Source organism: Trifolium pratense, linkage group LG6 (assembly GCF_020283565.1).
Source record: "Trifolium pratense cultivar HEN17-A07 linkage group LG6, ARS_RC_1.1, whole genome shotgun sequence".
Lineage (NCBI taxonomy): Eukaryota > Viridiplantae > Streptophyta > Magnoliopsida > Fabales > Fabaceae > Trifolium > Trifolium pratense.
Genome location: NC_060064.1, coordinates 1460233 through 1528815, shown reverse-complemented (window position 1 = coordinate 1528815; position 68583 = coordinate 1460233). Strand labels below are relative to the sequence as shown.

The 68583-nt window shown below is 33.0% G+C and overlaps 11 protein-coding genes, 1 non-coding gene and 1 pseudogene across 17 annotated transcripts in view; 4 read left to right on the top strand and 9 right to left on the bottom strand.

The window, feature by feature from the left end:
- LOC123890826 (putative zinc finger A20 and AN1 domain-containing stress-associated protein 8) overlaps positions 1-219 on the top strand; it is a 5650-nt gene extending 5431 nt beyond the window's left edge. The window contains exon 2 of the mRNA XM_045940528.1: positions 1-219. This exon is cut by the window's left edge and continues 250 nt beyond it. Coding sequence (XP_045796484.1) covers positions 1-175 — 175 coding nt within the window. The 3' untranslated portion in view covers positions 176-219.
- Positions 220-691: 472 nt separating this feature from the next.
- On the bottom strand, positions 692-8159 carry LOC123890823 (peptide-N(4)-(N-acetyl-beta-glucosaminyl)asparagine amidase). The gene is made up of 18 exons (XM_045940526.1): positions 7277-8159; positions 7139-7192; positions 6890-7051; positions 6685-6783; positions 6009-6095; positions 5767-5849; positions 5421-5534; positions 4891-4945; positions 4692-4778; positions 4061-4116; positions 3913-3972; positions 3724-3811; positions 2846-3592; positions 2696-2756; positions 2148-2250; positions 1229-1363; positions 883-974; positions 692-814 (listed from the first exon to the last, which is right to left on the bottom strand). The coding sequence occupies exons 1-17, from the start codon at positions 7352-7354 to the stop codon at positions 890-892; spliced, it is 2154 nt and encodes a 717-aa protein (XP_045796482.1). The 5' UTR covers positions 7355-8159; the 3' UTR covers positions 692-814; positions 883-889.
- A 2195-nt stretch (positions 8160-10354) lies between these two features.
- On the top strand, positions 10355-12987 carry LOC123889001 (hydroxycinnamoyltransferase-like). The gene is made up of 3 exons (XM_045938174.1): positions 10355-10895; positions 11040-11127; positions 11777-12987. Exons 1-3 carry the CDS (start codon positions 10461-10463, stop codon positions 12685-12687), a joined length of 1434 nt encoding a protein of 477 aa, XP_045794130.1. The 5' UTR covers positions 10355-10460; the 3' UTR covers positions 12688-12987.
- Positions 12988-13080: 93 nt separating this feature from the next.
- LOC123890822 (probable aldo-keto reductase 1) lies at positions 13081-15465 on the bottom strand. Its single transcript, XM_045940525.1, has 7 exons — positions 15270-15465; positions 14919-15086; positions 14632-14835; positions 14370-14542; positions 14072-14168; positions 13779-13935; positions 13081-13558 (listed from the first exon to the last, which is right to left on the bottom strand). Exons 1-7 carry the CDS (start codon positions 15321-15323, stop codon positions 13380-13382), a joined length of 1032 nt encoding a protein of 343 aa, XP_045796481.1. The 5' UTR covers positions 15324-15465; the 3' UTR covers positions 13081-13379.
- A 5696-nt stretch (positions 15466-21161) lies between these two features.
- Positions 21162-36389, bottom strand: LOC123890819 (perakine reductase-like). 3 transcript variants are annotated; one of them, XM_045940521.1, is made up of 7 exons: positions 36244-36389; positions 35988-36155; positions 35701-35904; positions 35441-35613; positions 35103-35199; positions 34659-34815; positions 21162-21628 (listed from the first exon to the last, which is right to left on the bottom strand). In XM_045940521.1, the coding sequence occupies exons 1-7, from the start codon at positions 36340-36342 to the stop codon at positions 21450-21452; spliced, it is 1077 nt and encodes a 358-aa protein (XP_045796477.1). In that variant the 5' UTR covers positions 36343-36389; the 3' UTR covers positions 21162-21449. The 3 variants fall into 3 exon arrangements, with proteins under 3 accessions (XP_045796477.1, XP_045796478.1, XP_045796476.1); XM_045940522.1 differs by lacking the exons at positions 34659-34815; positions 35103-35199; positions 35441-35613; ... (1 more) ...; positions 35988-36155; positions 36244-36389 and adding exons at positions 21851-22007; positions 22144-22240; positions 22442-22614; ... (1 more) ...; positions 22994-23161; positions 23309-23521; XM_045940520.1 differs by lacking the exon at positions 21162-21628 and adding an exon at positions 34055-34447.
- Positions 36390-36945: 556 nt separating this feature from the next.
- On the bottom strand, positions 36946-40178 carry LOC123890821 (probable aldo-keto reductase 1). Its single transcript, XM_045940524.1, has 7 exons — positions 39973-40178; positions 39700-39867; positions 39393-39596; positions 38947-39119; positions 37979-38075; positions 37524-37677; positions 36946-37406 (listed from the first exon to the last, which is right to left on the bottom strand). Exons 1-7 carry the CDS (start codon positions 40027-40029, stop codon positions 37228-37230), a joined length of 1032 nt encoding a protein of 343 aa, XP_045796480.1. The 5' UTR covers positions 40030-40178; the 3' UTR covers positions 36946-37227.
- A 645-nt stretch (positions 40179-40823) lies between these two features.
- LOC123890820 (probable aldo-keto reductase 1) lies at positions 40824-43874 on the bottom strand. The gene is made up of 6 exons (XM_045940523.1): positions 43386-43874; positions 43060-43272; positions 42453-42625; positions 42203-42299; positions 41701-41854; positions 40824-41302 (listed from the first exon to the last, which is right to left on the bottom strand). Exons 1-6 carry the CDS (start codon positions 43647-43649, stop codon positions 41124-41126), a joined length of 1080 nt encoding a protein of 359 aa, XP_045796479.1. The 5' UTR covers positions 43650-43874; the 3' UTR covers positions 40824-41123.
- A 1672-nt stretch (positions 43875-45546) lies between these two features.
- On the bottom strand, positions 45547-45706 carry LOC123893391. Its single transcript, XR_006803488.1, has one exon. It is a non-coding gene; the product is annotated as a U1 spliceosomal RNA (small nuclear RNA).
- An 885-nt stretch (positions 45707-46591) lies between these two features.
- On the bottom strand, positions 46592-48911 carry LOC123890818 (annotated as a pseudogene).
- Positions 48912-52361: 3450 nt separating this feature from the next.
- On the bottom strand, positions 52362-54410 carry LOC123889398 (probable aldo-keto reductase 1). Its single transcript, XM_045938718.1, has 6 exons — positions 53987-54410; positions 53676-53888; positions 53238-53410; positions 53055-53151; positions 52789-52942; positions 52362-52667 (listed from the first exon to the last, which is right to left on the bottom strand). The coding sequence occupies exons 1-6, from the start codon at positions 54215-54217 to the stop codon at positions 52477-52479; spliced, it is 1059 nt and encodes a 352-aa protein (XP_045794674.1). The 5' UTR covers positions 54218-54410; the 3' UTR covers positions 52362-52476.
- A 5679-nt stretch (positions 54411-60089) lies between these two features.
- LOC123892610 (calmodulin-2/4-like) lies at positions 60090-61409 on the bottom strand. Of its 4 annotated transcripts, XM_045942438.1 has the most exons (5): positions 61153-61409; positions 60884-61041; positions 60656-60736; positions 60480-60561; positions 60091-60361 (listed from the first exon to the last, which is right to left on the bottom strand). In XM_045942438.1, exons 1-5 carry the CDS (start codon positions 61226-61228, stop codon positions 60309-60311), a joined length of 450 nt encoding a protein of 149 aa, XP_045798394.1. In that variant the 5' UTR covers positions 61229-61409; the 3' UTR covers positions 60091-60308. The 4 variants fall into 4 exon arrangements, with proteins under 4 accessions (XP_045798395.1, XP_045798394.1, XP_045798396.1 ...); XM_045942439.1 differs by having other exon boundaries at positions 60090-60561; positions 60884-61017; XM_045942440.1 differs by having other exon boundaries at positions 60093-60561; positions 61142-61227.
- Positions 61410-63214: 1805 nt separating this feature from the next.
- On the top strand, positions 63215-66612 carry LOC123892608 (ammonium transporter 2 member 4). Its single transcript, XM_045942436.1, has 3 exons — positions 63215-64409; positions 65266-65557; positions 65884-66612. Exons 1-3 carry the CDS (start codon positions 63783-63785, stop codon positions 66444-66446), a joined length of 1482 nt encoding a protein of 493 aa, XP_045798392.1. The 5' UTR covers positions 63215-63782; the 3' UTR covers positions 66447-66612.
- Positions 66613-67767: 1155 nt separating this feature from the next.
- Positions 67768-68583, top strand: part of LOC123890547 — a 4001-nt gene continuing 3185 nt past the window's right edge. The window contains exon 1 of the mRNA XM_045940184.1: positions 67768-68583. This exon is cut by the window's right edge and continues 356 nt beyond it. The gene's annotated coding sequence lies outside the window, so the exon portion shown is untranslated.

Below are 68583 nucleotides of genomic sequence, written 5' to 3'. Positions count from 1 at the left end.
CAACAAAAAAGTGGGATTAATAGGGTTCAAGTGTCGTTGTGGTGATGTGTTTTGTGGAATGCATAGATATCCAGAAGACCATACATGCAAAGTGGATTTAAAGGAGATTGGTCGTCAACTATTAGATAAACAAAATCCTTTATGTATGGGTGATAAGTTAGAACACCGAATCTAGATATCATAAATAGATAGTGAATGTTTACTTAATATTTTAGTTTTTTATAATTAAGAATTGTAAACATTGCTATTCTTTATGAATGTATTTTTCTGATTATTAATAATTCATTCATGCTTTTTAACTACTATTACATATTGTTCAGTTATAATTTGTTGTTCAGTTTTTTTGTTGTTTTTGAAGCATGTTTGTTGTTCAGTTATAATACCTTGATAGTGCATGTTCTGGTACATCTAAAAGTCACATATCACGATTAAGAGTAGTTTATTTATATATACAACACTCACACTCCTCAACCCACCAAAGTGCCACAAAACTGTGAGGGCTCACACGCGGCCCAAAGAAACAATACATCGGAATATAGAACGTGGAGTACTTCTAAGATTAACTTGTTTTGCTTTACAAGAATTGAGTCTGACCTACTTTGAAAATCATAGGTCCGAGTTTCACCTATTTTTAAGGCTGGATTTTTTGAAAGCATAACAAGGCAAGAAAACCTGTGTTTAAATATCAATGTGGTCCCATAAAGCTGTTTTCATTCTATTGTCAATAATATGATGCATGCGTTTAACTGCACCCCCCAGCAAGGACATTCTAGTTCTATGATTTTCATTCCAGGTAATGCTTCCTTTTAAGGTTCTGCCAAAATAAATTTACATTAATATTGACAACAATTTGCTCAAATTTTCATCAAAACTCACATGTACCTAAATTTCATATTGTTCTGGCATAGAGATCAATGCTCCCAATTTGCAGTCGGGAAGTAGACTGAATATCTTTGACTGCAAGAAACCTGAATCTGCAAAGGCATAACTTTTGGCAATGTTTACATATACATCTAACCTAATTATATTAGTTTAAACAATTTTTACGTATTTTTCCAATCGTATTTTACCATCTTGACACTGTAAACATGTTTTTTTAAGAAATATTAAGATGCAGTAAGATGGTAAAATGTAATAGGATGTTTGTGTAAAATTTGTTTACGTTATCCTTGTGTGTGTGTGTGTGTGTGTATTAAAATCATAAAACAACATTATAAATAAAAATTACCTGAAAATATTAGATGGAGAATGTGCTGAGTTGATCATGTATGTTCTACGTTGGAAACGGTCTTTAAAGAACTGAGAGGTTTGCTTGTCCAAAACTTGCCAGCTATTCCCCTCATCATTGCTCCCTTCAAGAATCCTGAGAAAAAGGTCATGAATGTACAGCACATGCTTTATTAACCAAAAATTATGCGTGAAAACTAAAGGTGAATGACCCAACATGCCAGTCACCAAGGGAATAAAAAGAAACAGAAACACATATGGTTGCCAACACACAGCAAAAGTAGATGGACCTACACGCGCGCGCGCACATACTTGCTTGGCTGGGATTTCATTTAATTTTTAAGAATTTAATTTTGATAAATTGAGAGCCTAGTAAGTTTTATGTCGACAATAAGCTAATATTGTGCCACCTGTTTCGTAACAAATGAAAGTTTTTGATTAAATTAAATATGAAGTTATTATAATCAAACCACACTTTCTCATTATGCAGTAGTTCAAGAAGTTTTAAATCAACAACGAATCAAATTAAAACTAAATTTTCAAGGTTAATAGTCTTTGGAAAGAGAAGCAATTGCGTTAGTATAATTTGGAGAATTGAGGCTTACAGGATTAAAGAAAATATAAAAGATAAGTTCGGGTAACTCATCCACGAGTAAAGATCCTCTCGATTCTCAAAAGAAATAGATAGGTCCATTACAGTTTTGGGGTCAATAAAGGATATAAAGACACATTTTCAAAACTGATGACATTAATTTGGCCATCATACACCTAAATCATAATAATGGAGATGTCCATTTCTTTCTTAAGAAATATAGAGGATCTCTACTCCCCATCCACTCATTAACAATAATAACTATAAATTTATAATAAAATGAATCAGGAATAAAACATCATATCATCAAATATAACAAAGGCCATACCAGCCCATCGGATCCCTTTCTGGGGCATCATTGGCTGACATCAATTCATATGCCACAAGCTCATACTTCTTGTCATCAAACGTTCTATAGACGATCCAACAACCTATACAGCCAAATATTTAACAATTTTTTAGATCAATGTCTGCACCTTTAGAAAAAGTATTAAAATGGATTCATAGTATCGGCAATAGCATTTAAACCGAGTATACTTAGATTTCTTGCGTGATTATTTTTCATATCAAGATCATGAATTCTTTTCATTAATCTTATGCCCCGAAGAAAGAGAATGCAAATAGAGCATAACTCCTAGGAATGAGAAACTTTACATGGAATAATCAAATCAAAATCTTACATTAAGAAGATTTCGTCAATATAATTAGTATTTAGTGGAACTAGATGGAAGTTGAAAAAGCGCAACTTGTGCTTTCACATTGTAGGTGAAACATGTCAACTTCTAGATTAAGATATTTATATGGAACAGTGTTTAATCTAGTACCGCAATCTGACGTGAAACAAACTCTATAACCCCAAAGAAGTTAACTATATACCTTTTGCTCCATTTGGTTCTTCCCATTTTGATATTTGAGTCCCATCAAATGCTGATGTTGCCTGAAATTTTATAAAACAAGAACAAACTTATTGACGCTATAAATCATAATTAATGTTAAACATATAAAATAAGTCAGATATAAACTCACAATCCCTAAAGGCAACTCCTCTGCACTTGCAACGACTGAACCGGAATGTAATCTATTTAACTTCAGTAGTGGCAACGTAAACATATTTTTCCCATAGTTTTCACACTTGTTAAGATTGTGAACCATGTCATCAATAGCATCTAGCACAACGGGCAATGCTAAAGAAGTTACTACAGGGTTACCAACTGAACAAATTTCAACCCTCCCATCTGTATTCACTTTTTTCTCCAGTGAAAGAGCATCAAGTAAATCATCAAAAGACGGCAAAAGTTTCTGAAATTTCAGGTTGCTTAGAACTGAATCAATGGAGGCCCTTCTTGATTTAAAAGGGGAACTGGAAAGATCCAAGAGAATTCTTTTCGTAATCCCAAGTACTTCGACAGCTTCAGCCTTTGTTACTTCTTCCGCAATAAATTGATGAAGTACAGGACAAAATGCATTATAAATCTTAGTCACATGCTCATCTACGCACAAACGAACAGGGCAAGCAGAAGAACTTAGGTTATCAGAACCAATTTCAGCTCTGGATTTGCGCCATTGCTCATTCCCACTTCTTCTTCCAGGTAATGAGAGAGACTCATCATCTTCAGAATGCAAACTCCTCTCAATTTGTTGGTTTTCTTCTATATCACGTGCTTCAATAATTGAAAGTAGTTGTGGTGCAAAGCCTCTTCGAGTTTCGTTTGTAATATTAGTGAGTATAGAGGATAAAGAAGGCTCTGTAACCATAGTACGTCGAGATAGGACCTTAAATTTTGAAAAGGGTACAAAAATTCATTACCAATTATGACCAAATCGGGAACCTTAATCCCTATGCAAATGAAACAAGCTTGCATATAAATAAAACACAAGGAAAGAAAGAATATAAATTAGCATACCTCGTGCCACTTCCTTGTGTATCGTTTGGTGACATCATAAACTCCATCTTTCGCTAAGGCAATAACATAATTTAATTTCTTATTCCACCTGATTCCACAGTGATGCACACAAGATGAAAACTTTTGAAAACAACAAGAACAACTACTTTCTTAAGTCAATTAAATGGTGTACTGGAAAATGAATAATACCCTTTTTCATATAATAACGGCCTGTCATAGATTGCTTCACATGGGTCAAGATGCATCCACCTGTAAGATCATATACATCCTCAGAATTCCACCAGCAATAGTTTTAACAGCATATTACAAGAATTAGCAGCTTTTGTGACAATTGTACCTTCCCAGGAATTGAGAGTAGCACTCTGTCCAAACATGGTCTGTGAAGTCCAAGATCTGGAGATCAACCAAAAGACTTTAAATTCACAATAAATGAAATTTACTAGCAAAACTATGACGTAGCAGAAACTGGCCAACCAGTGTCAAAACACCATAAGGGGCAACATGATTCCAATAAGAATGCAAGCTAATTTCAAGAATTTAATTCAGTTTTACATGCATGACTATCTTTTTCTTACAGATTACAGTTCAATTAAGAACATCCAGCTGGAATTATGTTTTCTATGTATATGTGAACTTAACATCACATGTATGTAAAACTAAGATGATTTACCACAACAACATGGTCATGTAATGTTTGAAATATGACATTCGCTACTGGACTTGTAATGTTAGAATCATCAAAGCCCCGTCTATACCATAATCCATACATCCTAGCTAGAGCAAAACTTCCATGGTCACATGACCATATAGACACACTCACATAATTTTTTGATGATTTATGAAATAATTAAAAGAATAAAATAAAAAATTAAAATTTTGTGAGTGTGACTAAGAAAATTATATTTGGTCACATGACCATATAAGAATAATGCAAATGCTAAATTTCATCTAGGGTTCCAGTTACAAACCAGACGTGATTCATAACCAAAAGCTCGACAATAGAGCGTAAAGCAGTTGGCCCATTCTCCACAGCGGCCCTCTCTTGTTTCCACAAGCTGCAAAGTGAAATTGAAAGAGAATAAAGGGAGTGCTCCAAAAAAATGTGACAAACATAGCAGTTGGCCAAGTGTAAAATACATCATTAGGAATTAAATGCAAATTGAATACCTTTTTAGGATCATTATAGCGAGGGAAGCGAGTCAGTCTGGAGCAAACGGTGCAGCTGTGATATGAAAATATAAACGTGAATAACCGGAAAATTAAGGAAGTCAGACAAATAATGGAAGCTAAAACTAGTGATCATGGCAGAAACCTACAACAATACTTTATAAGCAAAAGGCTCGAACTCAAGAAACCATGTATGTAACGGGGAATAATTTTGTTCATAAAAAACAGGATTTTCTTGCCAAGACCTGTTTCTAAATAAATTCAAATGGGAAACAGATTGTTGACCTCGGAAAACAGGATATTCTTAAATTTTAGAAAAATTATTTATTATTTTAAATTAAATAAAAAAGAAAATCAGACAGATCAGTTGACTAACTATAGCTTAATGAAGGTTCACAAAGAGTTATGTGTGATGTTGTCATAAGAAAAATAAAATATATGATAATTACCAAACCCACATTTCTGATCCCAGTACAAGTGGAAAAAAGTTAATCTCACATTAAATTAAAGCATATGTTCAATGTTCATACCGATATTGTTCAACCCTGGAAGCTCCGTAAAGCGTCTCAGAAGGAAGTGGAGCAGTCATACCCTGGTCTACAGTTTCATTTCCACAATCACGACAAGATGGTGCATTCACCCATCTATTTGATGAGGACAGAAAAGAAAGATAAATGATCAGAGGCAATCATAAAAGGAGCACAAATACAGGTGAGTTGGTGGTTTTCACGGGGTGAGAGAAAAATAATAATGTAACTCAGTTCAGCCACAAATATTATGTGAATCATATTTGAGTTAAATCATATATAACTCTATTTGAGTTAAATCATATATTTGAGTTAAAGCACAGTAGCCAATACAATAAATAATTTAAACCTGAAGGATTGTTTGAACCAGAAAAGTAGCTGTAGCAGGAAAGCATGATCGCGTTCTATTTTTGATGGATTGAAGTTCCCCTCCTAAAGAATGATTATCAGGATTACACCGATTACAAAACAATAGTAGCAGAGTACAAAAGGCTATGCTTATGAAATGACAAAAGCATCTCAAGCTCAAAAGCTAAGCCCAATATGATATGGACATGTATCCTCTATACAAAATTGATCACAGGCTCTTACTTTGGCCAAAGAAACCAATGCTTTCTCCTCAAGCTCTTCCACGGGAACAGACTTCCGAGCAGCCTCCTGGCGTATTTCATCTTCATACTACAAGATATTATAACAACCAACACACAAAATTAATCGTGAAAGCCTGTTTCTTCTATCATGAAACCAATTAGACTCAATCTACTTTAAAACTAAACCTCATTTTGGCAAATGTTATATGCAGTTTCATGAATTAAATGCCTTGTATTCTTCATTCAAAACAAATAAAATAAAATACTCCTATCGAGTAAATAAGCATTTCGGTCTTCAAATTGTAAAGGTCAGACAATTTAGTCCCTCCAATTTACGAAATAGAAAATCAGTCCATTAAATTAAAGACTGCCAATCAATTTAGACCCTCCATCAAAATATCTCTTTAGTGAACATCTATCAAAACCGATGAAAGTCTTACATATTGACTTCAATAGTCTCTTGAAACATCAAAACAAGTATAGAACCATCAAAATTGTATTGTTAAATTTGGAAAAATGACTAAATTAACCAACATTGTTCAATTTAAGAGACTAAATTGCTAATTTGCTAATTAAACGACTAAACTAACCGGCACTTACAATCTGAAGGAATAAAATGCTGTTTTACTCTACTCTACTACTATTGTAATAATGTAATGTAATTCGGCAAAAATTACCATGAGTACTTGAGAAACATAAGGTCGTACTCTACTCTCGAATTCTTGAGTATTTTCGCTAGCTACATACTGCTGCAACATGAGTGCTTCCTCTTCTGCCTGAACAAATTCACACAAACAATACCAAAAAAATAAAAAAATCATAAATATAAAAGACAAAATTGAGACTTTACAAAATTTTAAGCTAAAATCAATGTCATAAAACCTGCAAGAGCCTAGCCAATTCCTCATCAGATTGCAAAAACTGCGCAGAGTCTAATTCGGGTTTTGGAGGTTCATCATCGATAGAGACAAGTCGAAGTTTATCAGAAATAGTTGCAAGATCAGAATCAGTTGAAATTTGGGTATCAGGTTCAGCTCCATAAATCTGTGAAATTAACAAAAAGCATCAAATTTTACAAATGCGATGAATTATATAAGAGTTTAAGAATCAAATGAAATAAAAAATGAAAACCTTTTGTTGATCGGGTGGAACAGAAGTGAGAGAGTAAAGCTGGAATTGAAAAACCTGAAAAAGTGAATGAAGAAATTGAAATTGAGATTGTGAAAGAAGAGAAAGAAAAGAAGGGTTTTTGGAGAGAAAGATGCGAACTTCGAAGCCATCATCGGTATCGTATTCAAGATCAAAATTGGAATCGTTGTGAAGCACTTGGAATCTTCGACCCACCATTTTGTGAGTGAGAGAGTGAGTTCTAATGGAAAATTGAAAATACAAATATGTGGCACCAAAAGATTACGACGAAATTACATGCAAGACTTTTTGTGACAAGTCAATGCTTATGTGGCATGTGACTATTTGTCCATGTGGCAAGATATATGATGACATGACATCCAACTTACTTGTCATATGTGCGATGACTTTGTCAAAATTAATAAGTCATTTTTTCCAAAAGGGGCTAAAGTTTGGGGACCAAAAGTCTATTTTAAAAGTTACAAAAGGGACTAAAGTTTATTAAAGGACAAAGCACAAACTTTTCATTTAGCCGAATTCGAGTTGACAAGCATCCCTTACAAATTCTCCGTAACAAGTGTTTTGTTTTTGGTGGAGCATGTGCCTTCCAAAATCTCTTCCAATCACCTTCTTCATGCAAGGCTTCAGCCCTCTTTGTATGTTTCAACATCAAATTATAATCGCTTTTAATTAATACTATAATTGTTGAATGTGAAGTTACATTGCTTAGGTTACCGAGATGTGAAGTGTATAAATATGTGAGGGAAACATATTTAACATGGTATTTAGAGCCTAAGCCAAGCCTAGCTCCAATCAAAACCGCAATTTTTCTTGAAATTGTTATAATTGTTTTTCATAACCACCGTAACCGTTTCATAACCACCGCTTCAACAATAATTACCACAAACATCATCATACCATATTAATTTATCATCTTCAACCATATTAAATATATAGACACTTTAAGTATAGTACTAGTGGCCATTTCTAAAGAGAATAAACTATAAAGCTTCAATCTTTCCCCTATTCCATACTTTCGTATTAGGAAGAAATAATTTATTAACATTCATTTGATACATACCTTGAATTTGTGACCCTTTCACCTTTAAGTCACCCTCGTCTCTAGCTAAGGTTCACACATAACTTTTTAATATTAATATTGGTATCCTTTCCTATTCTCCACCTACCTCCATTCATGAGTATTTGACATGATTTCCAAATACTACGCCAAACATAACTCAGTTTACTACCAAGATGAGATTCAAAAAGAGATGAGTTAAGAAAGTATCTTGCTTTATAAATTTTAGTTACTAAAGAGAATATAAGCCGAATTTAAAATTATTTTTGTTTGTCGCGAGAATATGAGTTCGATTCTTGATAGAAATAATTATTGATCCAATTTTACTTATTTCGCATTTGAACTTTGAATTAGCAAGTCTCCTTTCCTAATTAAAAACTATAAGTTAATAAAATAAAGGCTTAATTGCACATTTGGCCCCTTATTTTTTAAAAGTTTCAAATTGGCCCCTTATCTTTTCTTTCGTCTAATAAGTTAGTCCCTCCTGTCAATTTTTTGACTAATGCCGTTAGATGTGGACACGTGGCAAACGAAAAACACGAGAAATTTAACTTATAGCAACGGCAAATGTTCGTAAGTAAAAGTGAATTTCACATGGGGTGAAAATGTTTGAGGACATTTGTTGATCTTTAATGTAATAGTAGTATAGAGACAATTGTGCTCAAAATTATTATCTTTTTTTACTAAAATTGTGCTCAAATGTTGTTGTCTATGTTTTGGTTTTACGAGTAGTATCTATGAGGGACTGGATCCTCTCCAGTTACATGTCCAATGAGATCTTGGCCATTCAAAGTTAAAGAATTAAAATTAAAATTTAAAAAATGTAAAATTGAATGGTGTGGATAACACTTGATAATAATGTCACGGGAGGTAACACACTCCCGTATCTACGATGGATACACAATCCCAAGATGCCAACCAAACCAATCACATGGCCCCATTCGTCTGACCAAAGATGGTGATATACTGATATAGGGATGTCAAAGAGGCAGGAACACGTGAAGGATGCTTCTCTACTCTCAGCTCCTCTAAATTTGTTCTCCGTCCCCCGTTCTCCGTCCCCCGTGACGGGGAATATTTTTCCCAATTTCTATCTTCATAGTATCCATTGAGATCCACGAATATCGAAAATTAATAAATTTTTTATATTTTTCGATCAAAAGCATGACAATAGTCACTTATTATTTCTTCCGTTTTTTTTATAAAAAAATACATATATTTTGCATCTTTGTTTTTTTAAAAAAAATAAAAAACACATTTTGCATCAATAACAAAGAAAATAAGAGGAGTAGACATTGTGTACATGTATGTAGTTAGTGCACTTTTCTAGGGTTAATTGGATAGTCAAACAAAAAAAATAAGATGATCACCGCGACTCTTAGTTTTCTAACATATAACTATTTTTTATATAAAAAAAACATGCAAAGTTATATAATTATATATTATATATATAACTTAAATAATATGGTCGCTGTCGGGAAATTCGTAATGACGGAGGGTACTTCTCCGATCTCTGCCTCAAAATATCTTTTGAGAACTTTCCTCCATCCTCGTCCCTGTGAGAAAAAATTCTCCAATTTCGATGATCCGAACAAATAATCCTTACGGGGAACTTCGTTAACGGATGTAAATGACAACCACAATCCATGCAAGTGGAAGAAAAATTAACAGATTGGTAGGAAGACATAATCAAGAATTAATTGTATAGGTCGACTAAATCTATCAAGAATTAATTGCATATCAGAACATCTAACAAAAGAAATCACATCATCTACAAATTAGGAAGTTGAGATCCAACTACTAACTAAATACAGTAAGAGCCAATAAAATTAGGTTGACATATAAAAGCTTATGAAAATGTATAAAATCAAATCATCACTAAACACACATTAGACACACACATGCATATGCATGTGAAGTTGTGAACATAATTAATTGAAAAGATAGTTGATAATTTTTGGAACTTGAAACTAGTAAACCTTGTGAAACAGAACAGAAATGGGTCCACATCACTTAATTAAAACTACCAACCATCACCGTCTCATCTTTAATTCTCAACCGTTTCCACTTTCCACTCAAATAATTCTATTTTTTCTAATTTCTCTTATGTTTTGTGACACTGTTAATTTCATGTTTTGTTACACTATAAATAGCTAATAGTAATATTAACAAAAACAAAGACAATTACTATTAGCGTTTGTTCTTTTTTTTCTCTGAACATTACTAATATTCTTGGTGGAAGAAAGAATGTCAGAGAATAAGGTAACACTAGAATCAAAACTAACAGTTGTATCAAGTAGACCTGTGAAATCAGGTAAGACTCATAAGTTATCAGGTGTGGATCATGCTATGGGATATCATACATTGCATTTGATATTCTACTACAAGAATGAAGAAAAATGGTTTGGTTCATTTGAGTTGGATCCTTTGAGGGAATCATTGTCTGAGGTTTTGTCGATATATCCGACAGTAACAGGACGATTGGCGCGAGAGAAGGAGGAGGATGGTGGTGATTGGGAAGTTAGGTGTAATGACGCCGGTGTTCGAGTTATAAAGGCTAATGTGGATTGTACCATTGATGAATGGCTGTCATCTTCTGCTTTTGGATTTGATGAGACACAGCTTATTGCTTGGGATGATATGCCTCATGATACAAGTACTTGGTCTCCTTTTCGAATTCAGGTATTATATCATTTCCTATATTTTTCGTAGATGAAGTAGTAAATATCACCTGAAACACATGCACACGAACAAGAGATTTGGGTTCGAATCCGTTAACTATAGAGGATATTTATCCAATAATCTCGACATTGTCAGTTAAATTAGATCTTACAAATATATCATTTCAATTCTACTATACCTCTTGATAATTCAGTGGTATTTACTCACCACCGTATAAGAACAAACCAAATAAGTAATTTACATGCAACGTAAAAATTAGTTATGGCTTGTTCTCGTTAATTGTTGGATAAATACTCCTAAACTATCAAGAAGTAGCATAAATCTCACCTTAATTTAAAACCAAATTAGTCCTTACAATTTATTGGTACGGGTTTGTACCAACAACAAAGATATGGTACGGGTGATTTGATAATTAGTTACTAAGGTAGATGAAGTATTACTCCTGGTGCCAAAACTTTTACTACTATTTTTTTAGCCTTTTCTCTTAAAATTTTGATTCTTTTAAGAAATGAAGGTATAATTAATCATGTTTTATCATTTGTACCCTTATAAAAATAAAAACATCCATTAAATGATTTTTTCTCTTTCTTAACAAAGTAGTACTAAGTTAAAAATAACTTAGTCCTCGTGAGCTTAAGCTCAGTTGTAGGGATATCACATATATTATGCAAGAGTCGGGGTTCGAACCCCAAACACTTAACTTATTCACCTTTAAGGTGTAATTTCTAGCCACTAGGCTACTAGATAAAAAAAAAAACAAAGTTAAAAATAACTTAACTTGTCAATATTCATTGTTTCTTAATCTATATACAGAACTCTAAAAAGATCAAAGATCAAAGATTTGAGACGGAGTTAGTAATATATTTGTGTGAATGTTGCAGATAAACAGTTTCAAGAAGGAGGGCTTGCAATAGGACTAAGTTGTAGTCACATGCTTTCTGATCTTACTTTTGCATCATCTTTCTTGAAATCATGGTCACAAACTCACCGCCACTACCCTATTTCACACCCTCCTTTCTTCAATCCAATTACTCCAAATAACATTAACAATGTTCCAAATTCATCCTCAAAACCACAAACTATTATTACTTCTTCAACAAACAACATAGTCACAGCCACTTTCAAATTTCCAAGTTCAATCATTAAACAATGTCTCTCCAAAATCCAAAACACAACATGTTCCAATGCTACTCCATTTGATTTTCTCTCAGCTTTGTTTTGGACTCGTGTTACTCATTTGAAGCCTTCAAAAGTTCATAATCAAAATCACTCTTTATCAATCTGTAGAGACTTTAGAAAGCTTGTTAAACCATCACTCCCTATAGGGTATTTCGGAAACGCGTTACATTTTTCAAATCTTTCGATAAAAGTACAAGACATGGAAAATGGTCAATTAGAAGACATGGCAAATCTAATACACAAGCATTTGAAAGAGGTTACGGAGGAAGAAATTCGGTCGTCTATAGAATCGTTTGAGACACGAAAGGAATCAACCCCGAAATGTATGTATGGTTCTGAGTTAACTTGTGTTTATATGGAGGAAGAAGAGTCGGCGTCGTTGTTGTATGAATCAATGTTTAGTAATAGTGAAAAACCAGCTCATGTTTCGTGTCGAATTGGGAATGTGGATAGTGAAGGTTTGATTATGGTGATGCCTTCTTCTGAAGGAGGATTTGCAAGAACTGTGATAGTAATGTTGCAGGAGGAAGAACTTGGTAAACTATGCAATGATCAAGAAATATTGAAGCTTGAGCCAACAATTATTCTTGCTGGTTGTCTGGTACAACATTGATATTTTTAGCAGAAGTTTTTGGAAGAATCGAATTCTGTTTGAAAGAATTAATCTGTAAGTGTGTTTGGAAGAATTAATTATTGGCAAGGTAGTGGTTGTGGCTAAAACTTAGTAAAATTGTGCCTAAATAATCAGTGTACGTGTGGGATAAAATGTGTGATAAGCATTTACAAGATCGAATTGTACATTTATTCATTTTTATAAAGATAATTATTTACTAATATCATGTAATAACAAAAACCAATCAAGATAATTCAATGGCTTCAATACCAATCAAGATAATTATCTTTGATGTTAATATGCTTGAAATGTTCCAATTTGTTGAGTACAAGTGAATCTTTGCTTGTGGATTGAAGGAAGAGGAAATAAATCACAATTTTACATCTCTCCATATAAGGAAAATATTGGTGGAACATGATTTCACATTAATTATAAGCAACCTGAAACAAATGAACACCGCACAAAGACCGGACAACAAAATACACCGTACGAAGACGGGAAATCAAAACAAACAAATATGTGAAAAAATAAGCAAACTGATTTAATCAAATAAAAAGAAACATAGTTATGCATAAAACACAAATTCTGATGAGTTATCCGTATTCGACCGATTAAAATTTTTGAGTCACGCAAAGAGGCCAACCGGAAACTATAATCTCAAACACACTGAGATGTAAAACTGGCATGAAGCACTATGCTTTTGGCGGAGTATTAGCAAACCTCCATGAAACTTGAATTAAAGCATCGGTTGTCCGACTCCCCATCACCTCAGATATTGGCACGGTCTCTTCAATCTCCTTCAAATCATCTTCATTGAGCTTCACTTGAATCGAACTGATATTACTTTCAAGATTTTTTATCTTGGTTGTTCCTACAACACATGAGAGGTTGCAGAAATGTTATACTTAAAACAATATAAGGAATCATAACCGAGAGGTTTCTAAATATTTCAAATAATTTCATGTAGTGCTTGTCATATCATACCGATTTATCTCCATCTTTGAACATTCAAATTATACTCACAATTCGCGAGTAAGCTTCACAGGTTTCAAACTTGTTGTAGTCACAAAATGGAAAATTCAATTACTCACCAGGGATGGGCACTACATCTTCTCCTTGATGAAGAAGCCATGCAAGAGCAAGTTGTGAAGATGTACATCCATGCTTTTCTTCTGCCAACTTTTCCATCTGAGAATACAATATCTTGTTCCTGTCAAAGTTTTCTCCTTGTAACCGTGGTAGCATTGCCTGGTAAAAAAAGAGATGTTGGTGGAAACAACTTATAACTTATTTGAGATTATCTACTGACATAAGTACTTTGAGACTGTTTAGGAAATTATCTACTGAAATAAGTACTTTGAGACTGTTTGGGTCAAGTCCATACCAGAAAACTGCATGAAGGAAGACTTTCTTTGATAGCTTTGCCTCCGAAAAATCCGCCGCCAAGGGGACAGTATGGTACTAGTCCAATACCAAGTTCCCTGTAAGAGTTTTCACCAAACACCAAAGTCATTTAAAGAAGAATCATGAAGGATATCAAAAAGCGTACAGCCATGAAGTGAAAGACCGAACTTGGTTGTTCGTACTCAAATCAAAATGTAAAGAGGAGTATCTCTCTATAGACTAAATAGAAGAGATTGCATACAATAGACCAAGAAATATAAAACCAATGAGTTAGGTACCTGCAAAGAGGAACAATATCTGGTTCAATTTCGCGGGTCCAAAGATTCCATTCCATTTGGAGAGCGGTAATAGGATGAACAGCATGTGCCCTTCGGATTGTATCAGTATTAGCCTCAGATAATCCAATGTACTTAATCTTTCCCTCTTCAACCAGCTTCTTAAGCTCACCCATCTATGAATTATATATTCAAAACACCATTAAATCTAAATTCTAAAACATTGCCTAAAAAATGAACATCAAGAAAATATTGCATTACTCACAGTGTCTTCAATTGGAACTGTGGTGTCAACACGGTGCTGGTAATACAGATCTATGTATTCCACCGCAAGACGTTGAAGGCTACCCTCACAACAAGAACGAACATATTCAGGACTACCATTTACAATAATTTTGCTATCTTCCTTTTTGACAATCCCAAATTTTGTAGCAATCTGAATTTGATCTCGAGGCAAGTGTTTTAATGCCTGAGAGAGTTATTAAAATGTTTATGTTAAGTTGAAAACAAAAACTTGAAAGATATGTGAACTTGAAGTAGTAGTAGTAGTACCTTTCCAACCAAAACTTCATTGGCATGTGCTGCATAAACATCAGAAGTGTCAAAGAAAGTGATACCTTTGGAGAAAGCATGTTTGATCAAAGATATAGCAACATCTTCTGGAACAGCAGCATTGTATATTCCAGTGAGTCCCATGCATCCATATCCAAGCTTAGAAACCTACAAGCAAGAAAAAAAAGCAACAATAAACGTTGTAAGATAATATATATATATATATATATATATATATATATATATATATATATATATATATATATATATATATATATATATATATATATATATATATATATATCGCATGAACAAGATTTCAAATTCAAAGAACAAACAAACGTTACTTACTTCTAATCCTTGGCTTCCAAGCTTGACTCGAGGAATATGAATAGTATCTCCCATTTCCTTCCTTCCTCTTCAAGATTATGTGTTTGTTTGGTAGTGTACTAGCTAGTGGTAATAGCTTGGAGCACTGTCATATACATATACAGTATAGTGCTACCAACCAACCAACCCCAGTATAGTGCTACCAACCAACCTACCCATAGGGTGTCTTTGGTAACACAAATAAGCTGGCTTATAGCTTATTATATGAGCTTATAAGCTTGTTTCAAAAAGTTAGAGATGTTTGGTAACAAGCTTTTTTTACTAGCTTATAGCTTTTTGTCAGATGCTATTTCAAGTAGCGTTTGAGCTTATAGCTTATAGCTTTTTACACTTTATTCCATTTTTACCCTTTAATTTAATAACTACACACTCTAAAAAATAAACTACCCACTATCAATTATGTCATTTAATATTTATTAACTACTTCAAAAGCTAATTTTACCAAACATTTTAATTTCAATTAGCTAGCTTTTCAGCTATAAGCTATAAGCTAGCTTTTCAGCTATAAGCTATAAGCTAGCTTTTCAGCTATCAGCTAACTTATTAGCTATCAGCTAGCTTATAGCTTATTTTTACCAATCAGACCCTATATATATAGACTTTGTTGCTTGCTGGCCTTAGAGTCTCTATTTTATATACTCCCTCCGTCCCAAAATATAAGCAAAAGTTGGTCAACAAAAGTGAATGTATTTGGTCCAAATCTTTAACCAAATACATCAAGTTTCTTTGACTCATTTTTGCTTATATTTTGGGACGGAGTAGTATATAAACTTTGTTGCTAGCCTTTTTGGAGCTGAGGTAGCTATTTTAATACTGCAAGTGGTGTAAATTGTACAATAGCTTTGGGCGCATTTCAATTTGATTTATTTTTGAGTTAACGAAAATAGTTTATGCAAATAAATAAAGTTTTGTGGTTGTAACAAAAAAAATAAAGTTCTATGATAATTTATAAATTTTTGCTGATAAAAATTGTATTGTTTTCTCATAAACTATCTTGAAAAACTTATAATAATGCATAAAAACTTATTTATTTGCATAAGTTATTTCACATAAGCTCAAGAATAACTCAATCCAAATGGGCCATAGAACTAATTAAAAAAAGAATTGATTAAAAAATTGATCACTACTAGTAATGCATTTGTGGGTTATTGAAGGCTGGGAGCCGTCAGTAATGCTTCTTGAGGAACGAAAAAATTTAAAACGGTAATATTAAGCATTAGTGACGGTGTCAGGCCGTCAGTAATGCATGCTACTATTAAGACGGCTCCAGGCCGTCAGTAATGACAAAGCCGTTGAGCAATTATGACGGTCCTGAGCCGTCAGTAATGCAGAGGGCAATTACGACGGTGCCAGGCCGTCAGTAATGACACATTTGAATTTGAAATTCAAACGGTCTTGTACGTATATTACTCCTATATATTTTCCTCTTCAACAAATCTACACCTTCACTTCATTTTTACATTTCCATTCTCTCTCTAAATTTTCTCTAACTTCTCTCTTAAATTTCATACTTTCAACTTAATCTCCATACAAAAAGTGGTAAGTGTTTGTGTTTTACTTTTACGAATTTAAAATTTTTGCTTTGTTATTTAAATGTATATGTTCTAATATTTGTTGTTTACCATTTTTAATAGCAAGTCTTATTCTCGTGGTCGTCGGAGGTTGTGGGTTAGGATCGGAGTTCGTGGGCTAGGAGCGCGCCAAGTAAGAATCTACTCGGCACCCAAGTAAGTAACGTAATTTTAATTTATAATACTTAGTGATAATTTCTTTTTACCGTATGCTTAGTAATAGTTATTAATTAGTATTTTGTAATTTGTTACTAATATTTTCTTATCACTATGTATAAAAATTATTGTTTTTGAAAAAAAAAATAAAACAAATATATTTAAATTTGATTTTTTCGAAAAAAGTAAAAATAAAATTAAAAAAAGTTTTTTTTTTTAAAAAAACAGTATATGAATATTCTTTTTTCTAAAACCGAAATTTTTAAAAAATTCTTTTTTAAAAAGATAAATTTTAACAGTTTGTGTATTTTTAAAAAGAAAAAGTTAAAATTTTTACTTTGTTATTTAAATGTATATGCTGTAATATTTTGTTCTTTACCATTTTTATTAGCAAATTCTCGTGGTCATCGGAGGTCGTGGGTTAGGAGCGGAGTTTGTGGTTAGGAGCGCGCCAAGTAAGACTCTACCCGGCACCCAAGTAAGTAATATATGTAATTTTAATTTATAATATTTAGTGATAGTTTTTTTTTACGGTACACTTAGAATTAGTTACTAACATTTTATTATTACTATGTATTTAAAAAAAGAAAAAAATTATATTTTAAAAAATTATAATATATATGTTAAAAAGTCGGTAGTTTTGTCAACTAAAAAACTTAGTATTTTTTAGATTTAATAAACCATAAACTTTAAAAATAAAATGTTAAAAGTTTATATGTTATTGTTGAGTAGACATATATATATGTCCAAAATACTTTTGAAAAATAAAGTAATAAATTTAATACATTGATCTAATTATATATTAATTAAACTACGCAGATATGGATTTTACCAATCGTAATTGGATGTACGATAGACATAATCCTGGAAAGAGGGGCCGGGTTAAAGAGGAATTTAAAATAGGGGTCGAAATGTTTATCAATACAGTAAAATATAATGACATTGTGATACGTGAAGGGGGAATTAGATGTCCGTGTGTACTTTGTCGATGTACAAGAATACGGAGCGAAGATGTCCGTGTGTACTTTGTCATATATTTTTTTATTATAGATGAATCCAGATGAAGAAAATTTCGATGATGACAATGTCGATGATGACATTGATGATATTCCACCACCACCGGGTGTCGGACGCGGAGGACGCGGACGCGGTGGACGTAGACGTAGATTACCCCGCCGCGTTGTTCGGAATCGATGGTTGGAGGGTATGCCCAAGTCTTGAACCGTAGATGGTGTGGAAGAGGAGTACGACTCCTACGACGACGATGATGACCACGAGGATGAGGAAATTGCCGATATTGCACTTCTAGCTCCTCAAAATGAATTGTTGGTTGACCGGTATGGTAGACCCATCATCATGCCATATACCGCCACCGAGTAAGTTAATTATTATTAAGAATTTGTGTTTAATAAATTAATTGGATATATATGATTATTATTCTTAACTAATATATATATATATATATATATATATATATATATATATATATATATATATATATATATATATATATATATATATATATATATATATATATATATATATATATTGTGCAGTTTGCAACCCCAAAATCCGGCGAATAAGGCAATCAATAATGCTTTGAAATCCAAATTCCAGGCTCCATATCTCAACTGGACGGAGGTCAGGGCAGATGAGCGTGGATATCAACAATTTTGGAATGGCTTCAGGGTACGTTTTTATTTATAATTACTTTTTTTCCAATCAATTTTGTTACTAAACATATATTTACTAATTTATTAACAATTTTTCTTTATTTTTCGTAGTCGCAAGTAACTTGGCTAAATCACCACACAGCGGCTATTGAGGCTATATTCAACAGAAAAGCCACCAAGCGTCTGTTGACCTTACTTTTTGAAGCGCGGAAAAAGATTAAAAAGGATCCTTCAAAGCCACCACTTTGGCTCGCTGGTAACTCATACCCTATGTTGTGCCTCAGATGGGAAGAGGAAGAGTATAAGGCAAAGTGTATAAAGAACAAAGCCAACAAAAATACCGATGAAGCCAATCGTGCGTGCGTACACTCTGGAGGGTCGAAATCTGCCGGAACGCTTCGTCTTGAGTTCATTCAACAATTTGGTCGTCCACCCACCTTTATGGAAATGAATGACATGATGCACAAGTATGCAGATTCCGATGAATGGACGGGGGCAAGGGCGCAAGAAGTTTCGGTAAGTATTTATATATATTATTTATTATTTATTTCTTATAACATTATTTTTTAAACATTATAATTATATTTAAACATTATAATTAATTAATTATAATTATTTTTTAATTTATTGTAGAGGTTGACGCAAATTTGGGCTGAAGAATATAATGCAAGCCAACTACGACTACCACCTCATAGGCGAGATAATGAGGAGGTTCGTCGAAACAAGATGTCGTTGGCTTTTGTTAAGAATGCTGGTGGTGCGACTCGAATGCTGGGTGTACATCTTCTTTATATGCAAGTGACCCAACTGGTTTGAGAGATGTCACTTACACATCTTCATCTTCATCTAGTACAGGACGCTCTCGTCCAGCTCAAAGAGAGGAAACCGATGATGAGTATGAAGCGCGAATGAGGGCCACGTATCGAGAAGAATTCCGCGATGAGTACGAAGCAACATTTGATGAGCGGGTGGACCAACGGGTCCAACATGTATTGCAGGAATTCTTTGCGCAGCAGAGGGCGCCGGCGCCGGCGGGGGTTGGATCATCATCTCAGGGATCGGCACGACAAAATCAAAATGCCGGTGAACAAGAATATCGACCGGATTTGAATAGCATGGTCAATTTGAATCAGCTGCCGGAGTACCGAGAGGGTGATCCAGTACTGAGTATGAGCATAGAGGATATGAGTCAAATGCTTAATGAACCAATTCATTTACAATTTTTTGATCCTGTTGGGCAAACAAGTGGAAGCAGTAGTGGCGGAAGCGGTAGAAATAATCAACAAACTGCTTTCACCGAATATCATCGACAGAGATCATCAAATCCATATCAACAAGACTTCATAATCCCACATGACAACCCCAATCAACCCCAAGACAACTTCTTCCCGAATCAAGCCAGCTTTGATCCCAATCAAGCCCCAATTAACTTCGTTCATAGGCCTGTGGCACGACCTCCGCGAACGTCACTCCCCGCAGTCGTAATAAATGAGGGAGGTAGAGGCCGAGGCCGAGGAAGGTCGCGTCAGCCAACATACAGTGGCAAGGGGAAGCGACCACTATATCAGCCGCCTGACCAACCTTGATGTGTAATTTTAATTATCTGTTGTTGATTTAATTATTTGTATAACATAACGACAATTTATATTATGTTTAATTGTTTTCTTTTTATAATGACAATATTATTTTTATGTTTAATTATGCTTATGTTAAGTATTTTTATTATGCTTTTAATTAAATTTTAATATTTTTTTGTAAAAATAAAATTATATTTAATATTTTTTAATTATTTATTATGCAGTATATTTTTTTAAAAAAATTAAATTATTAAAACTAGAATTTTTAAAAAATAATTTAATAATTTAAAAAAATAAATTAATAATTTAATTATTTAAAAATCAATATTAATATTGATTTTTAAATAATTAAATTATTAATTTTTTTTTAATTCGTAAAACATTACTGACGGCTGCAGGCCGCCAGGAATTCTCCCTCGAATTCCGTTATTGGCGGCTGCAGGCCGTCACAAACGCGAACAACTTTTTGAATTGCAGAGGACATTATTGACGGCTCCAGGCCGTCAGTAACGTTATTGACGGTCCTGGGCCGTCAGTAAACATTACTGGCGAGCTAATTGCAGAGGGCCCAAGGCCGTCAGTAATGCATGCATTTTAGACGAAATTTGTGCATTACTGAGGGCTTTTGGCCGCCAGTAAATGCATGTTTTCTTGTAGTTAGTTACTATGAACTGCTATTTAATTACTATGCATGGCCGCCAAGAGGCATACATAACTGCTATTTAATTACTATGAACTGATTACATATTTCTGCTTATCTTTGATGTTAATATGCTTGAAATGTTCCAATTTGTTGAGTACAAGTGAATCTTTGCTTGTGGATTGAAGGCAGAGGAAATAAATCACAATTTTACATCTCACCATATAAGGAAAATATTGGTGGAACATGATTTCACATTAATTATAAGCAACCTGAAACAAATGAACACCGCACAAAGACTGGACAACAAAATACACCGTACGAAGACGGGAAATCAAAACAAACAAATATGTGAAAAAATAAGCAAACTGATTTAATCACATAAAAAGAAACATAGTTATGCATAAAACACAAATTCTGATGAGTTATCCGTATTCGACCGATTAAAATTTTTGAGTCACGCAAAGAGGCCAACCGGAAACTATAATCTCAAACACACTGAGATGTAAAACTGGCATGAAGCACTATGCTTTTGGCGGAGTATTAGCAAACCTCCATGAAACTTGAATTAAAGCATCGGTTGTCCGACTCCCCATCACCTCAGATATTGGCACGGTCTCTTCAATCTCCTTCAAATCATCTTCATTGAGCTTCACTTGAAACGAACTGATATTACTTTCAAGATTTTTTATCTTGGTTGTTCCTACAACACATGAGAGGTTGCAGAAATGTTATACTTAAAACAATATAAGGAATCATAACTGAGAGAGGTTTCTAAATATTTCAAATAATTTCATGTAGTGCTTGTCATATCATACCGATTTATCTCCATCTTTGAACATTCAAATTATACTCACAATTCGCGAGTAAGCTTCACAGGTTTCAAACTTGTTGTAGTCACAAAATGGAAAATTCAATTACTCACCAGGGATGGGCACTACATCTTCTCCTTGATGAAGAAGCCATGCAAGAGCAAGTTGTGAAGATGTACATCCATGCTTTTCTTCTGCCAACTTTTCCATCTGAGAATACAATATCTTGTTCCTGTCAAAGTTTTCTCCTTGTAACCGTGGTAGCATTGCCTGGTAAAAAAAGAGATGTTGGTGGAAACAACTTATAACTTATTTGAGATTATCTACTGACATAAGTACTTTGAGACTGTTTAGGAAATTATCTACTGAAATAAGTACTTTGAGACTGTTTGGGTCAAGTCCATACCAGAAAACTGCATGAAGGAAGACTTTCTTTGATAGCCTTGCCTCCGAAAAATCCGCCGCCAAGGGGACAGTATGGTACTAGTCCAATACCAAGTTCCCTGTAAGAGTTTTCACCAAACACCAAAGTCATTTAAAGAAGAATCATGAAGGATATCAAAAAGCGTACAGCCATGAAGTGAAAGACCGAACTTGGTTGTTCATACTCAAATCAAAATGTAAAGAGGAGTATCTCTCAATAGACTAAATAGAAGAGATTGCATACAATAGACCAAGAAATATAAAACCAATGAGTTAGGTACCTGCAAAGAGGAACAATATCTGGTTCAATTTCGCGGGTCCAAAGATTCCATTCCATTTGGAGAGCGGTAATAGGATGAACAGCATGTGCCCTTCGGATTGTATCAGTATTAGCCTCAGATAATCCAATGTACTTAATCTTTCCCTCTTCAACCAGCTTCTTAAGCTCACCCATCTATGAATTATATATTCAAAACACCATTAAATCTAAATTCTAAAACATTGCCTAAAAAATGAATATCAAGAAAATATTGCATTACTCACAGTGTCTTCAATTGGAACTGTGGTGTCAACACGGTGCTGGTAATACAGATCTATGTATTCCACCCCAAGACGTTGAAGGCTACCCTCACAACAAGAACGAACATATTCAGGACTACCATTTACAATAATTTTGCTATCTTCCTTTTTGACAATCCCAAATTTTGTAGCAATCTGAATTTGATCTCGAGGCAAGTGTTTTAATGCCTGAGAGAGTTATTAAAATGTTTATGTTAAGTTGAAAACAAAAACTTGAAAGATATGTGAACTTGAAGTAGTAGTAGTAGTAGTACCTTTCCAACCAAAACTTCATTGGCATGTGCTGCATAAACATCAGAAGTGTCAAAGAAAGTGATACCTTTGGAGAAAGCATGTTTGATCAAAGATATAGCAACATCTTCTGGAACAGCAGCATTGTATATTCCAGTGAGTCCCATGCATCCATATCCAAGCTTAGAAACCTACAAGCAAGAAAAAAAAGCAACAATAAACGTTGTAAGATAGTATATATATATATATATATATATATATATATATATATATATATATATATATATATATCGCATGAACAAGATTTCAAATTCAAAGAACAAACAAACGTTACTTACTTCTAATCCTTGGCTTCCAAGCTTGACTCGAGGAATATGAATAGTATCTCCCATTTCCTTCCTTCCTCTTCAAGATTATGTGTTTGTTTGGTAGTGTACTAGCTAGTGGTAATAGCTTGGAGCACTGTCATATACATATACAGTATAGTGCTACCAACCAACCAACCCCAGTATAGTGCTACCAACCAACCAACCAACCCATAGGGTGTGTTTGGTAACACAAATAAGTTGGCTTATAGCTTATTATATGAGCTTATAAGCTTGTTTCAAAAAATTAGAGGTGTTTGGTAACAAGCTTTTTTTACTAGCTTATAGCTTTTTGTCAGATGCTATTTCAAGTAGCGTTTGAGCTTATAGCTTATAGCTTTTTACACTTTATTCTATTTTTACCCTTTAATTTAATAACTACGTCTACACACTCTAAAAAAAAAACTACCCACTATCAATTATGTCATTTAATATTTATTAACTACTTCAAAAGCTAATTTTACCAAACACTTTAATTTCAATTAGCTAGCTTTTCAGCTATAAGCTAACTTTTCAGCTATCAGCTAACTTATTAGCTATCAGCTAGCTTATAGCTTATTTTTACCAAACAGACCCTATATATATAGACTTTGTTGCTTGCTGGCCTTAGAGTCTCTATTTTATATACTCCCTCCGTCCCAAAATATAAGCAAAAGTTGGTCAACAAAAGTGAATGTATTTGGTCCAAATCTTTAACCAAATACATCAAGTTTCTTTGACTTATTTTTGCTTATATTTTGGGACGGAGTAGTATATAAACTTTGTTGCTGGCCTTTTTGGAGCTGAGGTAGCTATTTTAATACTGCAAGTGGTGTAAGATTCGCCTATTATGAGAAAAATTGTACAATAGCTTTGGGCGCATTTCAATTTGATTTATTTTTGAGTTAACGAAAATAGTTTATGCAAATAAATAAAGTTTTGTGGTTGTAACAAAAAAAACTAAAGTTCTATGATAATTTATAAATTTTTGCTGATAAAAATTGTATTGTTTTCTCATAAATTATCTTGAAAAACTTATAATAATGCATAAAAACTTATTGGGTAAATAGGGTTTTACCCCCCTGCAAAATGGGCGAATTTTGCATTACCCCCTGCAGTAAAAACTTTTTTGATTACCCCCTGTAATATAAAGATTCATTCAATTACCCCCTAATTCGCCAACTACACATGAAATCTTTTTTTTTTATGATGTGACATGCATATGTGGATTTTCTTCGAATTTTTATTTATTTTTATTATTATAATTATTCCAAATCATTGTTATTTAAAATAAATAAAAAATAAAAAAATCTTCATCTCAAATCCCACAATTTTTTTTTCCAAAAAAAAACCTTCATATCAAATCTCAGGAAGCAACTTTCATCTCAAATCCCTAAATAAAAAAATAAAAATAAAATCATCATCTCCACAATTCGTCCAATTCAAACTCTTCCTCCACCTCCTCCATAACCACCACCACCAACAACAACCCTAACATAATCAACTCCTTCATCTCTCTCCTTCCTGGTCTCTACCTCTCACGTGTTCATTCCTTTGATCTTGGTGAAGGATATGGGTTGGGTTAGCAATTACAAGTTCAAGAAAAATAACAACAACACATGTTCTCCAAACATCATTAATTCTGATTTAATTTTAATTTTTTGGAAAATCAACAAACAATAAAATTCAGATCTGCAAATCGGCGGAAATTAGTGAGAGTGATGCTGCAAGGAAAAGAGATGCAATTGGTGGGAAAGAGAGATGGACGACGACGGTGGTGGTGGCTGGTGGTGAAGAATGAACTGTGAGATTTTATGTTTTGAGAAACTTATGAGTTTTTTATGGTTTTGGATTTATGGGTTTGAGATTGAATTGATGAGATGAAATTTAAGATTGAAGATGAAGTTTGTTGTTGTTTTGATTTTTTTTTTTAATTGAATGAAAGAATGGGTTGTTGTTGTTTGTTCTTCCCATGAGAGTGGTGAAGATTGTTGATGTTTCTTGTTGTTTGTTTTTTCCCTTTTTTGTTTTTTATTTTTTTTAAATGACATAGCTTAATATGTGGCAAAATAAAAATTAAATAAATAAAACAGTAAAAAAAAAGCCATGTGTAAAAACAAAAAGCCACGTATGGTTGCCATGTCAGCAAAATTAAGATTCCAAATCCATGTTGTCAATTCAGGGGGGTAAAACAAAGAATCTTAATATTACGAGGGGGGAATCACAACTTTTTATTTTACAGGGGGTAATGCAAAATTGTCCTATTTTGCAGGGGGGTAAAACCCTATTTACCCAAACTTATTTATTTGCATAAGTTATTTCACATAAGCTCAAGAATAAGTCAATCCAAATGGGCCACAGAACTAATTAAAAAAAGAATTGATTAAAAAATTGATCACTACTAGAAATTTGCTATTTGCCTGCGGATTTTTCTGTAGAAAAATATCCGCAGATATTTCCAAGGAGTTTCCTGCGGATTTTTGCACTCAGACCAATTTCCTACGGATTTTGATATTTCAGGAAAATCCACAGGTATTTCCAAGGATGTTCCTGCGGATTTTTGCACCAAGACCACTTTCCTGCGGATTTTGGTATTTCAGGAATATCCGCAGGTATTCCTAAGGATATTCCACCGCAGGTCCTTTATCTTATTTTTTTTGTAACACTTTGGTCCTTTATTTTTTCTTTGTAACATTTTGGTCTTTTATCTTTTATTTGTAACACTTTAGTCCTTTATCTTTTTTATTTGTAACACTTTAGTCCTTTTTTTTGTAATACTTTGGTCTTATCTTATTTATTTATAAAAAATAAAGGACTTAAATGTTACAAATAAAAAATAATAAAGGATCATAATATTACAAAAAAAAATAAAACACCAAAATATTACAAAAAAATAAAATAAAGGACCTTCAACTTCAATGTGATTTTGCCTAGTATTTTCTAGAGACTAGTATTGGAAAATGTAATATGTTATTATTATAATAATAATAATAGAGTTTAATTGTTGTGCACCGTCAGTGTAATTTTTTTTTACACATACATCCAATGACGCGTTGCCACATCATTTAATGAATGTGACACATCATGTGTTTTTAATTACCATACATGATGTGTCGGTATATTATTGGACTCATGTGCAAAACAACTTTACACTGACGGTGCATATAAATTAAATTCATAATAAATGACATAAAGCAATCGACAATCTTTGCAGTGAAACGTTTTATCAAACTGACAAAGAGATTGTAAAGTTGATAAGTTCCAGCCATGTGGCTGGCTGCTATTGGCTGGCTGGATTTTTATCCATTTAATACTTTGAACTCAATTATTTCGTTGCAAATAATTTTTTTTTAAATTTTTTTTTTACCAAAATTCATGATTTTGTTTTGTCTATAAATAGAGACTTGGTTCATTTGATTTGGACACAGAATTTTTTTTTGATTTTTTCACTATATTAATCTTATTATTATCTATCTATTAATGTTAATCTTGAAGTATCAGTCTTTTTTTGGTGAAATAGATCCCAATAACCATTTTAACAGCCAAAATTCTTCTAATTCTTCTAATTTATATCGTACTAATTATTACGTTGCTTGTGTGTTGCATTGCATTTTAAATCATTTGTATCGTACTAATTATGTTGCTTGTGTGTTGCATTGCATTTTAAATTATTTGTTTCGCACTAATTACATTACTTGTGTGTTGTATTTTAAATTAAGTTAAGATGATTTGTATCGTATAAATTATTTAAATAAATTTTGATTTTATTACAAAAAACTAAAAAATAAATCGTTAATTGTTAATTATTTTAATTTAATTTTAATCGATAATTGTAATTTTATGTAATCATAAAAACAAAAATATAAATTTAAATAAGAATATGAAATAAAAAGTGGTGGGGTAGAGAAAGTGGTGGGATAGAGTGTTGAATGAAAAAACTATTGGAGAGGGTAAAAGTTGAATGAGTGTTGAATGAGTAGGTGGAAGAAAGAAAAGATGATGTGGAGTGAAAAAGGTGGTGTTGAGTGTTGAGACCATTGTGGATGGTCTTAAGAATGTTATTGATCGGGCACTGGGTGTAATATTTTCAAACCGGACCCGTCCGAATAAACTCACCACTAACTGACTTTTCCTCATATAATAACCCGACATCCGACTCGACCCAACTGTGTAGTCAAATTTCGGATCGGATAAGACGGGTTTCGGGCGGGTCGACAACTTCTGCACACACAGGTCTGCAATCCTGAAAACAAAATCACTCTCATCCTCTTCCTCGCACTACTCATCGCCGTCATCACCGATCTCGTATTACTCTTCAAGCTCTCACCTCTTGCGTTCTCACCTTCGTGCAATTCTCGATCTCTCATCTTCCCTTTCTCACCTTCTCCTCATATCGCGGAACCGTATTTTGCTATAGAAGATGGTGTTTTCGACCACGATTTCTTCGAATTTGTGATTTGCTAGATTTACGATTCTCAGATTTCATTAAGCACAATCCTTTGTCGGATTATTGATTGTTCGACACATGCAGGCCAGATTATCTGTGGTAAGTTTCTAAAAAAGATTTGAATTCATAACAATTAGGGTTTTGATGTGCACTGAATGATGCCTTCAGTGGTCGTTGGATTTTTCTGTGATAGTTAGTTTTTAGTGTTCAATTTCTTTTGAATTTAGTGTTCAATTTCTTTTTTATTTTACATTGACCATGTCTTGACATTTTTCTTTGTTTATTTGATTTTGTAGAGAAAGTACAAGAATTGACCGTGTATAAGGGTGTGTTGTTTCGGGGATTAAAATTATAATCCTATGATTATTATTCCTTGGAACATTATTGCTGGGAGTATTATTCCTATCAATGTGTTTGCTAAATAAATAAAGTTCATTGGAACATTTTTAAAATAAATTCAATTAACATTTTAAAATATTAAAATAAAAAAATAAATGAGTTAAAAACAATGGGAGAGTGGGGAGTTATGGGTGGTTACCTCTTATTCTCATGGGAATATAAGATTCCCACCATTTAACATGGGAATGAAAAGTGGGAAAGTGATGTGTAATTTATATTCCAAGGAATAAAAAATTCCTAAGCATAATTTTTTAAAACTTAAAACAAACATAGAAATTAAAGATTCCCAAAGTCACATTCCTGAGAATAAATTTATAATCCATGAAACAAACAAGATTAATGGGACGTTTGGCGTAACGTGGAAGCCCTACTTAATTACTGAGATTTAGGCTTATTTGAGATACTATGTAATATGTATTTTTATTTTGTAATTTGGTCTATATTTTCTGTGTTTGTAAATGTGATATGGACTACGTAGTTCATTCAATAGATTTTTTCTAATATAGTTTGAAGAAATATTGTGTAAATTAACTAGTTATGTATAGAATTATTCAACCAAGTTAAAATATTTTGGGTAAAACTATTTTTAATAAGCATTTTGGTATTTAATAAAAGCAAAAAATTAAATAAAAAAAATCTGATGCAGAATTTCCTGCGGATTTAGCTGTGGGAACACAATCCCGAGGAATTTCCTACGATTATTACTGCGGAATTACCTGCGGATATTTTGCAGGAAAGTTTTCAGGAAATTTTCCTGAGGATTTACTCATTTTTTGCAGGAAATTCCGCGGGAAACTTTCCTGAGGATTCCAAAACCGCAGGAAACAATTATCCACGAAGGTATTAGCTGGAACCAAAATCCTTGGGAAAATCCGCAGGAAACACCTTTCCTGCGAATGATTGGTCCAAATCCGCAGGAAAACTGGAAATTTCTAGTAGTGGATCATGTGTACATTAAATATGATTAATTAATTTTAATTTTTTGGTAAGATATGATTAATTAAAAATTGATCATGTACGTACAATAAGAATTAATTAAAAAAATTGATCACGCCAGCCACGCCTTACCAAATAGGGATGGCAATTTGACTCATACCCAGAGGGTACCCACAAAAATTATTCATAACGGGTAGGGTAAAAACCCGCATTTTGAGTACGGACACAGGTATGGGTAATTACTCGCAAAAATGAACGGGTATTGGTGCGGGTACGGGTACATTAGTACTCACCCCGCCCCTTACCCGCATAATATATATTTATATTTTATTTATATTATTATATTATAATATATGTAAATCAATTTAAAAGAATACAACTCTACTAAACTATTACATATTTATAATAAAAATGTTTATTTATAACATAATATAAAAATAATGTGAATATTTAACATAAATATGAACTTTAACATAAGGTTAGTAATAATTTTGTTTATAATTTTCATTAGTCAATATTAAAATCTTTGAAATTTTTTAAATTCTATTAAAATTATATGATATTTTATAATTGATCAGTTTTTTTTTTTTTTTTGAAGAGGCCAAAATGGAATATATATATATATATATATATATATATATATATATATATATATATATATATATATATATATATATATATATATATATATATATATATATATATATATAAGAGAAACAAGTCAGTGATATCCTTAGCACAAGGTGTGCCAATAGAGACCACAATAGTTTACAAGAGTATTAAAGAAATACAATCAATGGAAACTCATACAAAGTAATGGAGTTGACCACCAACAATGAAAATTTAATACTAAAGTTACATTCGTCGACTTCAACCACCAATAAGAAAATAATTTGACCTTTATCTAGCATTTGGTGCAAAGAAGAAGCCGTATTCTTGAACAACCTGTGATTGCGCTCGTGCCACATAATCCAGACACAAGCGAGCCAAATGAGCTGCATAAAGGATCGCCGTGCTCGCTGACTACCTACTGACTGAGTGAACTGAACAAAGTGATCAGATAAGCTGTTAGCGTCTACCGCCATAGAACCAATCCAAGCCCGAACCATCGACCAGAGAGAACCAAAAAAACTACAAGAGAGAAATAAATGATGTATCGATTCAGCCTCGCCTATTTGTAGTAAAAATGCGGGTAACAGGTACGGGTATGGGTACCTAGGTACGCATAGGGTATGGGGACGGGGACAAAAGTTGTTACCCACGCGGGTATGGGGATGAGTACGAATATTTTTTCAATCCACGGGTATGGGGATGAGTACTATAGTACCCTACCCATACCCTACCCATTGCCATCCCTATTACCAAATTACGTTAAATATTTTTTATTATTTATAAATACATTAAATATTTTTTTTATTCAATGTACAGTACATTAAATATAATTGCTTAAAAAAAAAATACATTAAATATAATGGCACGCCAGCCACGCCTTAATATAAATTTCTATTAAAAAAAAGATTTTCTATAATAAAAGATTATTGCATTTGGTCACAAATCCTAGCTCAACTAACAGAAATGCTGAAATTGTTAGTGTCGGACATCAGGATCGGGATTCGAACCCCGATCACTCTACTTTGTGTGTGTCAGTTTTTAATGGTCATTTCTTCTATCAACCACAAAAAAAAATTATTTGCATTTACATTTGAAAATTATGAAATTAAAAAAAATGAATATATAAAATTGTTCGACACATTTTTCAATAAGTTACGGTCCTTTTTTTTTTTTCGAATAGGAAATTTGTTGTTTTTTGGATATAGTTTGTTAGTTTCTTGATTTCTTATTTTGAATAATTTTTTTATATATTGTTGGTTTATTGGTGTTTTTTTTATTTTTTATTTTTTTTTTATTTTTTTTTTATATACAGATTGTATTAGTAGTATAATTTCATACAACTTTTGTTTCTATATATGAGACATTTTTTAGATTTTTCTTTGAATTTTTTTTAATAAGTTAAATTAGTCCACCCAAATTGGTAATAGAGAGAATCGAACCTGAAGTTTTAAGGAGGAGCACACTCCTAGGTCTCAAGTCAATACCACATTTTCTTTGAACCTTTTTATAAGGACAACAACTACATAAATATTTAGGATCAGAGGGAGTATGATTTTTCTTTGACCTTTCAAATTTCCAATGTATTAATTATTATTTTTTCAAACATACCCGTAATTATAGTGCATCTTTTTTCTATAATCTATAATAAATACTTTAAAAACATATTCCTTCTGATCCTATATATAAAAAAAATTTGATTTTTTAGCTTCATTAGACTCCCCAAAGAAAGGACCATTACTTACGTTGGACACATATGGGGTGCAGTTAAACTGACCATACTGACATATAGTATGTGTTATTAACTACAGTATTTGGACGGTTCAGATATAAACATAGTATTTTTTACATTATTAAATAAAAATTATTTTTTTTTTAAATCATCTAATCTTACATTGAAACTTGCAACTTTTGTCCCATTGTGGGTGGGGTTGACTTACATTTATAGCCCAATCTAATGAATCCAAAATCTTTGAAAGCTATGTGCTGGTGTACATGGCAAGCAAAGGTTCCCGGGGACTTGGAATTTTCTCAGTGCACTTTTTTCAATGTTCTAATCATGTTTTAAAAATTGGACCGAATCAGTCGGATTGGAGAACATATCATCTGAATGCAGTGTTAATATCCTGCGGTGAAATCTCAATCATTAATTCGCTAGTACTCGTAGTTGATCAAACAAAATGGAAAATTAAGATATAAATCCAATTTTATCATTTAGATAGACACCATATCTTAACACTCTATACTATTGAGTGTGGACATTGGTTCTTCGGTACGTGCGAGAAAAACAATTTAAAACTTAAAAATTGAATAAATATATGATGTTCATGACTAATTTTGTGTTAGATTAAATTGAAGCGATTGAATCATAGTTAGTTAAATCTGATATACTTTTTATAAAAAAAAAAAAACACTGATATACTTTTTACATGTATAGATTGAATTGAACTAATTGAACCATAATTTGAAAGTCTCGTGTAGACGCGTGTCTACTATATTTGCACCGTCAAAACAAACACGGTACTAAACTCTCTTTTTTTTCATATTTTTTCAGGTTCCTAACCCAAGTTGTGGTGTGAGCACATGCAATTTCAACTTCACCTATGGTAGTTCTTCTATTTCAGCTAACTTGGTTCAAGACACTGTTACCTTAGCAACTGATCCAATTCCTATCTACAAATTTGGTTGTGTTTCAAAAACAACTGGAACATCTATCCCATCCCACCACAAGGTCTATTGGGCTTGGGCCGAGGCCCATTATCACTTTTATCTCAAACCAAAAACCTCTACCAATCCACGAAAATTTCTCATCCCACCTACCCACTTTCTCACCCACCCCCTGGAAATTCCATTTTTGCCCTTGGTCAAAAAATTCGGAACGCGTTTTCTGAATTTTTTTTGCCTTTAAAAACAACTTCGGAATGTGTTTTCCGATTTTTTTTCCAAATTTGAACTAAAAAAATTTGGAAAACGCGTTCCGAATTTTTTGACCAAGGGCAAAAATGGAATTTCCAGGGGGTGAGTGAGAAAGTGGGTAGGTGGGATGATAAATTTTCCCAATCCACATTCTCTTACTGCTTACCAAGTTTCAAGTCTCTTAACTTCTCTGGGTCTTTAAGACTTGGGCCTGTTGCTCAGCCCAAGAAGATCAAGTATACTCCTCTTCTCAAAAATCCTAGAAGATCATCACTCTATTATGTTAACTTGCAAGCAATTAGGGTTGGCCGGAGAATCGTCGATATTCCTCCGGCTGCTTTGGCATTCAATCCGACCACCGGAGCTGGCACCATCTTTGATTCCGGTAACATCCTTTTACCTAATCGTCACTAATATACAACATTTCTGTCCAAAAAAAAAAAAGTTTTACAACAACATATATTATATAGAAATTTAGTTTGTGCATGACATGGTCACATTTTAATTTTCTTTTTATCTTGGTGAGTATTTTTATGCCTAATATTCCTTTTTATCTTGTTGATTTCTCAATATGAAGTGCAAATGAGAGCCCTTCATAATATATATCTTTTGTGCTACAATATACATGATTGAGTATTATCTTCAATCATTATTTTAGAGCTACGTCAAAGGTGATTGGTTATATCTTTCTTCTCAAACAACAAGTTTTATGTGAGATCAATATACCTGTAGTTGGAATTCAGACTTATAGGAACCTTTGAACAGACAAAAACTCCATCACCAATCTCAAAACTTACCATAAAATATGTGCAAATTTAAAAGGCAACAAAGTCATATACTGCTTCAGTGCTTTGGCTGATCTGATCCATTTTTTATCGCTCTTACACATTATCAATACTTTCTTTATACATTTTCCATCAAATTTTACACAATAATAACTATATGCAAATGAACTGAATTACTATTAGTGGAGGAGTAGTGGTTAACAGACTCAACAGGCAGTTCTTTCTTTGTCACTTGGTGAGAAAAGAAACATAGAAGACAGTACTCCCCCAAGAGGCATACATAACTGCTATTTAATTACTATGAACTGATTACATATTTCTGCTTATCTTTGATGTTAATATGCTTGAAATGTTCCAATTTGTTGAGTACAAGTGAATCTTTGCTTGTGGATTGAAGGCACATTTGATCATGCGTATGATCGAGCTGTTATCAAAGACGTTTCTTGTAGCTAAAATCTTGATTTGTAGTTTGGCTTTAAATCAACTTGGCTAGTTTTATTTTATAAATTCAAACAGGCAGACAAAATAAATCACAATTTTACATCTCTCCAGACAAGGAAAATATTAGTGGAACATGATTTCACATTAATTATAAGCAACATGATACAAATGAACACCGCACAAAGACATGACAACAAATACGAAGACTGGAAATCAAAACAAACAAATATGGGGAAAAATAAGCATACTGATTTAATCACACACAAAAAGAAACATAGTTATGCATAAAACACAAATTCTGATGAGTTATCCATATTCGACTGTTTACAAATTCTGATGAGATTTAAATTTGTGAGTCACGCAAAGAGGCCAACCAGAAGCTATAATCTCAAACACACTGAGATGTAAAAATGGCATCAAGCTATGCTTTTGGCGGAGTATTAGCAAACCTCCATGAACATTGAACAAAAGCATCGGTTGTCCGACTCCCCACCACCTCAGATATTGGCACGGTCTCTTCAATCTCCTTTAAATCATCTTCGCTGAGCTTCACTTTAAATGAACCGATATTACTTTCAAGATTTTTTATCTTGGTTGTTCCTACAACACATGAATGAGAGGTTGCAGAAATGTTATACTTAAAACAACAAAATGAATCATAACTGAGAGGTTTCTAAATATTTCAAATAATTTCATGTTGTATCATACTGATTTATCTCCCTCTTTGAACATTCAAATTATACACACCATTCGCGAGTAAGCTTCACAGATTCCTAACTTTGCTGAAGTCACAAAATGGAAAATTACTCACCAGGGATGGGCACTACATCGTCTCCTTGATGAAGAATCCATGCAAGAGCAAGTTGTGAAGAGGTACATCCATGCTTCTCTTCTGCCAACTTTTCCATCCGAGAATAAAATATTTTGTTCTTGTCAAAGTTTTCTCCTTGCAACCGTGGTTGCATTGCCTGGTGAAAAAAGAGATGTTCGTGAAAACAACTTATTTGAGTTTATCTACTGACATAATTACCTGTGAGACTGTTTAGGAGAGCTTATTAAAACAGCTTATAGCTTATCTGAGAACAGTTTAACTTTAAATTATTTTTTAGCATAGAAATAACTTATGCATAAGCACTTATATTATAAGCACTTATGCTATAAGAACCTAATTAAATTGTTTACCCAAACAGGGAAGGCCAATAATGACTTGGTCAAATTTAACTGTCATTAGAAACAATTTGGATCAAGTCCATACCAGAAAACTGTTTGAAGGTACACTTTCTGTGATAGCCTTGCCTCCGAAAAATCCACGGCCAAGGGGACTGTATGGTACTAACCCAATACCAAGTTCCCTGTAAGAGTTGTCACCAAACACCAAAGTTCTTTAAAGAAGAATCGTGAAGGATATCAAAAAGTGTACAGCCAGGAAGTGAAAGACAGAAATTGGTTCTACTTCTTCATACTCAAATCAAAATTTCCCAATTCAAGCAAGTAAAAGTAAAACTATTTGATCAGAGGAGTATCTCTCTATAGACCAAACAGGAGAGGTTGCATCCATTAGACCAAGAAATATAAAACCAATGAGTTAGGTACCTGCAAAGAGGGACAATATCTGGTTCAATTTCGCGAGTCCAAAGAGACCATTCCATTTGGAGAGCAGTAATAGGATGAACGGCATGTGCCCTTCTGATTGTCTCGGTACTAGCTTCAGATAATCCTATGTACTTAATCTTTCCTTCTTCAACCAGCTTCTTAAGCTCTCCCATCTATGAGTTATTCAAAACACCCCCAAATCAAAAACACTGCCTAACAAATTAATTTCAAGAATGGAGAGAAAATATTGCATTACTCACAGTGTCTTCAATTGGAACTGTGGTGTCAACACGGTGCTGATAATACAGATCGATGTATTCCACCCCAAGACGTTGAAGGCTAGCCTCACAACATGATCTAACATATTCAGGACTACCATTTACAACAACTTTGCTATCTTCCCATTTGATAATCCCAAATTTTGTAGCAATCTGAATTTGATCTCGAGGATAGTCTTTTAATGCCTGAGAAAGTTATAAAATGTTTATGTTACATAGTTGAAAAAAAAATGAAGATATAGTGAGTTAAGTTGAAGTAGTAGTAGTACCTTTCCGACCAAAACTTCATTGGTATGTGGTCCATAAAAATCAGATGTGTCAAAGAAAGTGATTCCTTTGGAAAAAGCATGTTTGATCAAAGATATAGCAACATCTTCTGGAACAGCAGCATTGTATACTCCAGTGAGGCCCATGCATCCATATCCAAGCTTAGAAACCTGCAAGCAAAGCAACAATTATGAATGATTCACATGAACAGGAAACTATGATTTGAAGTTCAAAGAAGCTAGGACAAACGTTACTTACTTCCAAGCCTTGAGTTCCCAGTTTGACTCTAGGAATTAGTTGAGTTTGCTTTTCGGCCATTTTGGTTTCTGAATGATGATTATAATCTTTGAATTGCATATATGTCTTATAATAATTCCATAATTATTATATAGTAAAAGAATATAGTATGGGCGGTTTCTTGAATTTGTGATATCATCGTCACTCAGTGTGTCACTTATGGTATGGTGTCATCACTCATTATGTCACTACTCTTGGAGAACCGTCATAGTGCCACCAATTCCACTAGTCCATTTTTTTATTTGATTAATCTTAATTGACTTTATAAATTTTGTTGCTGGCTTATTGGACTGTCTAGCATGTAAGTTCCTGTCTATATTACAGGTGTTATGATTCGCATAAATAGTGGAAGTGGTGGAAGATTTGGCTATTATGAGAAAATTTTAATCATAGTTATTTAAGCTATATAGGGCTCTTTGACATGTCAAAATCTTGTGTATTGTTCAAAGTTTCTGCATATTTTCCGAGCAAGTGTTCAAAGTTTCTGTATTGTTCTAAACTCCTTGTGGCTGAGTGATTCTCTTATAATTTTTATCCACACACAAAAAGCATATGAGATTCATAATCCATTATTGTTCTTTTCTTATCATCCTTATAGCCACTAAACCATGTATATATAAGGTTGCAAAATAACCAAAACTAAATTTTGCAATTTAGAGCATATAGCAGCATAAAAACAAAAACTTCAAACAATAGGCAGAGAAAAAAATTCACAATTTCACATGTCTCCAGACAAAGAAAATATTAGTGGAACATGATTTCACATTAAGCATAACCATTTTCTCCACACAAAAAAAAAAATTACACATGAAACGCATAATTTTCTGAGTTATTCCTATTCGACCAATGATGATCGGTTTTATTCAGATGGGATTAAATTTGGGAGTCGTGGAAAGAGACCAGAAACTAGAATCTCAAACACTGAGGTGCAAAACTGGCATCAAGCTATGCTTTTATTGGAGTATTAGCAAACTTCCATGAGCACTGAACAAAAGCATCGGTTGTCCGATTCCCTGCCACCTCAGAGATTGGCACAGCATCTTCGATCTCCTTCAAATCATCTTTGTTGAGCTTCACTTTAAACGAACCGATATTACTATCAAGATTTTTTATCTTAGTTGTTCCTACAACACATGAGACATCACATAAATGTTATACTAGAAACTACAAAAGGAATCATAACGTGAGTAAGCTTCATAAGTACCTAACTTGTTGAGGTCATGAAATGCAAAATTACTCACCAGGGATAGGCACTACATCGTCTCCTTGATGAAGAATCCACGCAAGAGCAAGTTGTGAAGATGTACATCCGTTCTTCTCTGCCAACTTTTCCATCCGAGAATAAAATATCTTGTTCTTGTCAAAGTTCTCCCCTTGTAACCTTGGTTGCATTGCCTGGTGAAAAAAGAGACGTTGGTGACAATGAATAAATGATCTATTTGGATTGACTTATTTGAGTTTATCTACTAGCATAAGTACTTATGAAACTGTTTGGGAGACCTTGTGAAAATAGCTCCATAAGCTCTCCAGGATAGCTTATATGAAAACAGTTTAATTTATCTTGATTATAGAAAACTTAAACATAAGCACTTAAAGTATAAGCACTTATGCTATAAGTGGTTAGCAAAACTGTTTATCCAACAGAGCTCAAGGCCAAGAGTAACTGTCATCATAAAAAAATTGGATGAGTCCATACCAGAAAACTGTTTGCAGGTATACTTTCCGTGATAGCCTTGCCTCCGAAAAATCCACGGCCAAGAGGACTATATGGCACTAATCCAATGCCAAGTTCCCTGTAAGAGTTGTCACCAAAAAAGCATCAAGTCAGGAAGTGAAAGAAAGAACTTGGTTGTTCATACTCAAATCAAAAGGTTCCAATTCAAGCATGTAAAATTAAAACTATTTGATCAGAGGTGTATCTCTTCTCTAGAAATCAAACAACTTTCTTTTCTTGAACAATATCGCATGAAAGAAAAGAAGTGTGTTGTTGCTATTTATTAAACCACTAATGATCTACTAGTATAAGCCACTGATTCAAGGAACCATTTTCAATTGTCTCAACAAAGGCACCTTCGATGTTTGTTTTACTTGAAATCACAAAAAGGTGTGATGTTTTTCTAATTTTTGGATAAAAAAGAAAAGGGTCAACTATTTCCATGATGAAGAAAAAGAAATGTTAATCAGTTAATGACATTTCCCACTAATAGTTTTACACCGTAGTAAATTACTTATCATCTCAAATCATTTTCTTAAACATTTCACCCTTGCAGACCTCATGCTTGAGGGGTTGTGGAATGCTATAGATCTCTTATTATCTTGAGTTCTCGACCCATGCTATATATCCCAAATTTCATGCATATACCGAGTAGGTGTCCAAATCACCAGATCGGTCGGGCCAATATCCAACTCGGCCTGATAAGGACCAAAGAACTACAGGAACCAACTTCCCATCATTGAGTTAAGTTCCCATGTTGAGCAACTTCTCCCATGATTTCCTCTCCCAACTTCTTAAAATAGAGGTGGCCAATCTCATCTTACGCATGTGACTGATTTTAGTGGAATGGCTCGGAGCCATTGCTGGTCAGAATTCTTCAGGAACAAGTTCAAACCTTCATAAAAATTTGGTGACAATCATGGAAATAGAAAAGCAATGAGTTAAGGTACCTGCAAACAGGGACAATATCTGGCTCAATTTCACGAGTCCAAAGGGACCATTCCATTTGAACAGCAGTAATAGGATGAACAGCATGTGCCCTTCTGATTGTCTCGGTACTAGCCTCAGATAATCCTATGTACTTAATCTTTCCCTCTTCAACCAACTTTTTAAGCTCTCCCACCTGTGATTCAAAACACCAAATCAAAGTCATCACTACTACTGCCTAACCAATTGACTAAATATCCAAATTGTTCATTGAAATTGTAGGACGATATTAATTTAGTCCCTCATACTATCGATATTTCAAAATGATCCTTGAAATTCTAAAATTTTAATCAAATTTGTCCCTCAAAATTGGTAGTTGCAGACACTAGAATGACATTAAGTTGGTAATATTGAGGATGAATTTGCAATTAAATGAATACTGTACTGAGTGATGTAGTATAGTACTCACGGTGTCCTCGATGGGTACTGTGGTGTCAACACGGTGCTGATAATATAGATCGATGTATTCCACCCCAAGACGTTGGAGACTACCCTCACAACAGGATCTAACATATTCAGGACTACCATTTACAACAACATTGTTAGATTCCATTTTGACAATCCCAAACTTTGTAGCAATCTGAATTTGATCTCGAGGTAAGTCTTTTAGTGCCTGAGAGTTATTAAAATGTTTATGTTACACAGTCGAAAACAAAAATGTTTGTGTTAAACTGAAATAAAAAAGATAGATGAGTGAAGTTGAAATAGTAGTGTACCTTTCCAACCAAAACTTCATTGACATGTAGTCCATAAAAATCAGATGTATCAAAGAAAGTGATACCTTTGGAGAAAGCATGTTTGATCAAAGATATAGCAACATCTTCTGGCACAGCAGCGTTGTATACTCCAGTTAGGCCCATGCATCCATATCCAAGCTTTGAAACCTGAATACAAAGCAACAATAAACATTGTAACATAAATTAATGACTCACAAGAACAAGGAAAACCATGATATCAATCAAATTCAATGAAGGACAAAGGTTACTTACTTCTAGGCCTTGGCTTCCCAGCTTGACTCTAGGAATATGAATAGTAGTATCTCCCATTTTTTTTGTGTTGTGTTTCTCTGTTCTAACTCTAGAATTTCAACAGTATATCTGTGTTGTATATCCCTTCCTCTTCAAGAATATGTGTTTGGTTGGTAGTGGACTAATGGTATGGTAGTAGGTAAACGTTACCTAACTCTTGGAGCAGTGTCATAATAACTCATAATGCTACCAATCCCATTTTTTATTTCATTAATTAATCTTAATTGACTTTATTATTTTTATGGCTGACTTATTTGACTATCTAGCCATGTAAGTTCCTGTCCATTTTTTTATTTTTATTTTTTGAGAAAGAAGTTCCTGTCCATTTTACAGGTGTTATGTTCCACATAAATAGTGGAATTGGAGTAAGATTTGCCTATTAATTAATTTTGAAATTTTTTTTGATTTTTTTTAATAACCTTTGAAAAATTGAGGGTATTTACCAACAACAAATGAGAACAAGCCATATAAGTAGATCTACCTGCGAAGTACAAGTTAGTTTGTGGGTACACATAAGTATAGGAAGAAAATGTAGTTTTTAACATAAAAAAGGAAGGGAAAAAAGTATAATTTCAAGTTTCTGCCTAATCTACTCTAAACCATTGTTGCTGAAAGATTATTCTCTTGCACCACCAGTACCGGACGCCAAACACATCTAAAATTTGGAAATCAATCAAGTATGTATGTAATAACTCTAATAGTTTACTTATAAATTGCTTGTTTTAAATTTGCTTCTTCTTATACATTTTGGTTTCTATTAGTTTGTTCTTTTTAACATTTCATTCACATTTACACGTGGAACCCTACGAGAATTAAATACAAAATCCTTATTTATAGAATCAAAACAGCAGAACAAATGTAAACAACCAGTCTTGATTTGTTTATCGACCAGGTCCTAATTGAGTCGAGTACAAATAGAGAAATGCAACTATCTAGAGGACTATATTATCAACATTGTAATTCATATTCAAGTTTTATCATTATAGGCAACTAGATCTGCAGTGTGTGATGGTAGCTTTCTGAGATTTGCTTCTACCGACCTTGTTGCGCTTTATTCATGCCTCAGTGCATTCTTCTACTAAAATGGATTTATACTTTCAAGTTGAAACCCTTCAAACTTTTGGAGGCGTGTTAGCAAACTTCCAGGATGCGTGATCCAATCCATTGTAGTATCTACTACCTGCTACATCATCCAGAGGAACCGCTGCAGAAATTCCTTTCAGGTCCTCTTCCGATAGTTTTACTGCTAAGGCTCCAAGGTTTTGATCCAGATTCTTAATCTTAGTTGTTCCTGAGAACAAAAGAAGTCCTCAATATTTTCAACAATAAAACAAAACTGAAAATAAGTATTTAAATGGAAAACAGCTGCATGAATTTTATAGTGCATTAATAATTTAGAAGAATCTTCAGCCAGTAACCTTGGTGCAGCAGATGTTGCTCTTAATATATGAAATGCACAGCCATAATAATCATACGCCCAAGACGACGGTGTCTATAGTTCTTCGTTTATTTGATAGTGCACAAACACAGTGGTAGAAAAGCACTATGTATAATAATTTGTTCAGAATGACAATTAAAGGAGGAAATAATTTTTCCCATACTATTATTAGGGTACTATCTCAGAGTAGCTAGAATCAAAGATTTTTGAAATATACTATTCTCAAAAAATATGCATATTTTGCCACTCACCAGGAATAGGCACAACATCCTGGCCCTGTTGGAGTACCCATGCTAATGCTAACTGAGCAGGAGTGCACCCATGCTTCTTGCCAAGACTTTCAATCCTATCATATATGTTTTTGTTCTTGTCCAAGTTCTCAGCTTGGAAGCGGGGATGAGAATTCTGAAAAGCAAAATAACCATCAGAAAACAACATACTTTCAACAAAAGAAAGAACCTTACTTTTAAAGAAGAAAATAAACATCATTCATGTGAGAAAAACAGATAAGGATGATATCCCCTGTATCATTACTCTAGTAAAAAAACAAGAATTTACGATGGACTGCACAAATGCATATTTTACAAAATAACACGACAAATAGACCAATATTTGATTTACGGTTAAGATTTGATCAATGCTATTACATGATTTGGCCCATCCTCTAAATAATTCCATGGCATGCAGCAGAAATACACATTTAATTCAAGTGCGCAGAAATACATATTTAATCCAAGTGCTAAAATACTATACCAGGGAGCTAACTGCCGACACACTTTCCAGAACTCCTCTGCCACCAAAAAAACCACGACCAAGAGGACTATATGGTACAATTCCAATACCGAGCTCTCTGTATCAACAAAAGCTTTAAATAAGTAAAATCACATTTAATTTAACACAAACATACAGTACAATACAACTAAGGGCAACTGGTTCCTTTTCTTTAACCCTTTTTTCAAGCAACTCATAATCAATGTGAACTTGGAGAGGAACTCAAACTAACCTGCATAGTGGAACTATCTCGTCCTCAATGTCGCGAGTCCAGAGAGACCACTCTATTTGTACAGCTGTGATTGGATGAACAGCATGTGCTCTCCTTATTGTATCTGGGCTGGCTTCAGATAGCCCAATATACTTCACTTTTCCCTCTTCCACCAGTTTCTTAAGTTCACCTACCTATAACACACAACAAACATGTTAACAATGCATCTAGCGAAATGAGCCAAGTAATCTAAAATTATGATTGAGACTAGCCCGTTTGGATTGGCTTATTTTTGAGCTTATGCGAAACAGCTTATGCAAATGAATAAGTTTATATGTATTATTATAAGCTTTTCAGGGTAATTTATGAGAAAACAGCTTGTAAAGATACAATTTTTATGAATCAACATAAAAGTTTACTTATTTGCATAAGTTATTTTCATAAGCTAAAAAATAAGCCAAATCCAAATGGGCCCTAACTTAACCCTACATAATCAACTTATAACGAGAGAGATGTCTCTCATTTATAAACACATTTTAAGGTCATATCTCATAACATATTCAATTGGTATCTACACAAACCAGCTAAACAACACTGTCTTTTGACATAGGAAGAAGAAATCCTTAACTGTATCCTCAATAGGCACAGATTTATCCACTCTGTGCTGATAATATAGATCAATGTATTCAACACCAAGACGTTTCAAGCTAGCTTCGCAGCTCGAACGAACATAATCCGGCGAACCCTTGAAGGTCACACCAGCGAAACCAGAACCTTGGCCTCTGGATATACCAAATTTTGTAGCCACCTGGATTTTTTCTCTAGGTAATTGCTTTAAAGCCTAATCAACAAAATCAAATAAAATAACAAACTCACATTATTATTATAGCATAAAGTAACAGAATTGAAAGTAACAGAATTGAAACAGGAAATTGTTAGCATGTATGTATGTACCTTTCCAAGTAAAATTTCATTAGAACCATTAGTACCATAAACATCAGAAGTGTCAAAAAAAGTGATCCCTTTATTGAATGCATAGTTAATTACAGAAATAGCATCTTGTTCAGGAAGTGGATCATTGTAAGCTCCACTAAGTCCCATACAACCGAATCCCAATTTTGAAACCTGAAAGCCTTGGGTTCCAAGTGCGACATGAGGAATAATTTGTTGTGTTGCTGCCATTTTGGTTGCTGAATGATTAGAATCTGTGAATTGCATGTCTCAGGTCAAATAATATATATTGAAAATGTTAAATAGAGGATGCACTAGTTAAACACATAAATAAGAAAAATATGTCTTGAAATTCATGCTTAAAAGTGTAAAAAGTTATTTTTATCAATATTAATTTTATGTTTTATTTCTATTTTTAGTATGCTTAACGAGTGCATCGGATGCCTAGTTTAACATCTCCCATTATATATAGTAAAAGAATACGGTGCGCGCATTCACATCCACCGTTATGCTTTCTTTTATAATCTGTGATATCGTCACTCAGTATGTCATTACTCTCTTGTTTTTCTCTTCCACTCTAGTCAACTATGATTGGATTCCGAAAGAAACGTTAAGAAAATGTATCTTTTTCATTTATTGATGTATTTGGTAGATGATATAGGTTATGTTCGTTAAAAAAAACACCGGATAATTGATAATTTAGCTTATAGCGAATATTTTAGTTTATAGGAAAAAAAATTAGTTGATTGAATTTGTAGTGTTTGATAAAATTGGCGGTTGAATTAACTTATAAATATAAAATGACATAAAAATGATATGTTTAATCAATTTTTTTTTCAAGTAAGATATCAAGGTAAAATTGAAACAAAAATGATAAGTTATAAGCTCATAAACTATTTGAAATACCGTTTGAAAAATAATTATAAACTTGTAAAATAAATTATAAGTTCTTTTTAAAAAATGATTACCAAACAAGTCTATTTTAATCATATGAATTTATAAGCTAAAATCTCATAATCTAACGTTGCTAGACAGAACTTTTTTTACCCAGATCATGTGCATATCCATTTCTTTTTCGAAGTCGGATATCTAATATATGTTGATATTATTACTTTATTAAGGTTTTGTTTTCATTTGTTTGATCTTAGAACCTCGCTGTTGTACTTATGTGTGAGTTTGAACGGTGTTTGTCACTTCTTCTAAAACAATAAAAACACCTCAACTATGATTTTGGCTTCCAAAAGGAGAAAAATAAATAACATGTTGCACTAGGTAGGTCAATGAATAATACAAAAGTTTAGTCCTAGTTATTTACAGCAAAATAGTACTTAGTTATTTCCTTTGCCCAATTTTTTTTAGAGCTTATGCAATATAAATTAGATTTTATGTTATTTTATAAGTTCACACTAGTTAAAATTATATTTTTATAAGCTATTTTATCATAAACTATCTTGAAAATTTTATAATAATAATATGAAGAAATGAATTTTTGTTCCTTATGAGAAAAATTCGGTTGGAAAAGGGATAACTCATCTTGTGTGTTTCATAGGTTTTTTGATAGAAAATAGTCACTGCTATCAACATAGAAATTTTGTACTTATAACATGGTAACAAAAAAAATCTCAATCGTTCATTCTAGCTCAATTGATAAATGTCATTGTTAAAGGTTATACATTTTCATCAGATTCAAACTTAAGACCTCGCATTTGTAAGTTTCAACGATGCTTGTCATTTCGTCTAAACAATGTGTGATAATTATTAATAAAAGAGACACGTTCAAATGTATATTTTCAATTTTGATGCATTGAAATTGAAGGACCAAATGTGTCACATTTTTTAGAGAGTAGTAATATACTAATATGGATTTTTTTTTCCTTAAAAAAAAAATTTATTATGGGTCATAGTTAAAAATAAAAGAGAGTTAATGTATATCTCATACTTATAAATAAAAATAATCATGGAAAAAATGAATATATACTTTTACTTATAATTTGAAAAAATGCAAGTTTTTTCAATACAATTTGATTCAGAGGATAAGGGTACCAACGATGTAAAACAGATAAACAGGGTATATACTATTACGAATAGACTTCAATTTGCAGAAAATTGATGAAAATGAGCTTCAAAAAATGAAAAAAATAAATAAAATTGAACTATGATTTGGCGCAGGCCGCGCGAACACAGGCCCACTCAGCAACAAATTATGATGTAGGCTCCACCACTTGAGTAGACCTTAGAAAGGCACCCCTCCAAAGTGCAATGGAGGTCACCTTTTTAGGCCATGGGCCTTCATGATCACCCATCGACCCCATCCAGGTAAGTATGTTGCAATGTTGCTAATCCTTTTTTATTTATAACTTCTTCTCATATACCACACACTCAACTTCACCGATGTGAGACTTTTATTATTTTCTACTTCTTTCTCTCATATACTGCTTCAGTGCTTTGGTTGATCTAATCCATTTTTTCTTTCTCTCTTTCAAGACTTTCTTTACATTCTCATAATGTATTACACAATAACAAGTATACAAATGAACTGATTATTATCAATTTGTGTACCAATACAGTCATATGAGTTGATTATTATCATTCTAAATACCTATATCTCCATATTCTGTATGGCTGCAACATCAACATAATTTTGAAAATATAAACTAGGACCGATTTAGCGTGTGTTTGGTTCTGCGGCGGAGAGAATTGATTTTGGCAGAATTGATTCTGTAAAATTGATTCTGGCCAAAATTGATTTTAAGCTGAAGTGGTTTATGTTTGGATATATTCATGAAAAAGTGAGTTGAACAAAAAATTTGAGTGTAAAAATCAATTCTAGAATCAGAAGCTACGATTTCTAGCTTCAAGTAGAATCAATTCTGGAGGCAGAATCAATTCTACTTTTGAGAAACCAAACAAGTCAGAATCAATTCTACACGTCCAGAATCAATTCTGGATGCTCCAGAATTGAAACCAAACATACACTTAATGATCTAGTTCTATGCCTCAGCCATGCATATATGACTTTCAATTTCAATCACTGAGTATATATATTTGTGTTCCCAGGCTAAAGAGCAAATAGCTAAAATCAGGATTTCTGTGGAATGTGGATATAGATAGAGTTTATTTGTAGTTTGGCTTTAAATCAACTTTGCTAGTTTTATTTTATAAATTCAAACAATAGGCAGATGAAAAAAAAAATCACAGTTTAACATCTCGAAAAACAAGGAAAATATTAGTGGAACATGATTTCACATTAATTATAAGCAAACTAGTTTAATCATATAAAAAGTAACATAATTATGCATGAAACACAAATTCTGCTGAGCTATCCGTATTCGACTGATTACAATCGGATTACATTTGCGAGTCATGAAAAGAGACCAACTAGAAACTATAATTGCAAACACTGAGATGCAAAAATGGTCTCAAACTATGCTTTTGACGGAGTATTAGCAAACTTCCATGACAATTGAACAAAAGCATCGGGTGTCCGATTCCCTGCCACCTCAGATATTGGCACAGCCTCTTCAATCTCTTTCAAATCATCTTTGTTGAGCTTCACTTTTAACGAACTGATATTACTTTCAAGATTTTTTATCTTGGTTGTTCCTACAACAAAATGAGAGGTCACAGAAATGTTATACTAGCAACAACAAAAGGAATCATACATAACGCGAGTAAGCTTCATAAGTGCCTAACTTGTTGAGGTCACAAAATGGAAAATTACTCACCAGGGATGGGCACAACATCGTCTCCTTGATGAAGAATCCATGCCAGAGCAAGTTGTGAAGATGTACATCCATGCTTCTCCTCTGCCAATTTTTCCATCCGAGAATACAATATTTTGTTCTTGTCTAAGTTTTCCCCTTGTAACCTTGGTTGGATTGCCTGTTGAAAACATAGATGTTAGTGAAAACATCTTATAGCTTATTTGACCTTATCTAGTAGCATAAGTAAATACTTGTGACTTGTGACACTTTATGAGAGAGATTATTAAAACAACTTATATCTTATATGAAAACAGTTTAACTTTAATTTATCTTTTATTATAGAAATAGCTTATACATAAGCACTTATATGATAAGTGTTTATCCCAGCAGGGCTCAAGGCCAACAGTGACTGTCGTTAGAAACAATTTGGATCGATTCCATACCAGATGACTGTTTGCAGGTATACTTTCCGTGATAGCCTTGCCTCCGAAAAATCCACGGCCAAGGGGACTATATGGTACTAATCCAATGCCAAGTTCCCTGTAAGAGTTATCACCAAACATGCATTAACTCGACTCAATCTTTACTTTTGCAGTCATAAAAACGGATAATGGAGCAGGATATATAAAACCAACTAGTAATTAGGTACCTGCAAAGAGGGACAATGTCTGGTTCAATTTCGCGAGTCCAAAGGGACCATTCCATTTGAAGAGCAGTAATAGGATGAACAGCATGTGCCCTTCTGATTGTATCAGTACTAGCCTCCGATAATCCTATGTACTTAATCTTTCCCTCTTCGACCAGCTTCTTAAGCTCTCCCATCTATGAGTTATTCAAAACACCAAATCAAAAACACTCCTAACAAATTAATTTCAAGAGTAGAGAGAAAACATTGCATTACGCACAGTGTCTTCGATGGGAACTGTGGTGTCAACACGGTGCTGATAATACAGATCGATGTATTCCACCCCAAGACGTTGAAGGCTACCCTCACAACAAGAACGAACATACTCAGGACTACCGTTTATTACAACACTGTCATTTTCGTCTCTTTTGACAATCCCAAATTTTGTAGCAATCTGAATTTGATCTCAAGGTAAGTCTTTTATTGCCTGTGAGTAATTAAAATGTTTATGTTACCTAGTTGGAATAAAATAAAATAATATGTGCGCGCGCGTATTGAGTTGAAGTAGTAGTATACTAGTAGTACCTTTCCGACCAAAACTTCATTGGCTTGTGCTCCATAGAAATCAGATGTGTCAAAGAAAGTGATACCTTTAGAGAAAGCATGTTTGATCAAAGATGTGACAACATCTTCTGGAACTGCAGCGTTGTATACTCCGGTGAGTCCCATGCATCCATATCCAAGCTTAGAAACCTGAATACAAAGCAACAATAATGAATGATACGCATGAACAAGAAATCGATGATTATTTCAATTAAACGTTACATATTTCCAGGCCTTGAGTTCCCAGCTTGACTCGAGGAATTGGTTGAGTATGCGTTTCGGCCATTTTTGTTGGTGAATAATGATTAAAATCTGTGAATTGCATATATGTCTGAAATTCCATTTGCAGCCATGATGTTATGATTTTATAGTAAAAGAATATAGTATGGGCGGTTTCTTGAATTTGTGATATCATCGTCACTCAACGTGTCACTAACTGATGACAGTGGGTCATTTGTTAATTTTTATTGCAATTTTATAGTAGTTTTATAAGTTTTTAGAGTATTGCATGGTCAAAGAGAAGAAATTATTTGAAGAAATTGATATAGCAAGAAATTTGAACACAAAAGCCACAAGAAGAAAAGACTTAGAAAAAAATAAAAGCCCAAAGTTTTGAAGAAGAAATATGACTAAACCTTCTGTTTTTCTCGCATACAATTCATAGGACATTGTTTGGTCTTTCTTTTGGTGATTGGCTACACGTCACTAAAAACAAATGGATAGGCACATATGATTCACCCTTTCTTGGAGGATATATATACAACAAACAATATTCAGAGGGGGGGATTATCACTTCCTGAGAGAAAAAAAAGGTACCAGCAGGAGAAGAAAATTCAAGGGTTTTGCCGTCGCGGTCTTCATCGGTTATTCATGTATAATTCTCTTAACTCTTTGTTATGTCAATTATTATTATGAGTAACTAATCTCATTAGATTAGGAATTATAGATGATTCTCTTTGAAACTATCTGAGCCATGTAACTACGTGTTCTAGTTTATTCAATGAAAACTTATAATTATTCAGTTAATCTCGTGTTTATTGCTTTTCGTTAATTGATCACTTTCGAATTGATTTTAAGTTATAAATCACTATTGACCCTAGGGTTTATACTGGAACTAGATTAATTGTTTGTCAATCGTAATTGCTATAGGAATATAGAATTAATTGGCATGATTGTTAATATAACGTTCTTTAAAGCTTTTGATAATATTAGTTTCGCCTAAGGAATTAGGGTACTTTATTAGATAAACGAGATTGATGAGCCAAGGAATTGGACTCGGTCTATTTTGTTATATTGTCGTAATTATAAGAATTTCATTGTTGAGGGCTAGAACCTAGAGTACCAGTTAGGGACAAAGAGAGGATTCAAAATAATTCATAATCGTCTTTCTCTCATAAAAGTTTACGTTTCAACTTTCTTGCAATTTTAATTATTGTCATTGTTACTACAAATCAATCTGAAAACCCTCCTTTGCAATTTATTTATTAATCCTAATTTAATTTAATTGTCTAGTTGAAAATAAGAACAATCTCTGTGGATACGAATCTTATAAATTTTATTACTTAACGACGAATTTAGTACACTTGCTAAAATTGTCATCACTAACCACTAAACTTCACAAAAAATAAATAAAAATACACAACAACGTGAACACTAAGCAACAAAGATACGATCAAAGAGGTATATCACCAAACTTTTAGGAACTTCAACAAAGATACATGTAGTTTGAAATTTTGAATAGAAGAACTAAAGAGGTTCACTTCAAATCATAATTGAAGAAGAAATTGAAAAATGTCATGATAATAATATCAAATTAATGAATAAAATATTTCCTCACATCTACAAAATGTGAGCAATATCTTGACTCTTTTACTTTAAAGATTGAAATAATTTTACTATTTATTCAATCGAGATTTCAAATGCAAAGAAATATTTGTCTAATCGGCTAAACATCGATTTTTTCCTACATTGTACGTGTTCAAGACAACAACCGTGAAAAAGACGTTGAATAGCCGGTTTGCAAGAAGAAAAAAAATCTAGATAGAAAAGAAAATGGAGAAAGCCGAAAAAGTGTTTTCTAATAAAAATGTGTAACAAAAATGAAAAGGAGCATAATAAATTCTAACTTTTGTTGCTTTTAAAAAGCTTTTTAGGGTAAAAAAAACTTTTTTAGTTATCAACATAGGTGGCATAAGTAATCGATACTTGAGTCTCTTAATTATTTGGTTTTGGGTTCGATCCTGAGCTGGTGCGTATGGGAAAATATTTTTTGGAAGATGTCAACCCGATTGTTACCTCGTGAGGATTAGTTTTGGTTTAAAATAAAAAATTAGTTGCTTGATTTTATTTCTTCTTCTGCATCTTCGTTTCTATTACTAGTTTGTTTTTAAACAATTTATTCACGTTCATCCGAAACATGAAATCCTCCGAGAATTCGATTCAAATTTTATTGAATTGACTAAAAACAGTAGAACAAATATGAACACTCAATCATGATTGGTTGATCAACCAGGTCACAATTGAGTTAAAGTACAAATAGAGAAATTATTGGCTTCAAGTGCAGCATATATGTGTGTCATCACATTAACGTGAAGTAGTTGGAAAGGATTTAGAGCACATGAAAACGTCATTAATTCGTTTATCCGCATTATGGTTTATTTATTTATTAATTAAAGTCCCACATCGTTAATAAATAACATAAAATATGAGTTTATAAAGATTAATTATGCATTGAATATCGCCGAACTATGTAACGGCAGTTTGTAACCTAAGGAGGGGCATTAATGTGATGGAACTAATGCCTTAGCTAAGCTCTTGGGTTAGGTCTATATTGACTTATATGCTGAGTTTGGGACTGTTTGGCCATCATATTATTGAGCCCTTTCCTCTTAAGTACCTCAATCATCATATAAGATAGTCAATAACCCTCGAAGAACCATCACTTTTTATTTTGGTAAATGAAAAAGGAGTTGTATTGTAACATGAGTTAAAAAAACGATTAAAAATAACCAAGTCATTGAACTCAAGTGGTTAATGAGCTTCACAAAAAAGGGCGGATTTCGGGAGAATCCGGGTTCGATTCCCGGGTGGAACAATTTCTTGCCCAAACTTTACTTATCTTGTGGCCGAACTCTGGACTACTAGACCTATTTCCCCTAGGAACCAGAGGGTTATAAACCAGAATAAAAAAACGTTAAAAATAATTTTCAGCCACCGAAGAGATTACTGAATCGAGTCGCAGGTCGTACGCTTTCTTAAGACGTTTTGCAGCCATGTCCAAAATTGTGTAAGACAAACGATCAACCACAAAGTCCCTAAAATAAAACAGCTCAGTTCAACTGTATACTGATTCACTGTGTAACTCTCAAAGGGGCCACCCTTCAGGCCAAACAAATAAGGGAAGTGAGAACATGATCTTCTTCCTACGCCCCGACTTTATAAAATGGAAGAAGAAGGGGCAGACAGAACGGTCATACTTAGATGCGTTATCTAGAACCAGATCTCCAGGATTAGCCAATACCACGGGAAGGTGCAAGAACGGACACAAACCTGAAAAGGCATATAACTCCCCACTTCTCTGTCTTATTAGCTCAATCAATAATGGTCTATGAAGCACATATACTCCTTAGATCAGGTGTGTCGCGGTGTCGGACACCGACACGACAATTTTGATTACATTGAACTATGTCATTTTCTTAAATTATTATTGGCGTCGACATGTCAGTGTCCGTGTCATTCTGATGTTGTGTATGTGTCCATATTTCATAAATAATGGTACTATAATACATCCTATTGATATTACGATATCAATTAATAATGGTACTAAGATTCTCATATGGTCCTATGACCATTCTTAATTTAAAGGAAAAAAAACAAATTAATACTTTTTTACAGGAAAAAACAAATTCATACTAATATTAATCATTATATGATATTAGTACCACACAACACAACACATAACATAAATTTAAATATTCTCTAGAACAAACTTAAACACTCAATCATGATTCGTTGATCGACCAGATCACAATTGAGTTAAAGTACAAATAGAGAAATTATTGGATTATTATTTAACCAAGACATTACAATCCATATTTCAGTTTTATCAAGACATGACTTATTTAACAATGTAATCCATATTCAGGCATTATAATATAATACTTCAGGTTGAGACTTTTGGAGGTGTGTTAGCAAACTTCCATATCCAGGATGATTGATCCAATCCATTGAAGTGTCTACCACCTGCTACATCGTCAATGGGAACCACTGCAGAAATTTCTTTCACCTCCTCTTCTGATAGTTTCACTGATAAGGCGCCAATGTTTTGATCCAGATTCTTAATCTTCGTTGTTCCTGACATCGATCAGAAAACATCGTAAAAAATAATTAGACATTTACAAAACAAAACAGAGATAAATATTAAAGATTTTTTAGAAATACTATTTTCAAAAGATATGCATATTTTGTGACTCACCAGGAATAGGCATAACATCCTGGCCTTGTTGAAGTACCCATGCTAATGCTAACTGAGCAGGAGTGCACTCGTGTTTCTTGGCAAGACTTTCAATTCGTTCAAATAATTTTTTGTTCTTGTCCAAGTTCTCAGCTTGGAAGCGGGGATGAAAAGCCTGATAAGCCAAATTAACCATCAGAAAACAACATTACATACACTTTTCATAATTTCATGCCATGCAGCAGAAACACACATTTAATTCAACTGCTAGCTAAAATGCTATATACCAGGGAACTAGCTGCCGACACATTTTCCAAAACTCCTTTGCCACCAAAGAAACCACGACCAAGAGGACTATATGTTACAATTCCAATACCAAGCTCTCTGTATCAGCAAAAGATTTAAATAAGTAAGTCACATTTAAGTCATAAATAATCAATGAACTTGGAGAGGAAGGAACTCAAACTAACCTGCAGAGTGGAACTATCTCGTCCTCAATGTCGCGAGTCCACAGAGACCACTCTATTTGTACAGCTGTGATTGGATGAACAGCATGTGCTCTCCTTATCGTATCTGGGCTGGCTTCAGATAGCCCAATATACTTCACTTTCCCCTCTTCCACTAGTTTCTTAAGTTCACCTACCTATAGCACAACAAACTTGTTAACAATGCATCTAGTTAAATAAGCCAAATAATCTTAAAATTTGGAACGAAACCAACTCAACCCTATAAAACCAGTTTATTATGAGAGGCCAATGTCTCTCATATAATGTGAAACACTCTCATTCTCTCAACTCAACAGATAAAAATGTAAGCATATCAGTAAGAATTAACATGTACTATATAACGTGTAGTCGTGTACTATGATCAAATCAAATACAAGTTTCATATTGGAAGAAATCCTTAACTGTATCCTCAATAGGCACAGATGTATCCACTCTGTGCTGATAATAAAGATCAATATATTCAACACCAAGACGTTTCAAGCTAGCTTCACAGCACGAACGAACATAATCGGGCGAACCCTTTATGGTCCAACCAGTGAAACCAGAACCTTGACCTTTGGATACACCAAATTTTGTAGCCACCTGAATCTTTTCTCTAGGTAATTGCCTTAAAGCCTAATCAACATAATCAAATAATTGACAAACTCAAATTAGCATAAAGTTTGAATTGAAGTAACAAAATTGAAACATGAAATTGTAGGCACGTCACGTACCTTTCCAAGTAAAATTTCATTAGCACCATTGGCTCCATAAGCATCAGCAGTGTCAAAAAAAGTGATGCCTTTACTGAATGCATGGTTAATTACAGAGATACCATCTTGTTCAGGAAGTGGATCATTGTAACCACCACTGAGTCCCAAACACCCAAATCCCAATTTTGAAACCTGAAGGCCTTGGTTTCCAAGTGCGACATGAGGAATAATTTGTTGTGTTGTTGTTGCCATTTTGGTTGGTCAATGATTACAATATTAATGTCTGTCTCTGAAGCTGAATGATTATATATACGAATACGATGATGAGCACATTCATTCAAATCCATTCTTCCATTCGTCACTCGGTGTGTCACCGGCGGGTGTGGTTTCATCACTCAGTATGTCACTATCTTTTCTCCTCCGTCTTGGTCAACCATATGTGTCTGTCTTTTTTTTTTTTTTTTTTTAACACTCTGGTTCCCGAGGGATGGAGCCTACTGACCCAGAGTTCGGCCGTGAGATAAGTAAATTACAACAAAAAATTGTTTCATCTATAAGTCAAACTCGAATTCTTCTAAAATTCGTTTTTTGATGAAGCTCATCAACCACTCGACTAAGATGACTTGATTGTATACTACGTTATTGAATAAACATAAAACAAAATTTTGATGTTAAAATATTATTTCTCCTCTCAAAATTGTAAAATTGTCCTTAATATTTCCATCTATCAAATTAATATCTCTTTGTCAAGTTTAGACACTAATCTTTAAAAACAAAAAATATTTCATTCGATTTTTTTTATAGGAGACGTTTCACTTTTTTAGATTTATTAAATAATTTAGTTTATCTTATCTATAATATATAGATCAAATATATATTAATTATTTAATAAATCTAGAAAGATGAAACATGTAATTTAAGCAATGTTGAATTTAGTTTTCCTTCAATGGGGTACATAATAGGTACTCCCTCCGTCCCAAAATATAAGGGAAAATTGGTCAACAAAAATCGATGTATTTAGTCCAAATTCTTAACCAAATACATCAACTTTCTTTGACCAATTTTCCCTTATAATTTGGGACGGAGGGAGTATCAATGATTAAAACATGGATTCAAATTCTTTTTTCTGCTGATAATTTCCTACTGTCTGTCATACACCAATTACAATTGTAGGAGCTTTACAAGCTCAGTCATTGGAGTAAGGCAGCAGATATGACATCACATGAACATTAAGGCACGAGAGGATCGAAATTCTTAAAATATAGATACTCTTTATTAGAGATGGTCCTACATCTATCAAATTTGTTTTTATTTATGAGAAATGCTAAAGAGCGCTCCGGAGCAATGATTAAAGAAACAAAAGTGATAATATAGTCTTGAAAATAGTGCATTCAATCCCTTGAATTTTTTTTAAAAAAATATTTTCTACTTCAAAATTTTTATTTTTATTTTTATTTTATTTTCATTTTTATTTTTTTAACCATAGTTGCAAAAATACTATTTAACATCTTTATTTATTTCTCTCTCAAATGTCTAATAGATATATGACTCTACGAAAACACATTTTCATTTGAACCGTGCATAACACACTCTTGGAATTGGGACATCTGTGCTCTTGAACAAGTTCAAAAAAATATAAATTTATAAGATATTCTGCGAAATGATTTGATTTACCAAAAAGTAAGAGATTCAACAACACAACTTCAATTTCTTTGTTTGAATTTGAATATAAAAATTGATCATGAAATTGGACAAAAAAATTACCATTAAATATATATATTTGTCATGTACATTATTCAAAAATCACTCAAAAAAAAAATGTTGAATCAATTTTGTCACTCGCTTAGATCTATATACAAGTAGTTTAAAATGGTTAGTTTATTATAGTTGAATATATTATTGGTGTTTGCTTCTAATTTCTTGACTACGTACCAGTTCGTATTTTGCCTCCGCCCATATACATGCATAGAGAGAGCTTTTTTCCAAGGCAAGTTTTAACATGCACAAGTGCATCATATGGTGTACGGTGCACAAGTTAGCATTTTCATTATATCGAATACGAGTTTTACAAAATCACTGTTGGATTGAAAGTTTATATCATATAGATCATCCATAAAAAATTTAAAAAAATTAAAAATCATTTGATATGTTATTGTGACTCATAAAGATTAACGGTATTTAATAAAAATTTATAAACCGTTAATTTTGATGGGTCTCAATAACATATTAAATAATTTTCAATTTTTTCAAAAAAATTATGGATTATCTATATTAGGGGTGTACATGGACCGGATTGGGTTGGATTTGGCCAAAACCAAAACCCGAACCACATAGGGTACTCCGGTTTGGGTCTAGTAAAATAACCACCTGTTATAATGTTGGACCAGGTTGGGTAAATTCACTAAATTTCGGGTTGGATTGGGTTGGGTAGTGAGTTACCCAAATTATTTTTCTATTTTTTTTATATTAAATATCTAAATGTCGAATCATTATAGTTTTTCATAAAAATAATTCAACCATTCTATTTTCTTAAAAAAATAGTGTAACTTTTTTTTACTATAAAAAATAATCACTCATTTTTTTGTGTAAATCCACTAATTTACGGATTGGATAGTGTGTTATCCAAATGTTTTTTTTTTACTTTTTTTAATATCAAATGACTAAACGATGAATAGTGCAATTAATTATCGTATTTGTTTATAAAAAAATTTCAATCTTTTTATTTTCATAAAAAATAGTATAACTTATTTTCATTATAAAAATATTTAATAATCAGATGGCAAAATCTTTAGCATTTTCATAAAAATTATTTCAAAATACATAACACTAGTGGGTCAGTGGGTTTTTTGGGTTGGGTCCGGTTTTACCCGAAACTCAATTTTTTTATGGATTTTTCATTTTTGAAATTCATATCCACCCACTAGCCTGATTCGACCCACTTTTTTGGGTTGGATTTGGTGGGTTTGACCGGGTCAACCGGATTTGCCCAACCCATGTACACCTCTAATCTATATGATATAAACTTTCAATCCAACTGTAAATTTTGTAAAATTCGTATTCGTCATAATGAAAACGCTAACTTATATACCATATACCATATGGTGCACTTATGCATGTTAACCAAACCAGCAAAGATATTTGAACAACAAAAAATTTATAAATTTTGAATAACCCGTAGGATTTTCATTTTGTTAGCCCATTTTGACGGGTCGACCCGTAAGATTTCCTCAATAATTTCCCATTTTGTGTGAACACGATTTGATAGACCCGTGCAAAACTAAACTGGAAATTAAAAAATGCATGGTCCCCTAACTAAGTACTCATTGTTAACATACTTTGTTTGGTTCATTCCAATTGATGCCTACCTTACATGCAACATAGACAATGCAAAAAAGAGAAAGTAAAAGCATAAAAGGATCACGCAACAAAGTTGTTAAAATTTTAATGGATCTAATATATTATATTCATTCAAAATATATAGATACTCTTTGGGGTCTAATTTAGACCCGATTCAGTTGTGGATGTTATTATTTTTAATAATTATTTTTTAAATGGCAAGGATCTATCATTGGACCTATTTGAAAAGTCCATATTCGATAAAACTATACTCTTTTGATAAATTCATGTTTCTTTTTATACGATACATTCAAATTCTCAACTATCATGGATTATTTTTTTATCTAAATATCCATAATTGTTTCACACATATATATATTTTCTCTATAAACAAGATTTAGTCAACAAGATTTTACATTTATGGTGCATTTGATCGGCTATAATCCATAATCAAGACATAAAGTTTTTTTTGACAAAGACATAAAGTAGTTTTAGTTATATTGTGTTTAATTTTAAAATTGTTCTTGAAACGAAAGAAATTGGAGGTAAGGTACAAAACACAAAATAACATTTTTTGTGGATATAGGTGAAACTTTTCACGTGTAAATGGTTCTTAGTTAAAAATTGTGGTAGTCATGTTCTTTCTTTTTATGGCTGGGAGGTGTAACATGTCTTGTGTTGGGGTCGATAGAGGAGTGAATGTGTGTATAATTCAGGTTGCTTGGGCTGTTGTTGGTGCTGAAGTTTCCACTCATCTTCATGTTGTGCTCTTCTTTCATCGTGAGGGGGGATGTATTGAGGTGTTTTTCCTCTTGCTTTTGTGTAGTTTGGTGGTTGTGTGGTGGAGTGTTTTTGTTTTCCTCTCTGGTTGTGTGTCAATTCCATGTTTTTCTTTGATTCCTTGTCTTTTTGGGTACCTTTTGTGCTCTTTGTTGTTATGTGTAATTCTTTTACTAGTGTTTTATCGGTATATTTGTATATACGAATGATATATATTTGTTTTTAATTTTTTTTATCTAAAATATCAAAATAAAATTTTATTCACCAAACATGATAAAAGACAACAATTTAAACTGATCCTTTAAAAATGTATTATAAAAACTTTAGCTAGAGTGTGTCGAGCTGGAAACAGATTTTCACCTGTAAATTGCGTCAACATGGTTATAACGGCAATCCTTCAATTATAATCAATGATCATCCTTAATGCATATGTAATACAAACCGTTTAATGTAAAATCAATGGCTGAGATCAGTTACAACGTATAAGGCGTACTTTTTTTTCTACGGCAGCAAATCGAAGTCCTATCTAGCTGCATGTGGTGCTATGAGCGTGATATTATTAAATTCCTATAGGATTAGGACCACATGCATATGCAATTGTTTTACTTTTAATGGTTTATACTCAATTGATTGTGAAGTTACAAAATAGCCAATGGAAATAACAAAAACCCGTGATTAATGGTCACTTTTCTCCAAATTTTTATGTCGAAACATAAAAGGTTCCATCTCTTTCATGCAATTTGTTTCTTTAACAAACACTCCAAATAAGTCGAGTTTGAGGACACAGATCTTAATACTAACATGTTTGGTATTCGGTTTCAAATATTTCCAAATCACATGTGGACAAAAAACCAAACAACACTTATATTTATTAATTTGCTTAAATGATGTTTCTTTAATATTTTTGACTTAGATAAATTAATCAATTAACAACATAATTTCATTGGAGTTTTAACATTAATTTGAAAAATGATACCATATTCTTAAACATGTGGGGTTTAATTAGGCAGTAAAATAATGAGTACTAGATAGATGCTATTGCCAAAAAACAACAAAGAGAGGGACAGAGATCTAACTATACATCATATGAGACAAAAAAGATGGCACTAGAAACAGCAAATCCCGCTGTTTATAATCAGAGATGGTCCAAACATAGCTAGCGTAATATTGCTTAATATTTTTTTTATTTTTTAAAAGTACATAAATAAGGATAAAAAAGCTATATATATTGACTTTGTATATATTATGCCCTATAACATTTGTAACCCTCCCATCTAGTTAAGTGTTGTGCTCAAGTTTGAAAAGAAAAGAAGAATGAAGGAATGAGATAGAGAAGACGGTCTCGCGATTGTGGATGGAACCGAGCTCCAATCGATAGTTGAAGCTGCCAGCATGATCTGAGCTTTTCCTTCTTTTGTATATTTCTCGACTTATATATATGTGTGTGTATGTGTGTTTGGTCTAAATTTGGGCCGAATACATATACAAATATGTTTATATTTAAGTCTAGACGGGTACGTATATATGGGCAAGAACAGATCATGTCGGAGCTTCACCTATTGAAAGGAAGCATGCATCTCAAATTAAGTTTGGATATTTCAATTAGGATGGAAGAAGAGACCCACAAAGGTTTGATAATTTCATTTTTCCATTTTTGGTTTTTTTGTTGATTGTGTAGGTGCAATGCATAATTATAACAACCATGTATTTCTTAATTGTTTTTCCCTCTCTCGTTAATTGTTATATAGTACAAGTATATATGCATTTTTTTCTTTTTCCTAAGTGATTTTATCTTAATCAGCATATGGAAAAGGAAAGATGGGAGATGAGTTATTATATCAAACGGTGCGAGTTTTTGTATTGAAATTTTACACTTTGTCATTTAGATCGGATGAACCTAAAAATTTGACTGCATGACTGTATGTAGTCATCGACCGCATAGAATCCTGATTCCAAGTCCAAATTTTGGCAAGTAACGCAGTAGTTAATTTACAAACCTTGTTTTTAGCAATTAGTTTTGATGAAAACTGTGTCAATATAACTTGATGGATAACTTAGATTCATGAGTAGCCAATGATAAAAAGAAAATATACAACACTGAACTAACTAAAATTTCAAGTACAAGTGTAAGTACAACAAATATATGTAAAAATTAAGTCCAACTTAATTAAACTAATTATTATTTATTGTCAATTATTAAAAATGATAGAATTTCTTCTTTTTTTACCTAGTGGTTATAAATGGTGAATAAGTGGAGTGTTGCGATTCGAACCCCAATTCCTGCATAATATATTTGATGTCGTTAAGCTCAAGGGAACAAAAATGATAGAATTTCATTTTGGTGTTTAAACATGCAACATCATCCTAACGAACTCTTGATAATCAATGAGACCGTTACCATCCAAATCAGCCGTTTTGATCATCTGCTCAAGTTCTTCTTCTGTCACCTTCTCTCCTATGATTCTCAATACTGACCTCAACTACACTCACATATATATATATACATCAATAGTTAAACAAAATTAAAACTATAATTAATTCTCAAGACAATATTAATTGAATTAATCATAGTACCTCATTGGGTGATATGTAACCATCTTTATCTTTGTCAAACACCCAAAAAGCTTCCTTCAATTCATCTTCTGCTTCTGTTTCCTTTTTTAATCAAATACATTAATTGCATTTAGAATGAATTGATGAAATACATATATAGTTTTTATAACTTTTTATAGTATTTGTAAAAAATTAAAGATGATATATACACTACTATAACTTGATTATCTAAATTTTCCATTCACTCACCTTCATTTTTCTTGCCATGAAATTCAAGAATTCCCCGAATTCTATAGTTCCATTTCCATCTGTATCCACTTGGTTCACCATAATTTGTAACTCTTCCAACGTAGGATTTTCACCTAATGATCTCATAGCCGTGCCTAATTCTTCTATGGTTATGCAACCTTTTTCAAATATATATATATAATCAAATTAATTAAGAGAAATAATAAATCAAACATATTCAACAAAATAAGAAAGAAAGGCTAATCATAATGTACGTACGAATTAATTACCATCTCCATTTTTGTCAAGATGAGAGAAGTCTTCCAAAAACTCACTAATCTGCTCTTCCCTCAAGATGCTCATCATGCTATATTATTATTAATAAAAACTACTTAGTATAAAATTAAGGGTATATAATATAACGAACCAGGTAATAATTATACTATTAACTAGTAGCGGAACATTTAATTTAGGACCTTGTCAAAAAATATTTATTTAAGGACAACAAAAATAGAGGGTCATGAGGGCAGGGACAGGGAGTAACTGAGAGTTAACTATGCCTATCATATTTATTATTTTCTTAATTATATATAAGCAGATTTTTGACTTGGTGGCTGCTTTGACCAGACTAAACTTATAGTGTAGGAAAAAAATGTAAGGACGTAGACGTACTTAATTACGTTGTCTGTTTGAAAAACATTTAGTTTTTCAATTGTAGGCCATATGGAATTAAAATGAAGAAAATTATGCTAAATGATTATTATACCAATTAAAATAAAAAGGAAAATGCTAAACAGTGCCCCCGAGCACTAGTTAAGGATACAAATATAGAAGTTTTATCTCGTAAATTGTGCATTCAATGTTTTAATAATGTGAAAAGTTATTCTCTCTCATCATTAATTTTATCATTTGCTTCCTGCCCCAGGGGCACTGTTTAGCCTGACCCAAATAAAAAATACCACTATTCAGTGAAGTTTGGCTCAAGACCCAACTTTGCATACGCATAAAAATAGAAAATAGAATCCAAAATATTTGAAACTTCGCATTACTTTTCAAAATAGAATCCAAAATACTAGAAGATAAATGAAAATAGAACAACAATCATTTATTAAGAAAACAACTTCAAATGATACAAGTCTATAACAAAGATTGACATAAAAATGTAAAATCTGGATGAAACAATATAAATAAATAAATAAAAAAAAATTAAAAAAAAAAAAAATCAAATTCCAGAATTCATTTTTTTTTTTAAAAAAATTACTTCGAAAAATAGATTCCAAATAATTTTAAAAGATAAAAAAAAATTTGGGGGCCTTGAAGAAACATTGGCAGTGTAAAGAAGAGAAAATTTCATTTTCTTTTCTACAGAGCAGGCATTGATTTTTCAAAACTTGTCAGGCCTTTTGACCAAAAATTTCGTGGGCCTTGTAGCTGTTCCGAATCCATGTGTCACGATCAAATGATAGAATATTTGTTATTTTTTTTTTGTTAAAGAAACATATTTGTTATAATAATATAAAATATTTTAAATAAAATTTTAAAATATTTTCTTCTTATTTGATAATTTAAAATAAAATTAAGTATATGGAATTTTTTATTTGTGCTTTATTATTTTTTCTCTCTAAAATATAACCCTGCATTATTTTTATAAACTAAAAATAGATTAAATTAAATAAATGGAAGAAAAATAGGTTGAGGAGAACATAAACCAAGGAAAATACTTACTTAGACATAAACACAAATTAGAGGTGTTATGCACACACACATAAGTAAAGAAAAATTAAAGAAAAAATTATTAAAGTTATATTATTTGATGTGACTATTTTATTTTTCTTTTAATTTTTTTTATTGACGTGTGTGCCTAAGTTTTGTGCCTATATCATTGTGCCTAGGTAAAAATGCTTTAATAAACCAAACCTGAGGAGACCAAACCTAAAAAAGACAAATGTGGAAAGAATTTATTGAACTTATGATGTATTCAATTGTCTAAACATTAAATTTTCTGCATCATTAAATGCTATATTTCTATTCTTAGGTAGCTTAACATGTGCCCTTAGGGCACAAGTTAACATCACCCAAATAACAAAAGTTAAATTAAAAAATATTATGAGAACCTCCCTTAAATGAATGTTATAACCATCTGGATGCTCTTGATTTTTTTTTATTTTTCTTTCTAGACTTAGAGATAATTTTAGTGAAATGTTTGATAATAATAAGGATCAACTTTCCACGAAAACAAAAAGAAGAAAAATCAACTCTGATATCATCACTATGATTTTCCAAAAGACATATATGATGAGCAAGCAACATTTGAGTTTCACATATGACCAATTAGGGATGTTTATGAGGCGGAGGTTGAGCTGAACATATTTATCCACTCCTTCACCTCTATTCTCATTTTTCGCTTTGGAGAGTACATTTTTTCTATCCACATCTTCGAACCCGGATTTGCTGCTATTGAAAAAGCACGCAGTTACACGCTGTAACTGATCTCAACCATTGATTTTACATCAGACGATTTATATTAAATATACACTGAAACAATCCTAGCCACTGATTATAATCCAACGGTTGCTGCTGATGCAGTTATAGCAGGAAATCTTTTGCTCTATTTCACATATCCTAACCGTTTTTGTGGAGACCTATTAACAAAAAAATATCAAATGTCTATTATTTTTAATCAAACTAGCAAACAAAATTAAAATCTAATCATACAAAAAAAGTAGTTCCAACATGAAGGTTGATGGATTAAATTCTGAAATAAATTATTTTTCAAGTATCTCAGATGTTGTTATGCAGCCAAGTGCCGACGAAGCCGGCCTCATGATCTCACACAAGAAAATAGAAACGACAATTTGCATGACCTCTGCCAAGTAAAACATAGTAATCAACCACTTATATATAACACACACATGAAAAAATGGTAACATATTTCTCCATTGAGGTAACATATTTGAGGATGGAGCTACCTTCAAACTTGTTATCTGATGAGGCAAGTCCAGAGTGGATGAACAAAGGAGACAACGCATGGCAATTAACAGCAGCAACAATGGTTGGGCTTCAAAGCATTCCTGGGCTAGTAATCCTATACGGAAGCCTAGTAAAGAAAACATGGGCCATAAATTCTGCTTTCATGGCCTTTTACGCTTTTGCAGCAGTTCTCTTATGTTGGGTTTCATGGGCTTACCACATGTCATTTGGGGACAAAATGGTATTTTTCTTAGGGAAACCAGGAATAGCATTGGATGAAAAGTTTTTATTAGGAAAAGCATTTTTGGGAAATTTTCCTAATGCTACAATGGTATTTTATCAAGGTGTATTTGCTGGTATTACTTTGATTTTGATAGCTGGTGCTTTACTTGGAAGAATGAATATTCGTGCATGGATGTTGTTTGTGCCACTTTGGGTTACATTTTCTTACACTGTTGTTGCTTTTAGTATTTGGTGTCCTGATGGATGGTTGGCTAAACGTGGTGTTATAGATTTTGCTGGTGGTTATGTTATTCATCTCTCTGCTGGTGTTGCTGGTTTCACTGCAGCTTATTGGGTGTGTATTTTATCTTCATATTTGCATTTTAATACTACTCATACCCTCATTGTACAATATAAATATGTTCTATATAGATAAAATAAAAATATCTCAACAGGAACTATAAATGATTTGAATTCAGGTTGACTGTAGTCGGCAATTCCGACATTCGGGAGCAATGATCGTTGGATCAAGATTATATTGAAAAAATCAAGTCTCACATTGATTAAAGATAAGGTCTGACTATAGTTTATAAAGAGAGACACCCCTCACCTTACAAGCCAGACTCAATAGTGTATGCCTATAACTCAAGCGAGAGGGTATTTGATCCGTTGGGTCGCCCACCATTTATATTCACGCACCAGAGCCTCTCCAAGATCTGTGTTGGACCACTTGCTATTAGGTTTTCGCTAACAGACCACCTACGGTTTATATCCATGCACCAAGCTCAATAGTGATGTGTGGGCTTGAGGGGATGTGTTAAGAAATCTCACATCGGATGCGAGATGACTTGAATATATTTTTATAAAGTAAAGACAATCATCACCTTATAAGTCGATTTTGTAAGGATGAGTTAAGTCTAATATAAAAATCTAAGAGATTATAGGGTCAACTTATATTTACATTCTAACTTATTTTTAACAACTAATTACTAATATTTATCTCCCTAAAAGTATTTGTAGAATTTACCTTTTAAAGGTAATAATATGTGTGCATGATTTTATTTATAAAAAAAAGAGGATATGACTATGTTTATAGCTAGACTACTATTTATTGTTGGAAAATAAATATATACAAAAAAAATAAAATATTGGATGTATTTAAACAAAAATAAATAATTAAAGTATGATCATGTGATTGGTTGATTGAATAGGTTGGCCCTCGAGCAGAGAAGGACAGGGAAACATTTCCAGCAGCAGCAAACAACATGATAATGGTGCTTGCAGGCGCAGGCCTGCTTTGGATGGGTTGGAGTGGATTCAATGGTGGAGGTCCATTTGTTGCTAGTACCATTGCATCTCTTGCTGTCCTAAACACACACGTCTGTACTGCTGCTAGCATCGTCGTATGGATCACACTCGATACCTTCTACTTCGGTAAGCCCACCGTGTTTGGCGCCGTACAAGGCATGATCACCGGTCTCGTTTGTATCACACCCGCCGCAGGTACAAACCATACACACAATCATAATCTAATTTTCGGGTATTTGCAATTAATGCCACACTTATCAAGTGTCCAATTAAGATCAAACAACTTATTTTGTTTTTTTATTTAAAATATCAAGTTTAAATGTTCAATCTTGATTTGACAACTGATGTGTGTGATTAACGATAGTTATAGACTTGTGACTGTACATGATTCCGATCCCTAATTCTAACAAACTTTGTACTCAATCTTCATAAAAATCAATTAAAATACTAAACTTTATATTACAAATTTAATCAAATATATCCAAGTTGCAATTAATATTAATCTGTCATGAACTGAATAGGAGTTGTGCAGGGGTGGGCAGCAATCTTGATGGGTTTGATCTCGGGAAGTATTCCATGGTACACAATGATGGTACTCCACAACAAAGTTAATTTCTTAATGAAAATTGACGATCCCATGGCGGTGTTCCACACCCACGCAATAGCCGGTGCTCTTGGCGGAATTCTAACCGGTTTCTTTGCCGTGCCAAAATTATGTCGTCTCTTCTACATGGTGCCTGATTGGGAAAAATACATCGGCCTCGCCTATGGCCTACAAAATAGTGGTGCAACTCGAGCGGGTTTGAAACAAATGTTGATCCAAGTTGAAGCCATAGTTTTTGTGATTTGCTACAATGTTATTGTGACTAGTTTGATTTGCTTGGTTGTGAGAGTCATGGTACCACTTAGGCTTGATAGTGATGCATTGCAAATGGGTGATAGGGTAATTCATGGAGAGGATGCTTTTGCCTTGCATAGTGAGACAACTAAATTTGTGAACATTAAGCGAAATAAGATTTATGATACACAAGCTTTCTCGTCCAATTATGAGTCTAGGTCATTAGGTGAGGTTCAAATAGTGTGAAATCAATCAATCACAAATGTTTAACTTAACTAAAGTCTTAGAATAAAGGTTGACGGTGAAACACTGACCACAGTGGAATTATGTAATATATGATTTATATTAGGGTGATGTTTGCTTAATGTTGTAACCCTCATATTTTAGCTAGAATTTGGGATTAAGACCTAAGTTCATTTAATATAAGGAGAAAACTTATGTGAAGTACCATATGTATTGTTGGTGATGTCTCTAATTATGCCAAATAGAATATGACGCGTGTGGAACCAAAAAAAAAAAAAAGAATATCACACGTGTATGGTTAATTTATTTTTAAAAATATCGATTAACTTTTTTGTTTGACATGCTGATTAAAATTCATCTATTGTGCAACATGAGATGGTAAACGACATAATCTTCACATTAGATAAAGGTGGTCGAAAAAATAATATTACATGAGGTACATTAAAACTCGTCCACATTACAGAGGATAAACACTTATCGACCCATGTTTTTATAAAGTAAACATGTCCTTAGATTTTTGCTTTATTTATGCAATTTGCTTAAAATTAAAAGGAAAGCAAATTTGAGCTTCAAAGATTCGTAAAGATTCCGTGAAAGAAAGAAAGAAGAAAAAAAATTGGTTGAGGCAACGGACGCATAACACGACACACTACCTCATTAGTCATTCCCCATTATTATGCCAAGGAGTACGAAACATATATACTCCATCTCTTTTAGTTTAATTGTTACATTTTAAAAAATACTTTCATTTCAAAAATTTTAAATCAGTGTATACTTTCTCTAATAGAGAAGTTTTACTTTTTAGATTTATTATAAAACTAATGTATCTATACTATAATTGTACGGATACATTAGTTTTACAATAAACCTAAAAAATAAAACTTCTCTTATAATAAGGACCAGAGGGAGTAGATTATTTTCTTTGTTTATTTTTGGTTACTCCATTCAATAACTAAATTAAAATGATTAATAAACTCCACTTAAAAATAAAAAACCTCACAAAAAATGCCGAAATTATTATACCAAACATCGTGACCCGAGTTCGAACCCAAAATTTCAATGAATTTATTTTTAGTAAATTTACCACTTCATCTATTAGTTTAATTTTTTAAGAAAAACAAATTTTACTTATCTTACGAGCTAATTCCGAATGGACCTGGATCCTCTCCTTCACCCCTTGTCTCCTTCTCTCTCCTTCCCCATATCAGCCACTTGATCAAAGATCAAGGGTTGGTGCAGCGTAGCTCGCGTACGCGCGCGCACACAGGATCACAATATCAAATCCCCCTCTCATTTCTCCACTTTCTTTCTCTCTCTTCGTTTTTCTCACTCTCACGTTCTCTCTTCTGTCTTCTCCCTTCTCTCAAACTTCATCCTCTTCTCTTTTTCTTTCTTCTTGCTTCTGTTTCTTCTTTTTGCTTCTTATTTTTTTTGGGTTTGTTATTTTGATTTTTAGATGGTGGTGGTTGATGATTTTTGATTGATGAAGATTGAAGGTGATGGTGGGATTTGTAGAGATTATGGATGATGAAGTGTGAGTGTGTGAGTGTGGGATTTGTAGATTTGATTTGCTTCATGGATTTAGTTGGAGATTATTGAGGCTTTAGATGGAGCTTGAATAGTTTGAATTTTTTCTTCTCATGGATTTTTTGGGACAGTGACAGTATTTGTGTTGTTGGTTGTTTTCCAGATTGATTCATCAACTCCATGGTTTGATTTGATCAATGTTTTTTGTTTTGTGACAGTGTTTGTGTTGTTGTGTTCCATGTTTGCTTCGGAGAAGAAGAAACGCATATGAGGAAGGAGGAGAAGTCAAAAGTTTGTTTTCTAGCTTGTTTTGTCAAAATAGATTTTGACCGCAAGATTGATCTAACGGGTCAGGATTGGAGAAGGAGAGAGATGGAGACAGTGGGTGATGGAGAGAATCCGGATCCATTCCGAATTACTTATCTAGAAAGCAGCTGTTAATGTTAAGAAAAAGTAATACTCAATTGTTGAATTTGAATGGAAAACGCGTTATTTAAATAAATGTATACTACGTGTTTATTAGGCATAATTTGATCATTAAATTGAATCGATTAATATTACTAAGTTTCAAGTCTTTGTTTCTTCCCTCCTCTCATTCCATTTCCATCAACAA

What these genes read in the sequence shown, in the direction of transcription:
- LOC123890823 (XM_045940526.1), bottom strand. Translation starts at nt 7,354, where the DNA reads ATGGTGGGTCGAAGATTCCAAGTGCTTCACAACGATTCCAATTTTGAT. An exon ending in TTGGTTATGAATCACGTCTG is followed by an intron (nt 4,117 to 4,691) that starts GTTTGTAACTGG and finishes GTTGATCTCCAG; the next exon opens with ATCTTGGACTTCACAGACCA. An exon ending in GAAAGGGATCCGATGGGCTG is followed by an intron (nt 1,364 to 2,147) that starts GTATGGCCTTTG and finishes CCTTTTTCTCAG; the next exon opens with GATTCTTGAAGGGAGCAATG.
- LOC123889001 (XM_045938174.1), top strand. Translation starts at nt 10,461, where the DNA reads ATGTCAGAGAATAAGGTAACACTAGAATCAAAACTAACAGTTGTATCA. An exon ending in GGTCTCCTTTTCGAATTCAG is followed by an intron (nt 10,896 to 11,039) that starts GTATTATATCAT and finishes CAGTTAAATTAG; the next exon opens with ATCTTACAAATATATCATTT. An exon ending in TATAAGAACAAACCAAATAA is followed by an intron (nt 11,128 to 11,776) that starts GTAATTTACATG and finishes TGAATGTTGCAG; the next exon opens with ATAAACAGTTTCAAGAAGGA.
- LOC123890822 (XM_045940525.1), bottom strand. Translation starts at nt 15,323, where the DNA reads ATGGGAGATACTATTCATATTCCTCGAGTCAAGCTTGGAAGCCAAGGA. An exon ending in TTGGAAGCCAAGGATTAGAA is followed by an intron (nt 15,087 to 15,269) that starts GTAAGTAACGTT and finishes TCTTGCTTGTAG; the next exon opens with GTTTCTAAGCTTGGATATGG. An exon ending in AGATGTAGTGCCCATCCCTG is followed by an intron (nt 13,559 to 13,778) that starts GTGAGTAATTGA and finishes CATGTGTTGTAG; the next exon opens with GAACAACCAAGATAAAAAAT.
- LOC123890819 (XM_045940521.1), bottom strand. Translation starts at nt 36,342, where the DNA reads ATGCAATTCAAAGATTATAATCATCATTCAGAAACCAAAATGGCCGAA. An exon ending in TGGGAACTCAAGGCTTGGAA is followed by an intron (nt 36,156 to 36,243) that starts GTAAGTAACGTT and finishes CTTTGCTTGCAG; the next exon opens with GTTTCTAAGCTTGGATATGG. An exon ending in GATATTGTCCCTCTTTGCAG is followed by an intron (nt 35,200 to 35,440) that starts GTACCTAACTCA and finishes CAACTCTTACAG; the next exon opens with GGAACTTGGTATTGGGTTAG.
- LOC123890821 (XM_045940524.1), bottom strand. Translation starts at nt 40,029, where the DNA reads ATGGGAGATACTACTATTCATATTCCTAGAGTCAAGCTGGGAAGCCAA. An exon ending in GATATTGTCCCTGTTTGCAG is followed by an intron (nt 38,076 to 38,946) that starts GTACCTTAACTC and finishes CAACTCTTACAG; the next exon opens with GGAACTTGGCATTGGATTAG. An exon ending in CGATGTAGTGCCTATCCCTG is followed by an intron (nt 37,407 to 37,523) that starts GTGAGTAATTTT and finishes CATGTGTTGTAG; the next exon opens with GAACAACTAAGATAAAAAAT.
- LOC123890820 (XM_045940523.1), bottom strand. Translation starts at nt 43,649, where the DNA reads ATGCAATTCACAGATTCTAATCATTCAGCAACCAAAATGGCAGCAACA. An exon ending in ATGAAATTTTACTTGGAAAG is followed by an intron (nt 43,273 to 43,385) that starts GTACATACATAC and finishes TTTGTTGATTAG; the next exon opens with GCTTTAAAGCAATTACCTAG. An exon ending in GGATGTTGTGCCTATTCCTG is followed by an intron (nt 41,303 to 41,700) that starts GTGAGTGGCAAA and finishes TTTTGTTCTCAG; the next exon opens with GAACAACTAAGATTAAGAAT.
- LOC123889398 (XM_045938718.1), bottom strand. Translation starts at nt 54,217, where the DNA reads ATGGCAACAACAACACAACAAATTATTCCTCATGTCGCACTTGGAAAC. An exon ending in CTGTGCCTATTGAGGATACA is followed by an intron (nt 53,411 to 53,675) that starts GTTAAGGATTTC and finishes GTTGTGCTATAG; the next exon opens with GTAGGTGAACTTAAGAAACT. An exon ending in GAGATAGTTCCACTCTGCAG is followed by an intron (nt 53,152 to 53,237) that starts GTTAGTTTGAGT and finishes TTGCTGATACAG; the next exon opens with AGAGCTTGGTATTGGAATTG.
- LOC123892610 (XM_045942438.1), bottom strand. Translation starts at nt 61,228, where the DNA reads ATGATGAGCATCTTGAGGGAAGAGCAGATTAGTGAGTTTTTGGAAGAC. An exon ending in GTTACATATCACCCAATGAG is followed by an intron (nt 60,562 to 60,655) that starts GTACTATGATTA and finishes ATGTGAGTGTAG; the next exon opens with TTGAGGTCAGTATTGAGAAT. An exon ending in CAAAACGGCTGATTTGGATG is followed by an intron (nt 60,362 to 60,479) that starts GTAACGGTCTCA and finishes TATATTATGCAG; the next exon opens with GAATTGGGGTTCGAATCGCA.
- LOC123892608 (XM_045942436.1), top strand. Translation starts at nt 63,783, where the DNA reads ATGGTAACATATTTCTCCATTGAGGTAACATATTTGAGGATGGAGCTA. An exon ending in GTTTCACTGCAGCTTATTGG is followed by an intron (nt 64,410 to 65,265) that starts GTGTGTATTTTA and finishes TTGATTGAATAG; the next exon opens with GTTGGCCCTCGAGCAGAGAA. An exon ending in TTGTATCACACCCGCCGCAG is followed by an intron (nt 65,558 to 65,883) that starts GTACAAACCATA and finishes TGAACTGAATAG; the next exon opens with GAGTTGTGCAGGGGTGGGCA.